Raw genomic sequence first — 61,503 nt, 5'->3', positions numbered from 1 at the left:
GGGCATGTTTGGGCCTCACTGTGACGCTGACCCAAGTCCTTTCACTGTGCCACATTGAACCCTCCCTGCTCTGACCCTCCTGGGTGGAAGCTTGCTTGCCCAGCCATGCTGTCAGTTCCTGCAGGTCAGAATTGGGGCACCTAGGCAGCCTTCCTGAAGACTCATTGTCCTCTCAGCAAGGTGGTAGAGCATCTGGGGTGGGGCCCGGTTCGGCTGAACCAGCGATGCTGGAGTGGTACCTTCTGGAACCTTCCAGGAGAGAGAGAGAGGAGAGGGAGGCAACAGTAGTAGGTTCCTGTTGGGCCCACTACAAGGTTTAATGTCCCTAAGCCCAGGAGGGCCCATCTTCACTGTCATCTACAGCCCTGGGACATTGGCGCCCTCTGTTGGCCTTGCCAGGAGGTGAGGTGCAGCAGGAGCCAGAGCCCTGCAAGGACCACTGGGTGCTGGGTCTCAGACTATGCAGAGAAGGAAGCAGAGGAATACTGCCCAGAGAAGCCAACGGTTTCACCTGAATTTCACAAGCAAGGGCAGGACACAAACGATGCTTGGTGGGGTTTGAAACCAAGGAGCAAGGAAGAAGGTGTGCCCAGGCAAGTGTGCACCTGCATGCATGTGTGCACCTGTGTACACATCATACTTGTGAGGCTATATACATGTATTGCCATACCTATGCATACCCACATGCACGTATGTGTGCAGCTATACACACATCATACTTGTGTACCTGTATGCACATGTGTACCCCTGAACAGGTCATACCTATGTGCACCTGTACGCAAGTGTGCATGCCCATGAGTGCTTGTGCCAGTGTGCACACAGTGTGAGTCTATGCACACCTTATGTGTGCCTGTGTGTGGTCCTAAGTTTGTGGTGCTGATATCCACTGACACACAAGCACCCACACCACCACACTCTTCAGCCTGCTTTGTCATGGCAGGTAACACATGGAGGTGGAGGCAGAGCAACAACCCAAGCACATGTACGTACTAGCAAGTGAGGCAGGCCCTGGGCACTGACTACTGCATTGTCCCCACAGCTGCCCATGGCTTGCTGGTCACTATGGCAACGTGACTAATCATGGGAATCCAAGATCTGACCCAAACCTTTCACTATGCAAGCGTAGGGCTCAACGAATTCAAGTGCTGCCCTCCCCCAGTGATCCATCCTGGGGACTCGGGTGCTGGTGTCTTCTGGATCACAGGGCAGGGGCAATACCTTCGTCTGGTGATAAGAGCCTGAATCCTAACCAGCCTGGTCTTGGGGCAGCTGATGGACAATTCCCAATTTGTGTCTCCAGTGAGTCAAGGAGAAGTAAGGAGCAGGTGGAAATCGGGGGACATGCTTCTCTCACCTCCATACAGTGCTCTAGTGGGAAAAATCCTGGGTTCTCAGCACCCTGGCCCTCCTGACCCAGGTCATCACTGTGGGCTCACTGGAACCCATAGTGGAACTGGATGCCGCACCCCGTTAGAGAGTGTGTGGATGGACGGATGCACTGGGTAGTTCTATGTCAGCCCTTCCTTGCTTCTACCCTAGGCTGTGCCTGTGTAAAGCTTTGGCAGATAATCAGGTGACCCCCAGCTGCTTCTGCATGGCTAGAACAGTGCCCAGGAGCCCCCTTAGTCTCCCAGCTCCTCTGTGAGCTGGGAGCTCATCTTGTTTGTGTTTCACACTTCTGATTCTGCACATCAGAGAGAACATGCTGCTGAAATTTGAGGTTACAAGGCTGCCTGCAGGACACTTCAAAATGCGGCCTTTACAGAAGCCATTCCTATTCCAGGGCAGCCACCAAGCACCGAGAAGCCAGTTGGGGCACCAGAACAGCAGATGTGTACAGTTTTAGTATACAAAATCCAAGTAATTTCAAAATGCTAAATTGTATATTTCCAATGGTTTCTTTCTTTCGTTCTGAGTCTGTACATCTTACCAATGGTGATTGATATGTCTCACAAACTAGTCTCCATCTTCAAATGCACCAGTGCACAGACAGCACAACAGTTTCTCCCTCTGAGTAACTTTGCATGGACCATGCACATGACTGTGCTCTGAGATGCCTCTCTGGAGGCCGTGGGGCAGTGGTCTGTGTATCTAAGCAGGGAGTTCTGTGCTGCAGGGCAGTGTGGCTGGCCGTGAGCTCTGGACCTCTGTAGGGCCCTTTGCCAATGTCTTTCTTCCTAAACATTCCCATAAAACTTGGGGCCCAAGAGGCTCAGAGATGTGACTGGCAAGGCTGCTGTTTGCAGCTGGTTGCCACGATGCTGGGAGCAGCAGCAGCAGCTGCATGGTTTGAGAATTCCATGACGCCTTTGCAGAAGGTCCACAGTCCAACTTTCCAGTGGAACTTGGAGCTGAGATCTGGCTTGGCCTGTGTCTGCCTGAGGGCCACGCAGAACCAAGCTCACACTGTGTGTAGATGCCCCAAGGGGCCCACCCCTGCTTCAGGCTCAATGCAGTCTAGACCAGGCTTGTCACTGAGCTCTGAAGGCTTTCTTTGAACTACTTCATCGCAGTATTGCTCTGCTTCTCCATTACTAGACTTCCCACAGTCCTTATCTTTAATCCCCTGAACTAGAGAGAAGGACTAGGCATTGTCATTTCTGTCATTCTCTTAGTTTCTTACATCAGCCTTAGGCACCTGGCAAAGGCTTACATGCCTGTGAGTGTGTGTGTGACTGTGCTGGTGTCTGAATGTTTGCGTGTGTGTACATGTTTATCTGTGTATATGCACGTGTTTCTGTGAATGTGTACGTGCATTTATCTATGTGCATACATCTGCCGTGTGAACATGTTCATGCATGCCTACATTTCTATATGTGATTGTGGGACTCTGCCTTCCTTTTTACACCCTGCTCGCCCCTCCCGCCTCCCCGTCTTCCTTTGCTGCCAAGTTCCGAGTTTTTCCAGATTTCTTTCAAGGGGACCCAGACACATCTTGCAAGTGAGGATACACTTCTGACACCCTAGTGCAGGGTGGAGAGCGCCTTAGACTGGTCAGTTCTTGGATGCCTCTGACTGGTTTCCCTGACATTCTAAACCAAATTCCAGCACCCGATGAACCCACAAGATGCACTTTAGTTCATGCCACCATCTCCAGCTTCCTGTACCCAGAGCTGAAGGGAGTCTGCACAGAAACTTGTGAAGGCCCCGGATATGCGCCAGCTTCTGACTGAAATACTGGTCAGCTAGTGAGACTTGAGGAGCTCACTCCCTCAGCAGCCAGGGTGCCGTGATCATGGAGATCCTAGCAAATCCCACCCAGAATTGGACTCTGCCCTTGGCAGGAGAGACCCAAAAGAAAGGAAGGGTCTCTTCCAGAGAACAGCACCAAAGTTGAGCGGTGCCTGACAGTCCCGCAACCCATGAGGCCCTCTCACCTCACACTGAGGCACAGATTTGGGGAGGGGTGGAAGGGATGGTCAGAGGAGGCACAAGGATCCTGGAGCATACATGCCATGGCTCAGTGCTAGGCATGGAAAAGCAAGAAGGAGGCTGGTGGAGGAGCCTCCATTCACGCAAGGAGGAGGGCCCCATCCACGCACCAGTGTTGCTGGACCCAGAGTAGGCTCAGTTGGTGGGATGACTGGGCTGGCCCTATGTTCTCCCTCCAGGAAAGCCCCGCTGGGCAGTCAAGGGCACAGAGGGGCACGGTGCCCACCTCAGAGGGGGCAAGCAACAGCTGAAGCAGGGCAGGACCGGGCCATACACCGTGTTCAGACCAGCTGAGGTATATCCCAACGCCTGGGCCCAACACAGCCTGTTTCAGGCTTCCCGTTTGGCTAGCCTTCAGAAATGTCTGGGAAGCCATCAGCTTCTCCCCACTTAGTGCCTAGGAGGGGTTCCATTAAAAGTCTGCCCGGCTTTTGGTGAGACCTCTCTTTGTTGGAACTGCCAGGCTAGCGGGTCCCCACAAAGTCTCTGAGGGATCTTGTCTTCACAGTGAGCCGCCAGGACACTTGCCTCTCATGGCTCTTAGCATCCCCCACATCCAGACACCCTCTGCTCAGAGAACCTGAATGTGGAGTGAAACAGGAAGAGCCGAGTGTTCACTATGGAGGATATTAGGCTGGCAGTCTTCTCTGGGACAGCACACTTGGAGAGGAACATTCTAGACCTGTGCACATACCCCTCAGTGGGGTCCAGGAGAGGAGAATGCCTTTCAGCCAGAGTCTGCCTATCCCACTGCCTGGCCCATCTTTGCTGAACCCCTTCCTTGGCTTTTCTTTTTTTTTTTTTTTTTTTTTTTTTTGGTTTTTGGGCCACACCCGGCAGTGCTCAGGGGTTACTCCTGGCTGTCTGCTCAGAAATAGCTCCTGGCAGGCACGGGGGACCATATGGGACACCGGGATTCGAACCAACCACCTTTGGTCCTGGATCGGCTGCTTGCAAGGCAAACACCGCTGTGCTATCTCTCCGGGCCCCCTTCCTTGGCTTTTCACTTGCTCTTATTTCCTGAAGAGTTTTGCTGTTTCCTTCATCTCTGCAGTTTGGGATTCTTAGTTAGCAGGAGCCCATTATCTGAAAGAACCCAGAAGGTTCTTAGTTAGTCTTTAATTGTTAGTCTCTAATTTGAGAATCATGGGTTTTCATGCCGAAAGGACCTTGACAAGACCTTGGCTCCAAGCACTGTATTTGTCCTATCCCAAGAGTAAGCACACTTGTTTTACATTTTGAGCAGGGGCCAATGCCACAGTACAGTGGGTAGGGAATTTGTCTTGTCCACAACAACATGGTTTGATCCTCAGCAATTTTTTTTTTTTTTTTTTTTTTTGGTTTTTGGGTCACTCCCGGCAGCACTCAGGGGTTACTCCTGGCAGGCTCAGGGAATCATAAGGGATGCCAGGATTTAAACCACTGCCCTTCTGCATGCAAGGCAAACACCTTCCCTCCATGCTATCTTCTCAGCCCCTGATTCTCTGCAATTTCTGTGGTTTCCCAATCCCACTAGTATGATCCCTGAGTTCAGTGCCAGAAGTAAGCCGTAAGCACCATGGTATGGGCCCTCCTCTAAAACGTTTACGCAGAAGGACCCAACTATGCAAGTACCTGAGCCCAACTGAGGCCCATCATCCTGACTGACACCAAATGCCCTTGTCGTGGAATTGGCTGTTTGGAGGCAGGGTGCTGGTGGGCTCTGGAAACCTGAGTGTCTTCTTGTCACAGACAGACTCCAAGGAGTTGCTGAGGATTTCAGAAAGAATTAGACCTGCATTGCCAATAGCTGAAGGCCTGTGGAAATCTTCCCGCACAGCCCCTGCTGAGAAACATCTGTTAGAAGGTTCCCTGCTCTGGCTGGAGTCATGCATGAGGCCCAGCTGCTGGGGCTCTGGAATGTCCCAAGGAAGCCAGGCATACTGAGGTACAGAGGCAGGACTTGAGGGACACCCAGAGGACCCACACCACTACCTGTGAACAGACCAGAAGGCGGGGGAGCATCAGGAATCAGGGTTAGGGGTTCAGTGCTCACCTGCTGCAGGCCTAGGCTCTGCCTGCATCCTCTCTCTAGATTCTGACTTTGAGTCCGGGTGAACAGATGTTAAACAGCTGTATGTTTCCATCCCAGAGACTGGGAATTCCTTACATTCCCACGATGCCTGCCAAGTGGCAAGGGTCCCCCTATCTTAACATCCTGGGTAGACTGAGGCAGTGAGTTAAGGTGCCCAGGAAATGCAGGGGCGGGAGTAAAGTTTAGAGCTTAGAATAAGCACCTGCTTTCTTTCTTTAACCAGCTCCAAGTGTTGGCTCTCTGTGGGCTGCCTAGAAACCTGCTGGTCCCAGAGATCCTCTTCAGAACTCAGAACTCCAGGTTTTGGGCTGTGGTGACAGTGACTGGTGGCTCTCATCTGGGGTCTCTGGGCCTTGTGTCCTGTTTGTGGGATGTCACAGCCACTGGGGAGGGCATGTGGAAATGCCACTCATTGACCACTGGCAAGCCCTAAAGATAGTAGCAGGTTTAGAAACCCATTCTGTTAGCTACCAGTGTTAGTTTCACTTGGGCTAGAAAAAGCCTCGGTCAGGTGACAGATCTTCCACCCTAAACCTCGCTCCGCCCCACCACTCCTCTACCTCTTTACCTGCCTCCTCCATTCCACTCTCCATCTTATCAGTGCTGGTTTATATTGTGTTACTTGAAACACACTGTATTGTTGTTGTGGAATCACTAGATGCTGTATTTGGCGTGTTCAGTGTGCATTATAAAGTCACCGTTTACACTCTTTATTCTGTGTTCTATGAAGAGAGGTATTTCCTGTGACCGTTACAGCTAAAATCTGCTCACTGGAGGCTGCCTCCTAGATTCAAGACTAAGAGCACTGGACACACACAAAGAGACCGTCTGCGCCCTGGGAAGTCCAGGTCTGTCTCAGTGCTCTGACTACAAGAACAGGCTGGATACACGTGCTGCTGCTGAGTTCTCCAGAGCCAACGTTTCCAAAGCAACATCTGCTGAGAAATGACCAGCCAGAGGAGAAACAGGCGCATTGTTATTGAAGTGGATTTTCTGCCTCTGCAGCTGTTCTTTATTCATGGGCTGGCCAAAGGCTTTGTCTCTGGAACAGAGGATGCTCCTGTCAGGCTCTGTTCTCGGGGATGATTTGATCCTGTTCTTAGGCGACCAGTTAGTACTAATCATGTCAAGGCCAGCTCTGCATCCATACTCCAACCTGGGAGTTGAGATCTACCCAGACGAAGCATAAAAAGCCCTTGGTTTGTAGTGATGATTCTGTCTTAGTGCATCATGGCCTGGAGCTGGGAGAAACGTGGGTGGCCAGGAATAACAATGAAAGGGGTCTCAGCCCCTCCAGTCTCTTGAGAGAAGTAAAGTCTCATCCATGGGAACTGTAGCTGCTGAGCCCCCCAGTCCCTGGCTGACTTCCTGCTTCCCTGAAATGCTCCCCCACATTTCTTGCAAGCTCCAGCCCGGCCTCAGGAGAGACCCAAGACCGTGGTCATTGCAGAAGGCGGGTCTGAGACCCTTCATGGTGAATAATCCTTTAAAAGCACAGCAATAGAGAGAGTTTTAGTTACAGTTAATGAAATTCCAGCCGGGAATCTGGAATGCAGAGATGGGGATCTGCGGCTGATGACTGTTTGTCCTGAAGAAAGCCTCATTATTCCCTCTCTTCTAACCAGGAAGTCCCCCAACTGTTTCGAGGCTTGGTTGCACAATGGGGGGCCCGAGGTAATTCCTTTCCCTGCACCTAGTATCACACTGGGGCATGTTTTTACTCTTCCATTTCCAATTTCCTACCCACCCAGCATCTTTGTTCAGACAGATGCAGCTGCTACCCCCTTGTCCCTTCCTGAGAGCAGTGAGAACCCAACACTCCTTAGAGAAGGAATCACTTTTCACATGTGTCCTCACTCACGTGCAGAGAGGCCTTGCCCTGCACTTGAGGGTGTGTGGGGTTCAGCATGCTGGAGGACTCAGGAGACCATGTGACCTGGAGGCTCCCCTTGCTTTGTCTCCTGGATACTAGGTTTTGGGATAAGTGTTTGCTCAGCTCCTGGCTAGAGCCCACAGTGTCAAGGCCTGAGGTGGGCGACAAGCACTGCTGGCTGGCTGTACGGCAGGGGGTCTGTGGTGGTGGTGGGAGGGGTGTTAGGGGGCCCTGCTGGGTGGATGGTTGCACCTTACTCCACATTACAGGTGTGCCTTCCAAATTCCTGGCTTGAAGCTGATAGCACTTTGCCCTCCAAACTTTTGCTATTGCTAATAGTGCCTTTCTAGAACCTTCTAGCAGCTGAAAGGGATGGATCTGTAAGGAATCGTTCCTTCCTCTTTTTCAGAGCCTTTAATATAAATTTTTAATTTAACTTAAATTTAAATTTAATTTTGAAAATGAGTTGAGGAGCTGATGTAATAGCACAGTTGTCCACTGCTGACCTGGGTTTGATCTCTGGCATCCCATATGGTCCCTTGAGCCTACCAGGAATGATTTCTGAGCAGAGCCAGGAATAATCTCTGAGCACTGCCGGATATGGCCCAAAAACCTAAAAAACAAACAAACAAAATGATTAGAAGGGGCTAGAATGAAAATACAGTAGATACAGTGATACAGAACTTGCTTTGCATGTAACTGACCCAGGTTCAATCCCCTGCACCCCATATATTCCCCAAGCCCACCAGGAATGGTCCCTAAGCACGGAAGTAGGAGTAAGCCCTGAGCACTGCTGAGTGTGGCCCCCAGAAAACAAACAAAAATAAAAAACAAGCCAAAAAAATTATTTCAAGCCCAGATTTGAGTTTTGTAGATGTTGTGTTGAAGTAAGGGCAAGGTCAGGTGTGGGGGGAGGGCAGGGGGGAGAGGGGGGGAGAGAGAGGGGGAGAGAGCTCAACCTTTTGACCAGGCCTCGGGAGCAGCAGTCTCTGACACAGCACCCCCAGTGTGTGTGTGTGTGTGTGTGTGTGTGTGTGTGTGTGTGTGTGTGTGTGTGTGTGTGTGTGTGTGTGTTCCTCTGCTCTCTGAAGAACTTGCTGACTCCTCAAGGCTGTCCATTCATAGGAGTGATTCAGTGGATCAAGAAAGGCTAAGAGCTAAGGAGGTGATGGAGCCTTGAGCCCTAACATTGGCCATTATAGTTGCTTCTGTTCCCATGGGGGCCACCTCTTCTCTGCCTTAAAGAAATGACGATTAAATAGTTGGACTCGGGCCCGGAGAGATAGCACAGCGGCGTTTGCCTTGCAAGCAGCCGATCCAGGACCAAAGGTGGTTGGTTTGAATCCTGGTGTCCCATATGGTCCCCCATGCCTGCCAGGAGCTATTTCTGAGCAGACAGCCAGGAGTAACCCCTGAGCAATGCCGGGTGTGGCCCAAAAACCAAAAAAAAAAAAAAAAGTTGGACTCAAAGTTAATTAGCTGTGCATGACCCTCTGGTTGTGCCCTTATTCATCTTCATCAGAGTCATCCTAATTAAGTCCAAAAGGGTTTTCTGAGAAAGGAAATCTGGCCATGGCATGCTGCAGCTGCTGGGCTTCACGTTTAGAAATTCTGGTAGATTCCCCAGGAGTGTACCTGGCCATCCAGATTACCAACACAGGACCATGGAAAGCAGCCTTGGCAATCAGTCGGAAAGACACTGTACTGCTGAAGGGAGTTCCTGGGACAGGAAAATGTTGGGGAAGCCTTGGGGATGGGAGCCACTTCCTAGGGTGACATGGTGCCTCTGTCCTTCTCTGTAATCATGCACTACCCAGATGGATTCCAGATGGACATGGTGACTCTGGCTCATTACTCAAGCTCTTTGGATTTCTAACAGCTGGAAAGTTCATCTCATTTTTACTGTGCTGGTTTTAGACTTCATCTTATTGAATCATTTTATTGGATCATTTGTATTGGATCATGTGACTGTGACAGAGAAAAGCTAGCAAAGATGATGTAAGTGGAGATTTTGGAGGTAAAGCATCACACCCATGCAGACCTGACACCTCAGTGGCTGTGCCTTCCCAGTTGTTCAAGTGGTCTGGCTTCTCCTGTGACAGGTGATGCTATATCTGCAACACACACCTGTACAGGGCAAGAACATGTCTCCTGGAAGGTTCTCTAGCGAGGTCTTCTGTCACTGACGTACATCTGTCATAGTGTGGAAATGTGGACTCTTCCTCTCCTCTTGACTTTCCCTGCTGCTCCAGTCCTTTCCAATTACAAAGTTAATGAAAGTAATAATCGTCTCAGCCCATCAAGAAAGCAAATTACCTGGAAAACTTAAATAGAAGTGAACTGAACCAAGAGGTGCCTGATTCACTCACCAGGGAATTTTCTTTTAGGTGAATTTGGAAAACAAAGTGACTGAATGGCCTGAGGTATTTGTTCCTTGTTTTTCACTTGAATTATACGGAGCCACTTTCTTCTCTTGCATTATAAAGACCAAAAAGAATTCTATGTTATTTATTTACTGCCACCTTAATTTAAGAAAAGTTAAAATCAGAAGACCCGCTGGGCTCCCCCAGTTCGGATGGTTGAGAAAAGACCTTAAGAGAGGTCGCTTCCTTGAAAAGTGAAGGTGGTATTTCTCAAGCTTAGTAATAGTTTCAAACAATAGTTGCAAACAAATATTTGGCCTAATAAGACTCTACCTGCTGTTGTGTTAAGTATGTATATAGTTGAACATTTACTTCCAGATGACAAAAATTAGTACATACAAATATGGCCTTGATTAAATATCACTTTACCTGGGAAAATCAGCATCAAGAGAAACATAAAAATAACTTTATAATACTCAAAGTAAGTTAGTCTTTTAAAAGATAATTCTGTCAGATGAAAGGAGCCCTTTGTAGGAACACCTGGCAAACTTGCTAATCTTTTAATTTATATCGGAATTGAAGAGTGACTTTGGTGAGATGGGTAGAGCGCCTCTCTTGTACTCGGCTGATCCAGAATTGACACCCAAGATCCAGCCCAGGAGAAAAAAACTTTGAAATGTTAGTTTGCCCTTAGATACCAGAGAAGGCTCTGGCTCATCTCCCCTCTGTCTTTTAATTGGAACTTATTCAGACGAGTTGTAACCCACACTAAAGGCCTGTGAATTATTTGTTTGTTAGGTATATGGAGGTCTTTATAATATTTCTCTTTATTATCATTTTCCCTGCCTGCTTTCCCACCTATGACCTTCCAGGTGGAGGGCGCTATTGAGATCCTAATAAATAGGTTTCGAACTAGAAGGTCAGGGTCTTTTGGGCAGTGAGCTGGCAGGCTCTGTTTTTTTGGAGCTGCTAGCAGGCTGACAAAGGATTCTGCGTCCAATCTTCTCACCTTTTTACCCTCCTGTCTGTGTGGATTATTTGCCGCGGATAAATATTACCAGGATCGCTTCCCTGTCCTAGGGGATAGGGGAATGGGAATTTCTTTCCTGCTCTGGGAGATCTTTGAGGATCCATGATCAACCAGTCTAGGAGAAAATATAACCCTACATCTGTTCACAGATAAATAATAAATACTGTGAAGAAACTTATAGATCAAACAGTATGTACTGATAAGCTTGTTGCAAACAAGTAAAGTACAATTTTTTTAACCTTGCAGGAAAGCAGAAGTAGGCAGTCTCTCACAGGTAAAATTCATGTTTAAATATACTCCTGTAGCATTCAATAAAGAGACACATGGGCCCGGAGAGATAGCACAGCGTTGTTTGCCTTGCAAGCAGCCGATCCAGGACCAAAGGTGGTTGGTTCAAATCCTGGTGTTCCATATGGTCCCCCGTGCCTGCCAGGAGCTATATCTGAGCAGACAGCCAGGAGTAACCCCTGAGCAACGCTGGATGTGGCCCCCCAAAAGACCCCAAAAATAAATAAACAAATAAATAAATAAACAGACACACAATTATGATCCACCACAACCACTGACTGTCTCCTTCCTTAGCCAAACCCTGCACCCACTTTCCTGGGGACCCCAAGAACTCCCTGAAGTGTTTGGACAAAGAGGCTGTGGCATTTATTGGTCTCCAAAACAGCCCTGCCTTTGTAAATTGTGAGGAAACTTGGTTATGGTCAGGTTAGAAATACAACAAATTTAAAAAAACAAAACAGGAGCTGGAACAGTAAGTCGTTTGTTTTGTATGCGGCTGACCTAGAACGGACTGTGGTTTGATCCCTCAGCATCCCATATGGTCCCCAAAGCCAGGAGCAATTTCTGAGCACATAGCCAGGAGTAACCTCTGAGTGTCACCAGGTGTGGCAAAAAACAAACAAACAAACAAAAACCAAAAAACAACAACAACCCAAATTAAACTTGTGAAATAGCAAACCACACTTAAACTGCATCCTCAGACTTAGGTTTATTGACCACATGACCTGTGTTTGGTTCTCCCTGACAGGTATAGAGGTGCATTCCTGTGTTGAAGCAAAGAGTTGTGCCATGATGCAACAGCTGCTTCCCCCATACTAGCTATCATTCCACACAAGAGTGCCAGCCACGAGGGGCAACCTCTACAGACACAGATCAATACTCACTCTTGTTTTGTGCTGAATGGATGTGCTGGATGCTTTCCGGGCCTAAAAGAAGAATGTCTGAGTGCAAAAGATCTCATAATACAGCAGGAATTACAGAGCTCTCTGCAAGGACATTTCCACACTGCCCCTGTACAACAAACAAGGCATGACTCTGAGAGGTCATTACTTATGATGTTGCTCATTCAAACCCCCCAGCACTTGGCGCACTGGTTCTGCATGCTGACTCAGAGAAGTCTGGGGAGAACTGAGTCACTGGACAAGAACAATTATAGCCGAGTGAGCAGGTACCTGATTAAACCTGCTTCCCAAAGGCTGCTGTTTCAACTCAAGAGCCCCTTCATCTAAAGGGCCTGGAAGAGCACAGCCGCCAGGTCTGTGCACGTCCCAGAGAGTCAGCCTGAATCTTGGTCATGGTCCAAACAGTGGCATCTGGATCCAGTCTCAGCTGACCACAGTGTTGCCATGGGTCTTTGGGATGGTCATCATGTCTGCAGCAGATATAAAGAGGGCGCGTGAAGTCAGGTCTGGCTACATCTAGAAGGTAATGCCAGTGGATTTTACTGTGCTGAGGCCTGAGAAAGGAAAAGGGTCATGGCAGAGGCAGTGGACATGAGGCCGGGACAGAGTTGTGCCCTGGGAGTCATTGGCCATGAACAAAGAGGTAACATAAAGCCCAGGCTGCCCTGGTGACATATGTGGGCTCGAGGTCCAGGAACCAGAGAGCCAATGTCAGTTGGGCTGGTGCACAAGAATAGGGTCCACATAGCCAGCGCAGATCAGGAGCCTTCCAGAGACAATGCAATAGCATCAGGAAAGCTTCTGATTGGTGGGGCCAGTGTGCTGGGAGCAGAAGGCTTCTAAGGTCTGCTGAACAGTAAATGACAACAGCTCCTGTTTATGAGTCCTCAGACTTGACAGGTTCTCATTTCATTCTGAATAAGACCCTATGGAGTAGAGGGAATGATTTCTCCAATTTTATATACAAGAAACTCAAGGTTAGGAAAATTAAGGGACAGCCCCAAGATTATGTGTGCAATAAGTAAATATCAAAGTCAAGCTTTGGCCAGGTCCCCCTGGATGCCGGGTCCAGATGGAGGCTCTGTTATTGCTCCCTCACTGCTGTATGCAAGGAGGGGACAGTCTGAGACCCTGCTCTAACAGCCAAGTGAGAACAAAAGTATTCATTCTCTGTGTATTTAATGGTTCTGGAGAGAAACCTCTTTTCTCCTCTTCATCCTTGATTCTTCCACATCTGCTGAACACTACTTTCCAAGGCAGAATTTATAGATCTATATAAAGGGTTATGATCTCACACTTAAGATCATGGAGCACAGAGAGATGTATAAAGGTTGTTTGTTTGTTTGTTTGTTTATTTAGTACTGTTTTCATGCAATCCCTTGAGCCTTTTTCTCTAGGGCACAATACAAACGAAATCCTATAATCATGATAGTGAGTGCTAGATTTTCATCCTAAAATTGTAGACAAATTTGTTGTAATCATAAAGAATTACTGTGATTTTTTCTTACCAAGCTCTGTGCTACAATTTGTCTGGGCTGGTGTAAGCCCCAAGCTTCCTGCTTCATGTTGGTGGGGCAATGGGGGTTGGTGATACAAAGGCATCCTTAGCTAATCTAGTTCTAGGCAGTGGATATCAAAGGGATTATAGCAAGACTCCAATTCTGATGTAGAAGCAGGTCTTGTCCTCTGCTTACACTTTTATTACCTGGCAGCTTCCTTCTAATTACAGTTGCCGGTTGTATTTAGAGAGATTGGAAAGCAATGTGGTTTTTATGCTCTTATTTCAACTCTTCCACATCACTGAATGGCAAAATTGCAACCCAAAGCACTCACAAAGAAATGGGTATATTTATAGTGAAGTTTTTCTCTGTCTAGATTTTTAATTATGGGGTTATAACTGCTGTGGGAATAACCTCAAATGGTTACTAAGAATAAGTCTGCAAAACTTACTGGTGGTTCAAATATTACAAACCCTTTCATCTGAGAGAATAAAATAATTCCATAGCTTATCCATGGGGAATGAGCTAGAATAGCGTCAGAAAAGCTGTCTCTCCATTATTGTTATAATTCCCAGAGATGAGGGCCGGAAGGATCAGCTCACGATATGAAGCTTACCACAGAGTGGTGAGTGCAGTTAGAAAAATAACTACCATGTCAGTGTTAATGCATAGGAGAAGTAGAATTCCTGTCTTGAATGCATGCAGGGGGTGGGGAGGAGGGAGATAGGGACCACTGGGGGTGGGAATGTTGCACTGGTGAAGGGGGGTGTTCTTTGTATGACTGAAACCAAGCTAAAATCATGTTTGTAATCATGGTTTTAAAAAATAAATAAATAAATAAATAAATAAATAAATAAATAAATACAAAGAAAAGCTGTCTCTCCCCCAACTGAATCACAGGAAGGAACGGACAATGGGATCCATGACAAGCAAAAGGCCAGCTCTTGGGTTCCCAAGAGCTACTAGTAAGTATCACATGTGACTTTCAAGGTAATCTCTGCCCAGGACTGCAACTCCAGTGACCCAGCTCACTGCATGAGCAATGCATGTATACTCGGTGACCTCATCCTTTACTGTTTCTGTTGTCTAACTGGTTATGGCCTATGCAAATGAGGTCTTGAACCTTCCATCAATTTAATTGGTTACAAAATGACTAATCAGATAGTCTCTATATTGCCCAATCCAATTGGCTCTAGGCCCCACAAGCCCAGGACAGGTAGCCAGGAGTTAGCACTACATATTTCTGCTTCTCACTGGAGGACCCCCTGCTGCCACCGAGACCCAGCTATGCTACAGATTTGATTTCCTGGGACAGGGCCCCTGTGGTGGTAACAGCTGTGTGCTGTTTCCAGTTTGCCAAGGACCCCTCTCCTTGCTTCCTCTTCCTTTTTGATTCTTGGGCCACATCTGGCTCTGTGCTCAGGGACCATTCCTAGTGGGGCTCAGGGGGCCACATGTGATGCCAGGGATTAACCTGCGTTGGGCACATGGCAAACATCCTACCTGCTGTGTTATCAATTGCCTGGCATATTTGCTTCCTCTTTGCAATACTCCACTTCCATGGGCTGCCCATGAACTACGGCAGGGTTAACTCAATCCAGCAGGGCAGAAGAGCCCAGGAGAACCCAAGACAACCATCCTCTGACTGTGAGGAATGCTTCCTGCCCACAAAGCCATGCTTCTGAATGTGAGGAATGCTTTCTGTCCACGGAAATGCCCCTTAAGAGCTTCCTGTCCACAAAGCCATGTCCCTGGGAGAATTTCCTGTCCATAGAGCCATGCCCCTGATTTGATCGGATGGAGAGACTCAGCCCAAGACTGCCTGAGACTCTAAGCATCATCTTACAGAATGGTATGCTGTTTGTCTTCAGCTTGCAAGGCTACTTCTACACAACACTTGGATGTGCGCGCGCACGCGCACACACACACACACACACATGCGCGCATGCACACATATACCTACCTATATGTTTAAGTCAGAGCATAAAATCAGACACAGTCCTGGGGTAGGTGAAACTTTATTTGCAACCTATTGACTCTCATTGTAAAAACAAGTTTTATGAAAATGTAATGAATTATTTATGATTTATTTTAACACTTTTTAAAATGCACCCTTTTTAATTTTCCAAACATTAAATTATGGAAGGAAAAATCAATTGCATAAATAGTGGCATTATATTATTCTGAGCTAAGGCAATAATTAGCAAGTAAGCTGCAAGGGCATGGATATAATTTAAAAAGACATTGTACAACAAAAAGGAGCACTTTCCCTTACCTGCCAGCCTTCACCCCCATAACAGATGGCATACGTGTGTGCAGTGTCAAGCATGATGAGTACAACAGTTCAGGATACAAGCATTGGCAAATGGAGTGGATATTGTTGGCCTGGAAGGCTGAATGAGCAGAGGTGGATCTGCTTGTATCTGTCTTTAAAAAGTCTTCATAGTACAACACTTTCCTAAGCAAGAAAACTTAGGCCCATGGGCCTTCACTGGTGCCTTTTGCCAACACCAAAGGATGGAAACATCATTTCTGTCATAATCTGAACATACTTCCAGAAAACTGCTCAGAATATTTTATGAGTTACTCTATCAAAACCAAAGATAGTACAAAAGACAGAAAACTTTAGCTCAATATACCTCATGAATAGATTTGCATGTAAGTGCAAATCAAATCTAGCAACTGTAAAGAGTCACAGCCAAATCAAATATCAGAACTGAGCCATCATCATCTCCAGAGATATACAAAACCTTTACAGAACTCAGTATTTACTCACAATTAACATTCCTCACAAATTAGGAGCAGAAAGGAATCTCCTCTATGTGACTAAGAGTATTTATAAAGCTTTATTGCCAGTGTCTGGTTAAATAACAGGTGAATGCTTTTCCTGAGTTTCATTCCTAAAATGCAGTCAGTACTGCACTTCATGCCTTAGAATGAGGTGAGAAATGGTAAAAAGAAAAGGTGCAACAATTGGGGAGAAAATACACAAAGGTTCGATCTCAGTTTATAAACTCTAAGACACATTAAAAATGTAGCACCACAGGGGCCGGGAAGGTGGCGCTAGAGATAAGGTGTCTGCCTTGTAAGCGCTACCAAGGAACGGACCGCGGTTCGATCCCCCGGCGTCCCATATGGTCCCCCCAAGCCAGGGGCGATTTCTGAGCACATAGCCAGGAGTAACCCCTGAGCATCAAACGGGTGTGGCCCAAAAAAACCAAAAAAAAAAAAAAAAAAAAAAAAATGTAGCACCATTTCTTCACAACTTACCATTCTATCAACTTTCTCACGTACAGACTAAGAAGTACTGAGCAGTGTTAAGGACACCAAGGTCTTCTGAACCTCAAGGATTCTTTGGAGACTATGGTTGCCATCGAGCTGGTTTGCCCGTGTGTTAATGAGAATGTAGATGTAAAAATAGAGGTCTAATTATGTAGTAAACTTCACACTATCCATTATAAAGCTGGATCCTTTAATTTAAATTTTATGGCAATAGTAAGGCATGAAAGCAGAGGCTGTATCTGGAAAATCAGAAGAGGGCATCTATTTGCCTGATGTATGACTTCTCGGAAACTCTGCAGATACTCACACTGCTCTGAATCTGTCTCATCACTGGTACAGAGGTGTGAAACCCAGGGCCAACATCAAGTCTTCATAATCCATTTCCTTGGGAAACTAGAAAACTCTACCTAAGCTGAGTCCACACAATCTGTCAGTTGTTAAGTTCTTTCTTCTAGGTATACAACCCCTTTGTGTTAAAGCTTTGCTATTAAAATAGTCTCACTAGGGGCCGGGCGGTGGCGCTGGAGGTAAGGTGCCTGCCTTACCTGCGCTAGCCTAGGAGACGGACCGCGGTTCGATTCCCCGGCGTCCCATATGGTCCCCCAAGCCAGGAGCGACTTCTAAGCGCATAGCCAGGAGTAACCCCTGAGCGTCACCGGGTGTGGCCCAAAAACCAAAAAAAAAAAAAAAAAAATAGTCTCACTAATCTGAAAAATTTATACAAAATATCAATCAGGTAACTGCTGTAGAATACTGTAATTGTCAAAAGTTTTTTGAAAGAAAATTGTTTATTAGCTTTCTTTCAAATTTCCCTTTCAGCACACAGAGAAACACACACACACACACACACACACACACACACACACAAAGTGACTCAAGTCACTGAGTGAAGGAGACGTAGAAATTTATTTAGAAAACCAATGACTATGTTTGCAATAAAATCCTAAAATTTCGGAAGTACAATGGTAAAGGTTTTTTTGAATAAACTCAAGAGTTACTTGATTCTCAGACATGGTGGGGCCCAGTATGAACCCATCAGGAAAAAAAGTGACTAGAATGGGTCCCTCAAGGGCACTCAGAAAGACAGAAAGGCAAAATCCTTGCTTCCCTATTACCCTTTCAAGTTTTTCTGTCATTTCTCATTGTCTAATCTCTAATGTTTTGAAACACATTTGCTAACATTTACTAAAAGTAAGTTACTAATAGAAAATAAGCTTGTCACATATGTTCTGTTGGTTCCAGAATAAAATTAAAACACAATATCCTCTGTAAAGCAAATATATTTATTATGCACTTTCATATACATAGGGATTTTTGCTGAATATAGTACAAGGAATAAAATAAAACTTTTACAATGTGAAGTTCAATGTACATTTTAGATTATTTACATACCCCAAACCAAGGGAAAAATAAAAAGAAAGCAATCATCTGCGACCACATTGGCTGATAAGTATAAATGGAGGCATGAAGCAAAACGAACATTTGCATAGTCAAACAATACTGAGAAGAGGGTTTGCTCCTAGGCTTGAAGATAGGAACAACTGGGAGCTGAATAAGGGTGGAGGGGACAAAGATAAGAGGGATGGGTTGGCTGTGCTCAGCGTACATGGGGAGGGGATAAGAACAGGAATGAGGGGCTGCTGTGCTCAATGCATAAGGGGAGGGAACAAGGACAGGAAGGAGGGGATGCTGTGCTCAGTGTACATGGGGAAGAGGGGTGGGTTGACAAGGACAAGAAGAGGGGACACTGACACTGGCCTTGCTCACAGTGCACACAGACTTACTGTCACTGTCACCTTTCCTTTCTGCAAGTACCTGGATTTTTCAGTTTTAGTTCCTGCATTCTCATCACTTCCATCTTTCTCAACAATGGGCACAGTGGAATGTTAGAAAGATGTTTTAAGCACATGAATCCGGTAGCGGCATTGGGTGATTTACAAAATCTAAATATCTTATGTAAAAAATAGCTCTTTAGGAATCACACTGGGAGGGAGGCAGTGTTTGCTTGTAGTGGTTATGGCCATGGTGGTGTGGAACCAGCAGGTGGAAGGGGCGTGCCCAGCACCCTCACCATCTTGACCTTGTCCTATTCCAAAGCAGAAACACTAACTTCTGAAAAAGTCAGTGGGACTCTCCCCTCAATAGGTTTTCTTTCAACCACAGTTTCAAGTGTGTGTGGTGTGGACACAAAACCTTTAGTTCCTTAAAGAACGTCATCCCTCACATAAGGAGTCATAGCTCTGCCCTTTGACCAAAAGGTGCATTTTTTGTAAAAACAATAAAGTTAAATAAATACAATTCCAATAGTTCAAGGTTAATAGGAAAACGGGTGGCTTTCAGGGTTCATTCTAAAGAAAAATACACCTAGTAAGAAGCGAGAGCTTCACCTTCTACTGTGAGGTAAGCAGACGGTATTTGAGATATGAGTCAAGTTGGTTCAAAATAGCTAGAGTTTATTAACAGAATTATCAACAATTTTAAGGCTGATTTGCAAAGAGTCCTATTAAGTGTATTTATCAAAAGTCCCATAGGGACAAAACTCTATCCCTGAAACATTCACATTCGAGTTTTCAATAACACCATGGCACCACAGTGTGTGACCGCACAGCCCTGATCTTACTCCTGATGCAGCTTGGAGCAGACAGAAAGGCCAGGGTTGCTGGCATGGTGAGACAAAAGCAACAGCAAAGCCTTCCACACAGGCTCCGTGAAGCACAGAGGAAGCCCCATCTCCCTCACCACCTGCACCCCAGGAGACACACTCTAGGGGGTGGACAGCAGAGGGAGATTCTGTGCGCTGTCTCAAATGCTCTTTCCTTATTCCCGCTCCTCGGAAGTACAAGCCAAGAACAGCACCACAAAGCTGGGTGAGCACCTCTGAGCTCCTCCAGTGGCCAAAGCTAGCACCAGAGCCTCTACAAAACAAAGTCCAGTCCCTCTGAGCACAGAAGCAGCAAGACCCTGCAGGGTGTTGGCAGGGGGCTGGAGCACCCGGGAAAGGTCAGCTCTGCTTCCCTGGGACAGTTAACTCTCTCAGCCCTGGTATCCCACCATCCCGTAAGTAATGGGCCAAAGAAGGCAGGGAAGAGGTGGACAACCAGTGCAAACCTCTCACTCTTTAATTAGTGAAGAGCAACCAAGAGCTTGCTGCGGGTGTGAGAACCCAGTGCAGCACCAGGGATACACTCCACTCTCTAAAAATGGGCCTGAAGGGCTGACGGGAAGCTGTGGTCATGAAGGGATTTACAACCTAGGGAAAGCTAGACATGAAGCCAGTGTGGATGCTCATGAAGAGCTGGAGCTCATTAAGCAGAGGGAAAAAAGGCAGCCCAGAGCTTGGTCAGGGGACTCCCAGCACCAACTGCCCATAGTACTGTGCCAGGCTGGACGCTGGAAGCTACACACACAAGAAGAGCCCCTCCTGGGGGCAGTTATGGCCTGCCCAACACATGAATTTGGGAAACCTATGTGTTTTGGAAAGTCCGAATTCAAGTTGTAGACTAGCGCTGCTCCTGGAAGTCCCGAGAAGTCTTACACTTTCATTATCTGTCTAGAAAACATATATATTTAAACCCGTAGGTAGCACTGAACAAAACGCACTTTCAGTCAAGGCTGATGGTGCAGTGAACATCAAAGACATGTGTGGTTTCCTTTATTGAGAGACACTTGCAAAGATACACAAGAAACAGACCAAATGGACAGGGTGGATGCCAACAGAATATGCACATTTAAGTGCCACAGAAGGAAAACAAATAAATACAAGAAACACTTTTCATATGTGTTTGATCATGGCACATGCACACTTATCAAATCTTAACTTAAAATACTCAAATCTTTTTCAGCGTTTCTCAGGTACTGAAGTTCATACCTACAGATGAAAGTGCTGAGTCTTAGTGGTGGGTCCAAGCACAGATAGGCCCGACTGAGCTTAGTGGGGACAGAGAAGCAGCCAGATGCAGGCAGGAGGCACATCACAGCCACAGAAAACTGTGCAGACCTGCTTCTTCCTCTCACCAAACCCGAACCGTGCTTCTGCTCAGTCGCTGCAGAACCACTCCAGCCATGATGGAAGACAACTAGTATGAAAGTTAAAAACAAAATTAACATCTGTATCTTTGATCACATATACATGGAATCTGAGGCCCTTTTGGAGAACTTATTTGCACAAACACACTTTTTCTGGGAAGCACTAAGGAGTCATGCTGATTAGATAGATATTCAGGACTCACAGTGCACATAGTCTTACTTTACAGCAGGTATGAGGCCTGGCAAACAGCACTTTCAGGGTGTGTGTTTGCTCTTCAATAGTGGGAGTGGAGCATGGACTGCATGCTCATGTGCTGTCTTTCCATTTGTCAACAGGCCTCCCAAGGAAGTCTGAGGTGATTTATAATCCCTTTCCATTTAAACATCTCTCCAACATCAAAGGAAGCCAGACATGTCAGCTGGCTGAAGGACAGTGCCAATGGCCGAGGGTAGGGGGAAGGGCAGCTGAGGTGAGCAGGTCTGTACTGAAGTCAGCAAGACCCACCACTGGGAAGTGCACGGCCTGTGTCACCTATCCCTGCACAGGCAGGGAACATCACTGAGTGGAGATAGCCCTTCCCTCGCTCCTCACAGCAGGGATCCCTATGCATCTAGCAGTCAACATACCACTGAAGTTTGGGCATGATTTTCCTATCGAAAAGTTCTTGGCTAAGGCCTGGTCCGTGAATTCCACGTGTCACATCTGTTCTCACAGCAGGCACACTTCCAGGGAAGATTCTGGAAATGCTTGCTGTAGTCAGCTCTGCCCTTTATGATTCTGACTGCTGTCAGTAGGATACTATGTTCACAATGAATGGGGACTGCCCAAGACATTGTCCCACCCTGCCATGCCATCAAAGTTGTGTGAAGAGAGAGAACTGTCCAGGACAGACACGGTCACCATGCTCAGGCTTCTGACTAGCTTACATGTGTCCCATAAACCAGGAACACATGCTGCATGTGCCATTGGAAAGCCAGTTGTGCATGTGCTGACAGGCAATACACAGAGCAACTATGAACACCTGACATGAGCAGCACTTTGGAGAGGAGGAGAAATAGGGGTGAGCAGGGCAGGGCACACCAACAGGATAAGGAATGACTACAGTGGAAGGGACGCAGGCAGGTGAGTGGACAGGAGTATAAATGGCTGAGTGGAAGGGGTCCAGGGACTGCATGTGTGGTGAGAAGAGTGCCTTCCAAGTCTCTGCTCCATGGGGTGAGCGAAAAATTACCTCACAAAGGTGTCTCCTTCTTGTAGCTGAAACTGGGGTCAGAGCTGTCAAGCTGCAGCTTCAGCGCCTGCTTCAGGCTGAGCTCGGTGTCAGAGGGAGGGAAACCTTCAGGTACCTCCTGCCGTCCCCGGTCTGGCACTGTGCGGGGGACAGACACACGTCCCAGGAACACTTGAGTGCTCTGCAGGTGGTAGTTGGGGTTGGTCATAATGCCATTTCTCTTCTTCTGTTCCCCACTCTGCTGCTGGATGAGCAGCTGCTGCTGAGAGCGCCCCACATCCTGTGGGCTAGGTGGGATGACCACCTGGCAAGGAGGCTCAGAGGGAGCCATTCTTGGGGGGCCCCCACTCCCAGTTTGGGCAGGGAGGCCCCTGGCATCGAGGGGAGTCATTTCATACTCCAGCACCTTTGGCTGTGCTGTGTGGCTGGCTTTGGTCTTTTTGCCTGCCGAGCCTGTCTTGCCCGTGCCATCTGCTCTCCCACCTTTGCTTTTGGTGGATTTCAGGCTGGGCTTGACTTGGCTCCACTCAAATTCACTGCTGGGGGAGCGGTGACCGGGGCCCAGGGATTGTGTGGTGGAGGAGGGGGACACGATGGACTGGCGGCTGCGTGAGCGTGGTAGGGAGTGCTGCTGGATCTGCTCGGTAAAGGACAGGCCGGGCATGCTGTCCATAGGCACTGTCTGTGCTGTGGCTGTGGAGGATGTGGTCCGCAGGGAAGAGTTCTGTGAGCTCTTAAGCGAGTTGTTGGACAGTGAAGACTTGTGGCGCTCTACAGTGGAGTCAGGTGACTCTGATGGGGAACTGAAGGCATGGGCCGGGCCACTGGGCAGGCCACGTAGGGAGGGTGGGGCATCACCTCCACCAGTGCTCCCTGAGCTGCTAGACTTGCTGGTCAGTGCTTGGCCCCTGGCTGAGGCTGCCGGGAGCGGCTTTTGCTCCATGGTGTGCACAGGTGAGGGGGAGCAGCCATTGAGACTTGAAGCACCATACTTCTCTAGGAGCTTCATGATCTGCGAATGGCCATTTTTGGCTGCCACACGCATGGCCGTGCGGCCAAACTGGTCAGCATGGTTGGGGTCAGCACCCCGCTCCAGAAGCACCTGCACAACATCCAGATGGCCCTCCTGGGCAGCGATGCAGAGCGCAGTGGCACCCTGGTTGCAGGTGTGATCCACACCAGCACCACGCTCCAGCAGCAGCCGTACCACCTTTCCGTGACCCTGCCAGGCTGCTGACTGCAGGGCTGACCGCTTCTCGCTGTCAGCAGCATTTACATCAGCCTGGTGGCCCAGGAGCACCCGCACCATATCCAGGTGGCCCTGCCAACAGGAGACGTGCAGTGCGGTTCTTCCTTCTGCATCGCTGGCCTCGGCATCGGCACCGTTCTCCAGGAAGTACTCAGCCATTGCCAACTGGTTCTCCAGTGCCAGTATGTAGAGTGTAGGCCGGCCATCAGCGTCTTTATAGTCAACATCAGAGCCATGACTCAGGAGAAGCTCCACTATGTCGCGGTGCCCCTCAAGGGCTGCCACCCGAAGGGCGTTCCGGCCATCGTAGCCCCGATGGTCGATGGCAGACTTGCTCTCCAGCAGGACTTGCACACAATCATAGTGACCCTCTTGGGCGGCTAGGATAAAGGGGATGCGGCCGTCATTGTCCATCTCATTGGGGCGAGCGCCCTGCTCCAGGAGTGCCTCGCAGATAAGCCTGTGGCCCTCGAACGCTGCCATATGCAGTGGAGTCCAGCCTGCGTCATCACGGTGGTTCTCGTCTAGCCCCCGGTCCAGCAGTGTGCGCACCACCTCCACGTTGCCCTGTGCCGAGGCAATGCTGAGTACCGTGCGGCCCTCGCTGTCGATACTGTCCACAGCGGCGCCCCAGAACAGCAGGGTGTTCACCACTGAGGCATGGCCCATGGAGGCTGCTGCCAGCAGGGGTGTGCGCCCATTGTGATCGGTGTGATCCACGTCGGCACCTCCCTCAAGTAGCAGGTCCACCACATCCACGTGGCCCTCATAGGCGGCTACCAGCAGTGGAGTCATGCCATCTTTGTCACAGTGGTCCACCTCGGCCCCTCGGTCGATCAGAAGACTTACGACGGAGGCATGGCCCTTGCTGGCAGGCACACACAGAGCAGCCACAGAGAGGGCTGTCCTGCCGTCCACATCCTCATGGTTGGCCTCGGCACCATGCTCCAGCAGGTGCTCCACGATCTCGCGGTGGCCCATGTAGGCGGCTGCAATCAGTGCCGTCCTGCCCTCATTGTCAGCTTTGTTAACCTCCGCACCGTGCTGCAGCAGGTTCAGCACGATGTCCTCATGGCCTCCCCAGGCCGCCGCTCTCAGAGCGGTGCGGCTGTCAGCATCTGCGCAGTCCACTTTGACACCAGCGTAGAGCAAGGCGGAGACAACCTCAGTGTGGCCACCCCAGGCAGCGGACCGCAGTGCCGTCCAGCCATCCTGGTCAGTGTGGTTAATGTTGGCGCCGCACCCGATCAAACAGTTCACTACCTTGGTGTGTCCCTGCCTCGCAGCCAGTGTCAGTGGTGTGTGCCCATGAGTATCTTCTACCTCCAGGTCAGCGCCCCGCGAGATCAGGAGGTTGACGACATCCAAGCTGCCGCTATAGGCAGCATTGGCTAGTAGTGCCCTCCCGTTGGAGTCGCGCTGGTTGACAGATGCGCCATTGTCCAACAAGGTCCGGATAGAGTCCTCCCTCTCCAGGGCCTGCCGTACAATGCCGGCTGCACGCTCGTCCCCGCTGCTGACGTGCGCACCAGCCTTCACTAGCAGCTGCAGGACCTCCTGCTCTTTGGGGATTAGGGTACAGAGGGCATCATGGACCGGTGTGCCATTCCAGATCATCCAGAGCGCCAGCTCAGCAGGCTCCAGCTGCAGGTTGGAGTTGACCAAGTGCAGGGCAAACTCCTGAGCTTGTGCAGCTGAGAGGTGCCGGGCTTGGCAGGTGTAGCTCATGGCCAGCATGCGGTGCCCCTCTGCAGCATTGCACAGGTACTTCTGGGTGCAGTGTTTCACGTCCAGCAGCCACTCAGCAAAGCTATAGTGAAACAGGATCTTCGTGCTGCCAAGGCCATCAACCAGAAGCTTGGAGAGGACATCTAGCTTGCGTTGGAAGTCTTCCAAAGTGAGGGACATATTTTTGGTCCATACTGCATGGTACAATTCCATCACAGTCAAAGGTCGACAAGCTGCCAGAATCACATTCAAAATGGGCTGGACCTTTGCAAACTGTTTTCTCACGAAGAGTCTTTGGCACAGCCAGAGATAAAGTCCATTGAGCGTGCCTGGGATGTCTCGGATTTCTCTGAGCATGATGAAGCTCTCCACGACCCCATCCAGAACCTGCTCCAGGTAGAGGAAGCAGCCACTGCTCTTAATGTGCAGCTGGTTAAGCATCTCTGCAGTCTCCTTGGTGAGGTGCTGGCGCAGAGCCTCCTCTTGGTCCAGGCGGTGCAGAATGTACTGCTGCACGTCCTTCACAATGTAAGCTTTCCGGAGGTCATCAAGGCTGATTTTCCGGAAACCTGGCAGGAAGCAAGGGAAAGGTTATCGGCTGAAAGTGACCATGGAGCTGCCACTTAGTATAGAGAATTCCTTTCCAGTATCATCCTCCCAGGCATCCATAACTGGCTACTCCTGATAAAACAAGGACTCTCTGCTGGTGACAGACACAAGCTCACTCTTCTCTCCAAAGAACAATGATCCTTCTAACAACTCTGTGCCCTCTGCCCATCCAAGTAAGACCAGAAACAAAGACTCACAAGCAGCACTGGCGAGGTTTTTTGGATCTCCCTGGCGATGGGGAAAGAGACGTATACAGGCTTATTCCTGGGCATAATCATTTCTATGAAAAACTTACCTGTTTCTATCGCATCAGCTCTTATTAAGAAATGTGCATTTTACCTGCCATGAGAATGTCACCCCCTTTCAAGTACATCATGGGACTTATTTCCAAATTTAAGTCATCACATCCTGACAGGCAACTCACCCAAAGCATGCTAACAAAATACCAGCACTGCAAAAACAAAGCAACTTCCTGCCCAAAGCTAATGAAAGGCAGATAAGTAGAGTCACTTGCAAGTCCCTCCTCTGCAGGAAGCTCCTCTGGTGAATAGATACAAATGGAGGGCAAATGGGTATCCCTGCCGAGAGAGCAGCAGGGAGACCAAGAACAGAGAGGGGAAGCAGCTCAATAGAGATTGAGTAGAATACCTTCCTGCGTGGAGTATCACAAACCTCACCAATACTCCATGCTGTACATGGAGAGGAGACAAAATGAGACCTGCATGATGGAGCAGCCAGGGATCCCTGACCAGCAAGACCAGATCTGATTGTGTGCAACACTGTCACTACAGAATCAAGTGTGAAGAAAGGGGGTCCAGATAGAAATTAGCATGACCTGAGTACTTGTAGCAGAGAAGACAGAGGAAAAGGTGGATCTGCAAATGATAAGTCGAGCTCAGGAGTGGAGAAGAGAGCAGGGTCAGGAGCTGTGCCAAATTTCAGGGTCTTCGGAATAGGAACAAAGGTCCCTGAAGGACCTGAAACAGATCTGCAGAGCTGATAAACTGTGCTTTGTGTTATTAAGATTGAAGCACTTAGATTTAGTGCAAATTTTAATTTTTTGGTTTTTGGGGGCCACACCCAATGTGCTCAGGGGCTACTCCTGGCTCTGAACTCAGAAATTAATTCTGGCAGGCTTAAGAGAACATATAGGATGCTGGGGATTGAACCTAGGTCAGCCACATACAATGCAAAGGCCCTACCCACTGTGCTATCACTCCAGCCCCTCAGTGTGAAAATTTAAGGACATAAAACTGACCAGGAACATTGAAGAAGAAAACAATAGATCTGTATAGTTCCAAAACTATAAACAAATGGAAATCCAATTATATACATGTATCCCAAATAAAAACTGCTATTACTATATGACTATATGAATATCTATAAACAAATCTGCACTTAATGAAATCTATACATACATGCATAAATATGCATACTTCAAAAGGAATGTATAATTCAATATACACTTAAATAAAATCTGTATATATAAATAAATGTACACACATACATCTACTTAAAATGAAACCTGAATTACAAATATATATGTACACCTAAAGTGGAATTGCAGGGCCAGGACTATGGGTAAGTGGCAAATCCTATAACCAGCATGTGCAGGACCCTGGGCTCTATCCCTGACAGCACAATATCACCAATGCACCAGAACTACTGGGAGTCGTGCTGCGTCTCTAAGCACTGGAGAATGAATGACCTCTCTTTTAAAAACATGATAAAAGAGGCTCAAAAGATGAGCCTGACCTGGCTTCAATCTCCAGTGTCCTATATGGCTACTCTGAGTGCCACCAAGAGTAATTCCTGAATGCAGAGCCAAGTAACCCCGAGCATCACTGGGTATGATACAAAAAAAAAAAAAAAATCTTTAGAAAGAAATCTGGAGGAAGGGGCAAGGGAGATGGCATAAAGTCTGAACATGGATTTGCATATGGAAGATTCAGGTTCAAATCATATACCCATGTCTCTGTGAGCAATGCTGTGATCAACCCCAAGCATCAAGCCAGAAGCAGTTTTGGGTACCACCAAGTGTGGCCCCAAAATGCAAATGTGTATCCATATACTCACATATACAATGATAAAGTATATACATATATATAACTATTAAGATATGAGTATATTAGTGTATATAAATATATACTAATATATTAGTATATATAAATATATACCTAAGTGAAATATAATTATACTTATATATGCCTAAAATAGAAACTATAATTTTATATGCACATATATACATAGTCAAATGGGATATACAATTATACATATATGTACTAAAAATAGAATCAGTAATTATAATATGTATACACCTAAATGGAATCTGTAATTATATATATACACCTAAAATGGAACTTGTAATTACACATATACACATATACCTAAAGTAGTCTATAATTATATAGATAGAACAATTGATTATACATCTAAGTGATTATTTTTAACAGAAATAATTCTGAAAGATACATTATAAAAGAATATATTCTGGATCTAAGAAGAATTTAAAATGAAAACAAGTCTAGAGAGGGAGAGATGCTGAAAGGTGTTAAAGTATTATGTGCAAAAACCTATCAGGAATAGTACTGTAAACCACAGTGCAAAAACTAAAAATAAGTGGGGCTAAGAGTTGGTATAGCAGGTACAGTGCTTGTTTGTATGCATTCAACCTGGGTTTGATCCTTAGCATTCCATATGATCTCCTGAGCACCACCAGGAGTTTGAGTACAGAGCCAGGAGTAACCCCCTGTGCATTGTCAGGTGTGGCCCTCAAACTAAACCCAAACAAACCCAAACAAACAAAACTAGAAAAGAAAAATGTGCCTCTCGTAGAAGTAGACTGGTCGGTAGAGGCAAATGGACCATGCGGGAAATGGACACTAGTGAAAGGATCAGTGCTGAAACACTACATGCCTGAAACACAATCATGACTAACTTAGTAATATGTGACTAAATGAAATATTAAAATATGCCTAGAAATGAATAATAATCCAGTTTTACCACTATTAAGATAACTATGCCTTAAATCTCTTTTGTGTTTTCATTCATGCCAAGCATTATACATTAATTAAAGCAACATAAAGGAGAAAACATGGTACTTCGCTAATACAAAACTTACAAAGTAGGGAGGGAAGGAAAAAGAAAAACACAAAACTTACAAAGTAATAACTACCATACATTAAATGATGACTGGAAGTCTCCAGAGTTATCTTCTCTTTATTGAATAATTCATAAAAGAATGAGTTACTGGGCCAGGAAATTGACTCAGTGGTAGAGCACTTGCCTTGCATGCGTGAGGCCCTGGGTTCCAATCCTGGTGCCATTAACAGCAAGAACAACAAAAGAGGATATTGTCTACTTCAAAGTATATTTTGAAGTAAGTAAGATAGCATGTCTATTCCTTGTCAGTAACATAGCATGACGAAAACTGGGGAGGAAATAATACAACATGGAAACAAGCTCAATGGATTCAGTTGCTAAGAAGAAAAGACTGTGGCCACGTACTATTAGTCAAGTCTCTGCAAGCAGCATTTCACAGGGAAAGACTCAGGACAAGGCTGAGGAACAGAGTTCCCACTTGAATAATAAAGAGTTTAAAAACTAAGAAGATGGTGTTAACTGGTTAGTGTTATAATAAAAAAAAAATGTTGATTTCAACCAGAAAGATTAATACAAAAATTAGCAATTTTACATTTTATTTTATCTGAGTTATGTGATATTTTAGGAATTTGTCATTTAAATGATTTTATATATAGTACATGCATTTTTATAATCAGATAAAGTAGTAAAAGTATTTAACAATCATAAAAATATTAGAGGATAATATTTTTGTACATAAATTGTTTTCAAACAGACTATTACTATCATTCATAACAAGTAAAAATAGTTGTAAGATTATAAATCCTAAGTGCTAAAGTACTTTTCATTAATTAATCTAACTGAAGCTTTTCAAAATGCTACTCATTAGTACAATAGATTTATCAGGAAAGAGAGAATATTCCTAACATGTTATCATGTAAAATGAGTAGAAGAAACTGAATACGACATGATTGAAATATCCCTTAATGTCATTGTTCTAAGTTGACATACCTGTCAATTTTCATTTTGAATTCATTTTTAAAGTGTCAAACTTCTTCTAAATTAACAGTTTTAAGCAAATTGTATGACATGCCACTAAAATCTAGAAGATAAGGTAAGAACATACAATTTAGAAATTTGTTACTGATGGCTAAAAGGCTTGGTATAGAACCAAAAGTAAGACATCAGCTCAAGGAAGAAAGAGTCCAGTGGTGAATAAGACTGCAAATAAATGTGAGCTAGCACTTTTTACAACCAAATAAGCAAACATGATAAAAAAGACACATTTATTGTGTATAGAGTTATGGTAGGGATAGCACATGTGTGCATCTTTCTAGATGGGATCCTGACAATCTGTGTTAATACCTGTGTTCAATATTCTAAAAATCTAATGCCAAATTCCAAATCTATCCTTAACAGAGATGCAGTCAGAACTCAGAGATGATTAATCAGTAGTGAAATAGAAGTTCAAGAAGACCCAGTTCCTTCAGAGCCTTTTCTAACTCACTGCTATTTCCAACAACAACAACAACAACAACAACAAAATTAAAGTTCAAATTCCCCGGCTTCCCAAATTCCCTGGGACAGTGTGGCCTATCCTAGGGATGTGACAGATATGGGAGTAGCAGAGCAAGGAGAAGCCCAGGAAAGGACCACATAGGGATAAAATGCTTACACAGGAGTAGACAGTAGACAGTCCGACAGGGAAAGAGGACAGATTTGGTGACAAGAGCATGGAGGTTGAAACAGAAAGAATAGAACACAGCAGGAGAAAAGGCATGTGAGGGGAGGAGCTGGGACTTAAAGGGCCCAACCATAAGCCCCACACCTACTTTGAGAGACACAAACAATGGCTTAGAAGACTAGAAAAGGCCAGTTCACAGGATAGTAGAGGTGATAACCCTGAAAACTCAGTACACTAAGCAAGCATAACCCTGCCCTCACATAGACTCTGCAGAGTCTGAGAATAGATGGGCTGCTGTGCTGGAGAGCATGCAGCAGACTGGGTGAGAGGGGAGCATGGGGCCTGCCATAAGCTCCCAGAGAAAATTATGTAGCTGCTGTAGAGGTGGTAGAAAGCATGGATTATGGCGGGGAAGTTGGGGGGGGGGGAGGATGGGCAAAAAAGACCTGGGATACTTTCCCTTCCTGTGCCTGGAGCTACATGTTTTTGAAGAATTAGACAATAACACTGTCAAACTCCCACTTTACTCACATTCCCTAAACCCAAAGCTCTCCTGGAAACCCAAGTGCAGTTAGCTGTGCAAGGGGTCTGGGTCAGCTGCATCCTGCAAGGCACCATGTGTCCAGTGCTGGCAAGGGGCTCTGAGCTGTTGCTCTTGCATTTCTCCACCTACTAGTGAGGAGTAGCCAAGGGGAAGAGGGCCCTGTAGAGACAAGTCTAGCCCAGTGAGTGTCAGGCTGAGGGTAGGTTCACTGCTTACCAGGGAACAGCTTGGTCACAGCCTTGCTCTGCTTGCGGGCTGAGCAGAGTAGCAGCAGCCATGGGGGGAAGAAGTCATGGTGGGAGGCGAGCAGCTCAGCAATGGTTCCAGAGAAGCTGGTTGCCACGTGATCACCCTCGGCCACACCGCAGCCCTCATCCACTGAGTCCACCAGCACAAATAGGCTCTGTGGTGGGGGTTTTATGCCCAGGAGCGGCAGCAGAACGCACCTGCAAAGATCAACAGAGTTGGCATGTTAGACACCACTGAGCAATGGCTACCTGGAAAGACATCAGAACCCAGACACGAGTCAGTCCATTCCTGATGCCTCAGACATAGTCCCCACAAAGCTCCCATTTCCAGTGCCTCTATTGCCCCCAGCAATGTGGGACAGGGGCCTCTGTATGAGAATGTATGGTGTCTGTGATGTGAGAGCAAGCTATTGTGTGTCCAGGTGTGCGTTTAACACAAAACAGGAGTAGCAGCAACTGGAGGCTACTTGTCTATATTCTTGTTCTGCTTTTTTCTGACAACAACAAACTAGAAGTATCGATAATGAAGCTAAAATGAGCTAGATAAGTAAAACAACAACAACAACAATAACAACAACAAGGGGCATGATTTTTTTTTGTTTTTGGGCCACACCCGTTTGACACTCAGGTGTTACTCCTGGCTATGCGCTCAGAAATCGCCCCTGGCTTGGGAGGACCATATGGGACACCGGAGGATTGAACCAAGGTCCGTCCTACGCTAGCGCTTGTAAGGCAGACACCTTACCTTTAGCGCCACCTTCCCGGCCCCAAGGGGCATAATTTTGCCAGGAGAAAAGAAGCATCAGGATTTATAAGTGGTTCATCATCTCTTTACAAAATGACTAGACTTTATATTCACATGTGATCTGAGAAAACTGTATGAAAACCCTATTGCCTACCCCCATGCATTTGTGAATTCAACCCCATCCTCACCACCTGCAATGCACCCGAGAATTCCCATGTCAGAGGGAGCTAATTATTGGGATCATTCTTTTTTTATTTTTTGTTTTTCTTTTGAGTCACACCCGGCTGCTCAGGGTTACTCCTGGCTCTATGCTCAGAAATCACCCCTGGCAAGCACAGGGGACCATATGGGATGCCGGGATTCAAATTGCTGTCCTTCTGCATGAAAGGCAAATGCCTTACCTCCATGCTATCTCTCCGGCCCCTACTGGGATCATTCTTACTGAGTTTACATCAGAGCCAACTGACTGGTTCATGACTAAAGCCAGGACAATCTGTGGACTAATGACCAGCTGTGGTGTGCTAAGCAATGAGAAGGATGTCTCCAAGACGTGACAGAAATGAGTGATGGGTGAATAATCCTGTCTACAAGTTAGACCCTGAGGATCACCACTACCCATAAGATTTCTTCATGAAGTGTCTCAAACCCACCTCAGCCTGCTGTATCATCACCTCACTCAAACTGCCATCTTGTTTCTCACCAAGACCCCCAATAACAGCTATGCCTATTTTCCTGCAGAGTCCCCTCCAGCCAGCCTTTCCTCTGCGTCCCTGAAGTAATAGACTCACTTGTGCAGTGAGTCTGTGTGCCTCAGGCTTCCTATTCTATTCCTGGGACCTCAGCTGCCAACTGGAAGCTTTCGCATCCTTTCTCAAGGCCATGGCCTCCCCCACTTCGTGCTTGATTACATCCAGGATGTCCTTCATAGAGTTGCCAAACTGCAGTGCCTGGTACACTTCACAAGTGGAGATTTGTACTTGTCCCTTTTGCTGTGAGGTCACAGAAATAGGAGCTGGGTGTTCAGTGTTCCCCAGACCCTGACAGTGTGCATGTTTTATATGGGCTCCTGGAAATGCCCAAAGCCAGCTGAGACTCTGTGATATACACCCATGTTTCTTATCTGAGGTCAAGTGGATTTTAAACTAGATGTATATTACCAGAACATGTTTGATTTCTCTACCTCATTAGAAACCTACAACACCGGAGTGGTGGCGTTAGAGGTAAGGTGTTTGCCTCGAAGCGCTAGCCTAGGATGGACCATGGTTCGATCCCCCACGTCCCATATGATTACCCCAAGCCAGGAGTGATTTCTGAGTGCATAGCCAGGAGTAACCCTGAGCGTCAAACGAGTGTGGCCCCACAAAAAACCAACCAAACAACCAAACAAACAAAAACAACAAAAGAAGAAACAGTGCTAGACTCCAAGCAAACATTCTGAGGTATGAGAAGAGGAGTTGTGGTCAGGAGCCTAAAAGCTCATCTGCAGGGCTGGAGAGAGAGCATGTAGGTAAGGCGTTTGCCTTGCATGCAGAAGGATGGTGGTTCGAATCCTGGTATCTCATATGATCCCCTGAGCCTGCCAGGAGCAATTTCTGAGCATAGAGCCAAGAGTAATCCTAGAGCACTGCCAGGTGTGACCCAAAAACTAAAACAAAAGACAAAAAACAAATAATAAAAGCTCATGTGCTAAAGTGTGTGGCATTCCTGGGGGCCTTATCTCCCCTCTGGGAATAGAATCAGTCCTAGGAGAGGCAGAAGGCAGGGCTAACACATGACAGAAAAGGGTCAGAAGAATCAAGCCCCAGCAGTGCCGGGAACAGCACCTGTGCACTTAGGCATCTGAAAGGCACAACACATGTGCCAGCAGGGTCCATACAAAGAACTACCTGTATCAGTATCTGAAAAGACCAAAACCTCAATCCACCAATTTAAGAAACTCACTAAATCAAAGCAGGGTAAATACCCAAAAAATCATACTCTGGCCCAAATGCCTCCTTTAATAAAAAACCCAAAGCCTTAAAAAAAACTAGAGGAAGGGGCCGGATTGGTGGCATAGTGGTAGGGTGTTTGCCTTGCACGTGGCTAACCTAGGACAGACCGAAGTTAGATCCCCCGGTGTCCCATATGGTCCCCCAAGCTAGGAGCGATTTCTGAGCACATAGCCAGAAGTAACCCGAGTGTCACTGGGTGTGGCCCACAAACAAAAAAACCCAAAAAACTTGAGGTAAAGGAATTCATTTCAAAGGAACAACTAAAAAGAGTTACAGAAAACTTTGTATTGCACAAATACAGAAAACAATTCAAAGACACCTTTAATATGCTGAAGGAAACACACTCACAAGATATTCCAAACCTCTAACTACAGTAAACAGAAATAGCTTTCAAAAGTATTTTGGTATCATCATCAATATGTCATGGGTTTATAAAATCTGCATATTAATTGCTTGCATTTTATATGTGAACAAAATCATGGGCAATAATAATCCCCAAGTATTAAGTTCTTGAGAATCAAAGGTGTGCTGAAATGAAATACTATTGAGGAAAATTTAGAAAAAGAATCTAAATAGAAGTGAAGAGCACATTTGTGGTTTAGAGAAGGAAAGACTGTCAATAGGCCAATTCCCATCAATCTAAACTCATGTCTCGCTCAGAAGGTTCCTGTGCTCACTGTCCCAGTGAACTCAGAGAGTGTCACCAGTCTTTCAGGAGACTGAAGCAAAATGTAGTATTAGTATTATTTCAACAACCCAGTTCCAGATTTCAGAAATCTGCAACCAGGATGCTTCTCTTGGAGGCCTACTAACAATCTCTCACTCTAATCCATTTGTCTAGATGACTATCTTTTTTCCAACTGCCAGTGTCCCCTCACCTCTCATCTTCAAATCCAATTTCTGACTTTGTTTCCTGAATAACAGGGAATATAGGAATGACTCAGACTCATGAGTCACATACACGCACACAGTCCTTTGCATGTATGGATAGGAGAGCAAGTCCATATGCTCTGTGGCATGCAGACTCTGGCCCTCACCTGTCCTGCCTTCTCTAAAGTGGGTGAGTAGCCATGCTCCAAGCCCATCCTGCTCCTTACCTTCCAAATTGTCCCCAAATCATAACTTTAGCACCCAATTCTGGCAAAATGGCTACACAATTCTGCCTATATTCATTGCTAATACCTCCCATTCCCTGTGATCCATTATGACCCAGCTCTAATTCCACTCACCCATAGCCCTGCTGCAAACCAGAACTTACATCCACAACTTGACAGAAGCGTCACAGAGCTGAACACTCCCTGCCCTCATTTTTAATAGGAGACCCACCTCGCCTGTGCATCCTAAGATGACATTTTCTCCTACTGCCTGCTCTGTCCACACTCATTCTTTCTCCAGAGCTTCTCAGCCATGAATGTCTAAGCACCTCAGGCTCTTGGAAACAAGGTTTCTTTATTTATTTACAGTCATGTCTACATATGCTCAGGAAAACCCTCAGTGTCATCTTTTTTTGGGGGGGGTTTGGGTTTTTGGGTCACACCCGGCAGCACTCAGGTGTTACTCTTGGCTCTACACTCAGAAATCACTCCTGGCTGGTGTGGGGGACCATATGGGATGCCGGGATTCAAACCACCATCCTTCTGCATGGAAAGCAAACGCCTTACCTCCATGCTATCTCTCTGGCTCCAAAACTTCAATGTCATCTTGACTCCTTCACAACCACATTGATTCTTCCCTGAGTTTAGACCGTAAAACTGAAAAGTTCCTTCAACTTTTCACCTAGTCCTCAAAACAAAATTTCTGATCTCTCATCTCCATTTTAATCTTCCTTTAGTCTCCTTCCCAGTAAAGGCAACTTTACCCTCAGGGCATCTCAAAGCCCCCAATCTACTATGTCTGCCACCTCTAAGTGCACCAAGCATTTCTGCTATGCACCCAGCAGTATCTCCCTCAGTACGACCCCAGTCAGAGCCTCTGCTGCTGGCAGCTAGCGTGACCCACAAGCCTCTCAGTGAGATAAGCCTGTCTGCTTGGTATGTCCCAGGGCCCCACATGCTCACACCACACAGGCTCGTTGCTTTTCCTAAAGTATGAGCAGAGACTTCCTTCGAAAGGAGCAAAGCTGCTGAGAGCAAGCAGTGCCCGGCCACTCCTGTGCCATACACAAAGCCAGTGAGATATGCTGCATGAATCCTGGCTTCTCACACTGTGAAAAGCCCTCTCCAACACTCAGAATGCAGGACAATGACAGTTCCTTACACTCACAAAGCCATAACCAGAAAGGCAGTAGAGTCATTGCTAGTGTCCAACAGACATCTCATTAATCAGCAAATACCCCGGGGTGGGTTGAACAATTCAGAAATGCGTGCACGTGTGTTGTGAGTGTTGTGAGTCTCTCATAGGGGTTTCAATGAGAGACCATCTGACAAATACTGCTAGAATGAGGTAAAAAAAAAAATGACAGATTAAAATCTTAAAAAATAAACTATAGGGCCTGGAGAGATAGCACAGCAGTGTTTGCCTTGCAAGCAGCCGATCCAGGACCAAAGGTGGTTGGTTCGAATCCCGGTGTCCCATATGGTCCCCCATGCCTGCCAGGAGCTATTTCTGAGCAGACAGCCAGGAGTAACCCCTGAGCAATGCCGGGTGTGGCCCAAAAACCAAAAAAAAAAAAAAAAAAAAAAAAACCTACAAAAATTTATATGATTGTTTACATTTCAAAGACTTTTACATATAAACTGTCAAATCATAGGATCAATGATAGCTAAAACAAGAGTCAACTTCCAATCATTTTCCAATAAGCAAGTGTCAGAGACTAGCCTGGTCTTGGAACTGGAATAGTCTTCTCTGGCTGTGCACTCCTGCAAACTGGAAGGTGGTTGGCGGGCTATCTAAATGACTGGTGTGCCCAAGAGTGCCCAATTTTATTTCTGCACTTGTAACTAAGATCGACCCATCTCCCTTTGAACTTTATCTTTAATGAACTTAACACGACAGGAACAAAAGAATTATGTGTAAGAACATGATTATATACTGAGGTGTTGGTAAAGCAAAGGGCAATAGAAATACATGAAAAATGTTTCATAGAGAATACTATAGAACTGGCCAGCAAAGCATCATCATTCTAAAGAAAAGCAGTTCTATGTTCTGAAGTCCCCAGGCAGAAGAGAGGCATGACCTCCTTCTGTACTATCCTGGGAGCTCCTGAGCCTATGCAGTGCCTGCCTGTCTCACAATCAATGTCTCACATACCTTGACATCCAGCAGCAGAAAGTCACAACCGTTTTTCTGCTCTGCTAATCCACCCTTGTCCAGGAGCTGAGCTTCATTTCCTACCTCTTCCTGGGGCCACTAAGCCAGACAGGGCATATTGTTCCTGTGCTGAGGCAGCCCTGTGCCCCTCAGAGGCCTCTGAGTGCTGACATACCACAGCACAGCAAATGACAGTCCAGACTAGAATCAGAAGGCAGAGCCAAGCCCCTTGAGCCAGAGTCTGCAGTAAAGACCACAGTTTCTGTTCATGCCAGCCATGAGTCACACACAGGAAGGTCACTGGTTTCTAGAAAGCTCTAAACTGTTGTTCAAGATAACCACAAGTAAGATATAATTAGTTCCCTTAATGAACACTTACTTTTATTAAGCAATTATGTGCACATTTTCAAAGTTGGTTTTATTACAAAGGACTGTTATCACTGAGTGTGCAAGCTCAGAACGGTGCTGACAAGAGGGCAGTCTCAGAGAACAGTGATGTGAGCCTGGCAGGTACCAGCCTTTACAAGCAGCCATGACAGCTGAAAGCACCCTTCCCTCTGGAGCTGCCAGTGGTCAGGGTGTACACTGACGCCTTCAACGTGACAGGGTGGGATTGATACTCAGGAAAGCAAACCACTTAACTGCTCAGAAATTATCTGACTTCATCAGAGCAAAAAAGCAAGCAAAACTGCTTAAAGTAAAGTGAAGGGCAAAGAAACCAAATGCAAAGTGAAGGGCAAAAAAGCCACTGTGACACCTCCCTGTCCTGGCCCCCTCCTCCAGGTCAGAGCTTGGTCATGAGGGACCAGTTGATAGTCCCAGAAGGCACTCTGTGCAGCCCTCTCTGATAGCCACACAGTACTCAATGCCCAGCCAAATATCCATGGAGAGTAGGCCACATAGCCCACGAAAGCCACAGCATCCACGTAGCTTCAACAGACTAAAGCAACATAATTCTTACACTGAGCTCCCAACAGTGTGCACACTGGCCCATGTACTTGAATACATTCCCAAAAGAATAAAGGAGCTTCCTATGCTCTGGTGGGCTATGGAAACAGAGGCACACTCAAATGTAGGGAGAGCTAAGTTAGCAAGGTGAGACTAAAGTTTACATTGTGTGTGTGTGTGTGTGTGTGTGTGTATGTGTGTGTGTGTGTGTTTTCTTGGGCCAAATCTCGGGGAGCTCACGGGTCACTCCTGGTAGAGCTCAAGAAACTCAATAGGGTGCTAGCAACTGAACCCAGGTCAATTGTGAGCAACACAAACCCATTTCTTACCTACTTATCTCTGGCCCTGAGAAGTTTGGATTTACTGCAAGTTGTTGAAGGCTCAAAGAGCTGCTTCACACTGGTAACTGACCAATGGCAGGTGAAATGAATCAGAATATAAAGAGGCTAAATGAAGGCCAAGTAGAATACACATTAGGATATAAAAATTTGGAAAATACTGCAGGAAAAACTAGATACCTTCAATTAAAGGAATAGGAACTAGAACAAGAAACTTTCTATCCGGGCCGGAGAGATAGCATGGAGGTAGGGTGTTTTCCTTGCATGCAGAAGGATGGTGGTTAGAATTCGGGCATTCCATATGGTCCCCCGAGCCTGCCAGGAGTGCTTTCTGAGCGTAGAGCCAGGAGTAAACCCTGAGCACTGCTGGGTGTAACCCCAAAACCAATACAAATAAGAAACTTCCTATCCTAGGTGGGGGTCTAAATGGGACAGTGCATAGATTTTGCTTGGAGAGGGGGTCAGTCATGGGTACCTGCAGATGGGCTGGATCTGAGACCCTAAAACTCTCAGATGTCATTAGTGATGCTGAAAAGGCTGACCACAGACACACTCAGACAGCTGTAAAGAATCTCGGGAAGGAGTTGCACTGCAGCAACAGAGGTGCAACCAAGTCTCCTACTCATATGCTCTTCCCATTCCCCTCGTACCTTTCAGCACTGGTCAAAGCTCAATCTTCACTACATGTTTGTATTTGTTTAACATGTATGCCCCTCTACGCAGTGTTCTGTGAGCTTCCCTGAGCCCTCTTAAAACCTATCTCACACTGGGGCCAGAGAGGTGGCTCAAGCGGAAAGGCGTTTGCCTTGTATGTAGCTAAATAGGATGGACTGTGGTTCAATTCCCCAGTGCCCCATATGGTCCCCCAAGCCAGGATTTCTGAGCGCATAATTAGGAGTAACCCCTGAGTGTCACCAAGTGTGGCCCAAAAACAAACAAAAATCCTATCTCATACAGAACAGGCTCTAAGTGACTCACTACCTGTGTAATGTCCCGAGTTTGATCCTTAACATCTCCCCCACATACCACATGTGATACTGTTGACATACCTTTTGAAATCCCTGGTCCACAACATGTACAAGCTCTGATACCACACAACTGCATGCAATCATTGCAACCAAGGTGCAACTCCCAGCACAATGAGACAAGGAAAGGGGAGGGGGGGAGAGGAGTAAAAGAGTCAAAGACCAGAAATGCAAGGAGAGGGGATGGCATGGCCAGAGGAAATAGGAAAATGTTGGGCTCCTACATATCTGCTTTTGTGTTCAACAGATGCACTAGTAGGTGGCCTGCAAGTCCATCAAATGACTGAGGAATGCAGAGAGAAGATATAAGTAGCTTTGTAGGACAAGTAAGCAGAGAACAGAGGAAGGGTCACCAAGACAGAGGATTCCGAAAGGAACACCCAGTCCTGACATGACAAAGGTTCAAGTGGCTGTGTGGGTAGCATCTGCTGGGCCAGGGATCATGTAAGAGAGATACATACAGCTATATACTTGTGGGAGATAAAACTACACTTTTTCATTCACAGAGTAAAAGGAGACAAGTCCAGGCTTGAAAAGATCTCTCAGAGCAAGTGTCATACAAGGAAGTGAGTAGTTTGAACCAGGTTACAGAGTAGTGGAACCTGAATGAAAAGAATAGACTCCCCACCAGACAGCAGAGCACTCAGAACTCCACAGAATTACTTCAAAGGAGTGACAAGAGTACATGCTTTCTGACAAAAATGCCCAGAAACTAGGCTGTGTATGCAATTTCCTGAGATGGACAAAAGATACTCAGCCAGCTAGGCACCACTTGGCTCTATCTAGGTTGAATTATGAATCACTAATTAAAGGTTGGTAAAACAGAAGGGAGTGAGTAGCTGATGGTGCACAGTGGGTGACTGCAGTAGGAGCAGCAGCAAAAGATGCTAAGGTCAGGACAGATTCAGTAGGAGAGCTGAGTTGTGGCAGGGAGGAAGACTGAGAGGAGGAAGACTGAGAGGAGGAGAGGGTGAGTGGAATCTGTGATGTCTGGAAAGATGCCTTTTCAAACATGCTCAAGAACAGACAGCAGATACAGAAGTAATCATCACTTTGCCTCTCTGCTCTGTACTGGAAATGGACAAAAAAGACCTAACATTCAACTGCCTTTTGTGTGCCAGACAATTGGGTTGTCCTTGGTAGTGCTTCTTCAACCTCCTTGGCAGAGCAAAAACATCTTCCTTCACTTCAACAATACCTGCAGAGTGCAGGTCAAAACAGGTCAGTAAGCAGGAGCAATTTATCAGGCATGACCGAAGCCACAAAGAAGACAACACAAGACAGAAGCAAATGGTCTGAAAGATAGAGGGAAGGTACATAGGTTAGAAGAGAAGAAATGAAGCCAGGAGATTCCTAATGATTGAAAAATACACATGAGGGGCCGGCGAGGTGGCGCTAGAGGTAAGGTGTCTGCCTTGCAAGTGCTAGCCAAGAAAGGACTGCGGTTCGACCCCCTGGTGTCCCATATGGTCCCCCCGAGCCAGGGGCAATTTCTGAGCGCTTAGCCAGGAATAACCCCTGAGCATCAAACGGGTGTGGCTTGAAAAACCAAAAAAAAAAAAACAAAACGAAAAATACACATGAGATCTGGGCCTTCAACTTCCAACCCTTTTCCAACATCAATACATAAACACAGTTAAACAAAACATGCTGCTACACTCTTGAAGCTGTCATTCATCCTTACTTCTTCACTGCAGTGTTAGTCACATTTAACTTGTGTTGCCTAAAGATGCTGAATTGATTCCTATCAATACTTTCCAAAACAAAATCCAAACTGGGGGCGGGGGTGGGACAGAGCACAGTAGGGAGGGTATTTGCTATGCATGCAGTCGACCCAGGTTAGATTTCCAGGATCCCATATGGTCCTCCAAAAACCTGTCATGAGTGATTTCTGAGCGCATAGTCGGGAGTGCTGTCAGGTATGGTCCTAAAACACACACACACACAGAGTTTGCTGCCAGGAGGTGAGGACCCAACACACACACACAGTTTGCTGCCAAGAGGTGTGGACCCAACACACACACACACACACACACACACACACACACACACACACACACACACACGGTTTGCTCAGCTCAGGAGAGCAGGAGAACTCAAATGGACCCCCAAAGACCATTCCCTAAAGTCAGTGAGTGACAACCACCAGAACAAAAGGTCCTATGTCTCAGTGTGGACCCAACACACACACACATACACACACACACACACACACACACACCGTACACACACACACACCGTACACACACCATGTACACACACACACACACACCGTACACACACCGTGTACACACACACACACACACACACACACACACGGTTTGCTCGGCTCGGCTCAGGAGAGCAAGAGAACTCAAATGGACCCCCAAAGACCATTGCCCAAAGTCAGTGAGTGATAACCACTAGAACAAAGGTCCTATGTCCCAGTCACCACACACCCATGTTTCTGCACGCAGAGCATCCATATGCAGAATGGAAATCCCAAATACCTCACCATCGAGATGAGCAGGGGTTTGGGCTGAAAACAGCCTCTGCAATTGCTCCTGAAGAATTCCCTTCTTCACAAAGGCCCTAGACTTGCTGTCAAAGACAACCCAGTTGTGTTCTAGCTGCCAGAAAAATATGACTCTACCTTAAAAGAGACTATTCAGGGGCCAGAGCGATGGCACAAGCAGTAGGGTGTTTGTCTTGCATGTGCTGACCTAGGACGAACCACGGTTCGATCTCCTGGCGTCCCATATGGTCCCCCAAGCCAGGAGCGATCTCTTTATTTTGTTTGTTTTTTTGTTTTGTTTTTGGGCAACAACCATTGACGCTCAGGGGTTATTCCTGGCTATGTGCTCAGAATAGAAGCAGAAGGAAGACCAATTTCTGAGAGCATAGCCAGGAGTAATCCCTGAGTGTCACCAGGTATGGCCCAAAAACCAAAAAAAAAAATAAAAAAAAATGAGAGAGAGACAATTCAATCCAAACATACAAGTTAAGCATGAAAATTTGAAGGAAGATGCAAAAAGAAAACCATCAGCCTTAGGTCTTAGAACAAGGAAAAATGTCATTGGTGACAAAAACAGTGGAAGATGTTTTGAGCATGAACCAACAGCCTTGCGCTCTCATCAACTAGGATAGAAGAGTGGGTGGCTGAGTGCATCCTCACGGCTTATCAAGCAATTGTGGTAGAAAGTGCAGTCCCCAAAATCAATGGTATATTTTTATGCTAGGTTTTCTTCCTCTTGGCACTATAGTGTGTGACTGGAGTATGACAATTCCAACTCCATGGAATGGGCTGCTGGGCAGTCAGCCTCCACCTGACCACTGAAGACCCAGCTGCACCTCCTGTGGAAAGGCATCTCATCACCAGAGCAGCACAAGGAACTGGGACAAAGAATGAAGGGTAGAAGAAATGTTATGATGATGAAACCTGGGCACTGCTATCTAACAGCAGTTGGATTTGGATGCGCTCCTTGGCTACCCCCACTATAATGATAGTTGGATCTGGACATGTCACCGTGTCACGCCAGGTATAAAAAAAAGACTTGGTCGGTTGGAGAGGGGGACCAGGGTAGTGACCAGAATAGCACTAGCCAGTCTGCAGGGGGCTGGAGATAAAGCATCAGTGAGATGCTGCCTGCTGTGTATCTCTCCCCCCACCCCCATTCTCTATCACTTTCACGCCTGGATCTACAGGCCTCCTCTAGCCCCCTTTGGCAGGTAAATTTCTATCTTCTCTCTCTCTCTGGCAGGTGAATTTCTATCTTCTTTTTATTCTCTCCTCTTTCTTCTCTCTCTCTCTCTCTCTCTCTCTCTCTCTCTCTCTCTCTCTCTCTCTCTCTCTCTCCCCCTCTCCTCTCTCTCGCCCCCCCCCTCTCTCGGCAGACTTCAGACTCCATGAATGAGGGAATAAAAAGGATACTTGGCCTCTCTCCCTCTTGCTTTTCTTTTTTCTCAGACTCTCTCTCCCCTCCCTTCCCTCTCTTCTCATGCCTGTGCAGCTCTACAGATTATTTGTACTGTCTGTAGTAATCTACAGATAACAAAAATTATTCCACAGGGCTTGCTGTCCTAAGGTAGAAGGAAAAGGAAGTCACTATAGTGAATAAAATTTCTTTCACTCCCTTTAAAAACCATGAACAGGGGCCAGGTGGTGGCGCTAGAGGTAAGGTGCCTGCCTTGCCTGCGCTAGCCTTGGACGGACCGCGGTTCAATCCCCCGGCGTCCCATATGGTCCCCCAAGCCAGGAGCAACTTCTGAGCGCATAGCCAGGAGTAACCCCTGAGCATTACCGGGTGTAGCCCAAACCAAAAAAATAAAAAAATAAATAAATAAATAAAATAAAAACCATGAACAGAAAGTGATTTCAATGCTCTTATAATCAATATGTGACTACTCTTGATATTCTGTCTAGTATCATTAAAGATTTAAATTTGAGGAAACTAGGGCTGGAGCAATAGAGCAATGGGCAAGATTCTTGCTTTGCAAGTAGCCAATCGAGGTTTGATCCCCAGCATCCCATATGGTCCCTTGAGCTCATCAGGACTAATTCCTGAGCATAAAGTCAGGACTTATTTCTAAGTACCACCGAGTGTGCCCCCAAACCAAACAAACAGAAAAACAACAAAGACAACAAATAAAACGGGAGAAAATTATGAAGCAAAACCAAAGAAAAGGGTTAAGGACAATCCTTACTGAGTTCCTTTCTTGCAATTTCCCCAATTTCATGGATCTCTGACCAACATTTATCTTTATCAATTTTGTATCACCACTAAATTGTTCTACACCTGAAGATATGTAACCATCAATATCATCTGGTAAAAGCTATCAAAACAACACTCAAAAATGTTCAAAATTATTTTTATACCACAAATAGGTGAAACATGTTGGGGGGTGCTGGCTTGGGGAAACAGCGCAAAGGCAAACACATGCTTTGCATGGAAGAATCCCAGATTCAATTCCCAGCACTGCATAGTCCCCTGAGCAGCATTAAGTATGGTCTTTTTGTTGTTGTTTTTGTTTTTGGGCCACACTGGGCAACCTTTGAAGTTAGTCCTGGCTCTGTGCTCAAAAATTGCTCCTGGTGGGCTTGGGGGACCATACGGATGCCAGGGATCGAATCTCAGTCAACCGTGTGCAAGGCAATCACCCTACCCACTATCGCTCTGGCCCTGGCCCTTTTTCAAAGACAAATTTAAGAATTGTATGACATTTTTTCTAATTTCATCTCTTTTTATACATTTATTTCCATCTCAGTTTCTTTAAAAGATTCTAACTCCATGGAACAATGATTTGCCCTACTATCTACCAGCTGAAGTCCCTGTCCTGCTGAAATCAAATCCTTCACCATAAAAATTATTTGAAGGACTACTTAAAAAGTCAGCCCACCTTTAATAATATATAGTACATACAAATAAAAATGAACTATCTGTCCAAAACCCATAGACGTAGACCTTCTAAAGTACAATCTATGTGTCTCATTTGCCAGTGCCTGTAGCCACACATTCTTAGAGGAAATGAATCTCTTGAATCATAGAAAGTTATTTCTAGAGTAGTGATGAATTACCTAAATCAATCAAAGAATCAAGTGACTCAATCTCTGAGTGGTCTCTAAATGGCACACACAGACCAAGTTAGAGCTCTACAGTTGAGACCAGGGTAGGATGGGCTGCAGCCTCTGCCTAGTGGGAAACCATGCTGGAGGGACTTCGCTCACCCCACCCCAGGAGTCACCAACTAAAATTCACACAGAATAAAAGAATGGAAGATCTTTTTCAGGCAGGACCTGAGTCTCCTACTCCGTGACTCTTTACTCAAGTTGCCATTGTTGTGCCCTGATGGACTAGCCTGCCATACTGCCTTCCTGTGCAGGCTCTGGGCATTAGAGGTCTCTCTCTTTTTTTTTTTTTTTTTTTTTGGTTTTTCGGGCCACACCCGTTTGATGCTCAGGGGTTACTTCTGGCTAAATGCTCAGAAATCACCCCTGACTTGGGGGACCATATGGGACGCCGGGGATCGAACCGTGGTCCTTTCCTTGGCTACCGCTTGCAAGGCAGACACCTTACCTCTAGCGCCACCTCGCTGGCCCCTAGAGGTCTCATTTTTATCTCCTTGGCTTGTGCCTTTGTATTCGGACACATTGCCTGTGGGGCTGGAAGACTAGGGTACACAATGATTCCTCAGATCCCCAATGCGGAGGGAACACCAAGACTTCACCTTTAAGCCACTGTGTCTTTTGTTTGGACCTGAGATTTGGAAGGGCTATATCGGGCCTTTCATGACACTGTACTCAAGTACAGAGTACCCTGGTGAACCACATTACGATTGCATGCCCAAGAGCTCCTCCAAGCCCAGCTCTGTTCTGCTCTTTGGGTTACTCCACAAGGACAACGTGCAGATTCCAATATCTCTGGCTCGCAATCAGACCATTGTCTGAAAGTCACATCCTCTTAATGGCCTGGACAAATGCTGATCATGTACAGTCCGGTGTCACTATCCAGACAGATCACCGTGGATCAGCACTGTCCCTTGCCTGAGTTCCTGAGAACCACAATGGAGATGTACCCTAGCCCCCAGCTATAGAAAAACCTTTTCTTGCCCTGAGTCCTCCAAAGGGGTGTGCTGGTGACAAACTTCCATGCACCCTTATGCATTCAAGTCCTGGTTTGGATACTTGCTAGTCTGAAACCAGGGACATGCTGCTAATAATCACTGGATCCTACTATCATCTGTAAAAAGAGAAATCATAGCTACATCAAAGGACTGACATGAAGACAGGATGATCTCACTCCTAGAGCGGCTCTTACCGGCTTTACTATAATGTTATTCCCACTAGCTCTGGTCACGGAGAATCACTAAGTCCTGCTCCTCCTGCCCTTCTGTTAGTTTCAACAGAGATAAGAAGGCGGCTCTGTAGGGCTGGTGCAGGCCCTTCTTTCTGCAAAGCCAAGCTGCACTGTGGAGGGAAGCTGATCTGGGGAAAAACACCTTCTGCGAATAAGGGAAACCCCATGAAAATCACCTGCCACCTGCTGCTCCCTGCACCCCAGTAGGTGATGTGTGAAGAACCAGTGCAGGGAGTCTGCTTTTTTCTTACACTCTGTGAGGAAAACAACTCTCACTTCTTAGACTAACCCATCTAACAGAGAAAATGCTTCATTACAGTCAGAGAAAAAACTTTCTGCATCACTCACTACAAATAATAAAATAAAGCCACATTTTCATTATTTTACATATGCCACATATTTCAGAATGACTAAACTTTTCATTTACTTGGTGTGTGATTAAACTTCGAAAAACATTAGGAGATTAATTGCCTTCAGTCTTTCGGGCAATCAGAGAATTTTTCTGATAAAAGAAAAAATACTACATACTACATATCAATATAGTAGACTCTCTTCTGAATTTTAAATCCTGTACCACATTTTCTGTCCTAAATGGAGCCTTGTCTCCAGGCTGCTAACTGGTCTTCTTTGGCCTAGGAATGAATTTGTTGTGTGATATCAGAACAGGGAAATGTAACTATCATTAATCTGGAAAATACTAAGTTTCTGTAGTGTTTCAATACAGTTTGAGAAACTACAATGTGCTAATGATCCACGCCTGGTGCAATAGGAAATTCAAATTTTGACTCTACATTCAAACTAAACAGGTATTCTCAGACTAACAATTGCCCCCCAAAGCACAGTGGCATTCCACAAAGTTAAAAAAAAGCAGCCTGGTGGGATGGAGAGATAGCATGGAGGTAGGGCATTTGCCTTGCATGCAGAAGGACGTTGGTTCGAATCCCGGCATCCCATATGGTCCCCTGTGCCTGCCAGGAGTGATTTCTGAGCATAGAGCCAGGAGTAACTCCTGAGTGCTGCCAGGTGTGACCCAAAAACAAACAAACAAACAAAAAAAAGCAGCCCATAACTCAAAATTGTGAGAAGTGAGACTGGAACAATATTACAGTGAACTGGACACTTGCCTTGAACACAATCGACCTGAATCAATCCCCAGCATCCCATATGGTCCTGAGTCCAGCAGGAAATATTCCTGAGCAGAGCCAGGAGTCACCATTGAGTGTATGGGCTCCAAACCAAGACCAAACAAACAAAAATCTATGAAAAGCACTTTGCTCTTTGCACAGCAGATAGCATGCATGAGGCTGTTACCTTTTAAAGGCTTCGGCGGGGTTTCTCTCACACTCTCCAGGCTGCAGCAGACTCTGCACTGCTGGGTCCCTTAGTTTGTCCTCATACCCTGGCAGCAGGCCACTGCGGCAGATTTGAGCCACCAGGCCACGAATGAAGCCTCCCACACACAAAGTCTCTGTGTCCTGGGCCTTGCAGAAGTGGAAAGCCAGAGCCTGGCGGTGCAGGCCTCGCTGTGTGCTACTAGGCGAGCTGGGCCACAGTAGCTCCGTGCACAGGGCTGTCTTGCCACTGCCGGGCCCTCCGACCAGAAGCACACCCCAGGTGCCTCCCTTGGCAGGGGCAGCCCCAGCATTATTCCCGGAATTCCCGGGTGAGGCTGGGGTGTTGCCAGCACCATGGCAGCAGCTGGTCTTCTCTTGGAGGCAGTGCTGCAGCCGGTGGAAAACCCACTCACGACAATAGAAGGGCTTCCCCTGCAGCAAGCTCGTCTGAGCCATCCTGCACGCTTTCTCTTCCCCAGGGTCAGTCATCGCAGCCTTCCTGGTGTCCCCACAGGCTAGATGATGGGCACGCTCACTTTGGTCCACACAGCCATCAGACTCTGGGCTGCACAGTGCGCTGCCCTTCGATGGCAGAGAGACCAGGCCGCGTCACAATCCACAGCAGAGTCCACTGATAAGAAGGATGTGCATGGCTTGACTCGGTGCTTTGTCCTGGCTTTAGCGGAGGAGACATCAGTTCAGTTCTGCGATGGCAGGAAAGTTGTATGGGGCCACAGCCCACAGCTCTGCACCTATCTGCATCGACTACATAGCTGTACAATTCTGCACCTCAGGTGAATCATGGGAGTTTCAAGTATGTAGACAAGATAATACATCTGGAAAACCCAAAACAGCCCAGTCTTCTGGGTCGGGTAAACTGCTTTTCCAGCTTCCAAGTGTGAGTTCGTCTCTGAAAGAGGCCCAGAAGAGGTTTCCAATGGAGTGAGTGGAAGAGAAGACTCATATAACTGGCAGGCTGCTCTGCTCTTGGTGCAGGGCTCTGGCTCACATGGAAACCGTGCCAATGTCAGGCATCTGGGCTGATGCCAGGCAGGGACTGCTGGGGAGAAATATTTCTTAGGTGGCAGGAATCACAGGACACTGTTAGCACCGTCTTACTTCATAGCATTCTTGTAAAAGGCATTTTCTAAGTAACAGATTCTCTTCATCAGCCTGTACACAGATCTGTCTTCTAAGGCATACATCAGGAAACCAGGAAATTCCACAAGCAACTGGAATAAAACAAAAGAAGACATTAGTGCAAAATGCCATACGAAAAGCATACTTGTCCAAGGATGCAAGGACCCGCAATTTGAAAAAGAAAAAAAGAAAGAAAAATTCAGGTTTGGCCTGTTCAATCAGAGGCTACCTCAGCATTTTACATAAATGCATTTTTCTTGCTTGCCTGCGTGTCCCCCCCCCCCCGCCCAAGACCTCTAATTAAATTCTTCACCTTAAGTCTGCACCGAAAGGACCCCGAAAGGCTCCTTGGCAGAAGGAAGCAAGCCTTCCTTGGTTGGCCAACCGCGCCCCACCGGGTCAGGAACCTGGCCCAGTGCAGGGCGCACCGGCGGGGGAAGGGTTAAGGACGCCAGGATGACAAATGCAAACAGGGCACCGGGGCCTTGCAGCCTCCGCTCCCAGGGGAGGTTTCGGTCGGGTGGGGTGCAGCCGGCGGGCCCCGGAGACGCCCCCGGTTCCGCCCCAGCCTTCAGCTGACAGACAAAAGGCGTCCAGGCCGCCGAACCGCGCCGCCCCACCGACCCCGCGGCCGGGCCGCCCGCCCGCCCCCGAGCCGGCTCCTCCCAGCGGGGACAGGACGCGAGGGCTCGGTCGGGCGCGAGGAGGCTCCGCGGTGCAGCAGGGCAGCGCCGCGCACGCAGGGCCCTCGGCCGGAGCGCCCCGACGGACCCTCGGAGGCGGCCTTCCAGAGCAGGCCGGGGCGCCGCCCCCGCTCTCCGCCCCGGCCGGGGTGTGTCCCGAGGGGGAGGGGCGCCGGGCCGGGCCGCTCCGCTCCCCGCTAGGCCGCCTGGCCCCGGGCGTGCAGCCCCTCGAGGGCCCGGGGCCCAGGACGCCGAGCCCGGCGCCGCTTCCGCCGCCCGAGCCGCCCGCTCGCGCGCCCACCTGAGGGTCGGAGGGAGGCCCCGCCGCGGCCCGGCGACCTCGGCCCCGCCGCCCGCTCCGCCGCGGCCCCGCTGCGGCTGCGGCCTCCGCCGCCCACCGCCTCTCAGGCCCGGCCGCCGGCTCCAGCCGCCCAGCCGCGGCCGCGCCTCCCAGCCCCCACGGCCGCCGCCGCCGCCGCCGCCAGGCCACCGACTGTCTGAAGCGCCGGACGCCCGCCCGCCCCGCCGCAGGCCCCGCCCACGACCGCCCCCATCCGCCGCAGGCCCCGCCCAGGAACGCCTTATCCGCCGCAAGCTCCGCCCCGGAGCCGGCTTTATCCGCTCCAGGCCCCGCCCACGCTCCAGGCCCCGCCCACGCGGCTCCGAACAAGGCGCCTTCCTACCCCGAGGCTCCGCCTTTTTCCGCCTCGCCGCAGCTTGCAGGCCCCGCCCCGCCTCCCACTCCGCGGGGCATTTTTTAATACTTCCTCACACCGCCTCACACTCTCTCTCTCTCTCTCTCTCTCTCTCTCTCTCTCTCAGAGGCCCCGACCCCTGTCCCTCCAGGCCCCGCCTTTATTGAGAGCGGTCCAGGCCCCACCCCTTTCGGCTTTCCTTAGAGCGCCGGATCCAGGAACACGGAAGCCCCGCCCTGGGCCCGCCCCCATCTTGGCCGCGGCGGGTTCCGCCCCCTCCAGCTGCAAGGCCTTTCTTCGCCGCCGATTCCGCCCTGCCTTCTCCTTCGAGGCCACGCCCTTTGATACCACGCCCCCTTCCCGCGAGGCCACGCCCAGGTTCATCGAGACCACGCCCCGCTCCCAGCATCCGCGGACCGGCTGATGCCCAGCGAGTGAGGTCGCGCGGGACGGACTGCGGGGACCATCCTGGGGAGTGCACCCGCCTTGTCTGCACGGGCAGGCTGGCTCGCGCTGCACCCCGCCCGCCGCCTTTGTCCTCTGTTCTGTGTGGGACTCCCCACTCCGCCCTCTCTTGAGTCTCAAGTTCCCGTGTGGTACCCACGTCGTCCGGGAAGGAACCCCTCGTTGGGGGATGCGAGAATGTGGGGGTGCTGGGATGCAGCGGGGATGCGGGGTGGAGGGTACAAGGCGCGCGGCGCAGACTCGGCAGGATCCCGCACCGGGTGCTGGAGAACCCCGGAGCCACCGCTGTGAGCCACCGCGGGCACAGGTGCCCGCTCCCATTGCCCGTGATTCGGTGTTGATGCCCCGCCCCTGCCTAGTTCTGGTGTTCCAGGCCCGGCGCCGCTGGAGCAGAGTGAGCTGTCTCCAGCTCGCTGACCGGCTGCTCCTGGGCGTGGACACCGGGCGGTCACGCAGGCTCTCCAGAAACACGGGAATAAAAGGGGCTTTTGAAAAACGACAACTTGGATTTACCTTTCCTTGCCCAATGTTAGTTAGCACCACTCAGCTGGGTGGGCTGTAGCTTCTGAGTTTGGTGGCTGTAGAGTATTAGAAACAAGACCTAGGAAGCAATTATGCTCACACTCCCTTCACAATCTGCCAACATGATCAATGAGATGGTGTCTGTCCAGCAGTGAAGTCAGAAACATTTGCCTGGGTGGGCCTGTTTTTCTCACACAAGGCAGTGCCCTTTTATATAGCCCAAGAGCCCTGAGCTGCAAGCAATTACTCTTCAGACTCTTGCAGATTTTTATTTTTTTTATTTCTGACTTGAATTTTTATTTTCCATCGTATGGTTACTGCTTCTGGTCTCTCCCTCCAGAAGGGCTGGGCAGTGGGAGTCAGCCTCACCCATGCTCTGTCTGCCCTTGCATGTTGGGTGATTTGGGGGCCCACACTAGGAAGAATCAGAATTCCCTGGAGTTGACTACAAAGAAACAAATGCACAAATGGCTTTTGTGTTACCAGCTTTTTATCATCCAAGCCAAACATCTTTTGTGTGTGTGTTTTGTTTATTTGTTTTTGGGCCAGTGATGCTCAGGTGTTACTCCTGGCTATGCGCTCAGAAATTGCACCTGGCTTGAGGGGCCATAAGGGACGCTGAGGATGGAACCGTGGTCATTCCTGGGTCAGCAGTGTGCAAGGCAAACGCCCTACTGCTGTGCTATCACTCTGGCCCCTAAACCAAACATTTTTTGGAAACCAAATAAAAATAAAGCTGTGCAATTCATAACGTTACCCCATCTCCCATCTTCTACATAACTTTGCCTTAGGCAGGGGTCCTCAAACCTTTTAAACAGGGGGCAAGTTCACTGTCCCTCAGATCATTGGAGGGTCTGACTATAGTAAAAACAAAACTTATGAACGAATTCTTATGCACACTGCATCATATATCTTATTTTGCAATGAAGAAACAAAACAGATACAAATACAATATGTGGCCCATGGGCCATAGTTTGAGGACCACTGCTAGGGTAAGACCTGCCCATTTCTGGGAGGGGTCTTTGGGAGGTATGAAGATCACCTGAGGGGCAGAGAGGAGAGATTTGGAGGATTGAGGGGGAGATTGATAGGGAGAAATTGAAGGAAATTCAGCAAAGTAGGAGGAGCAGGAAAGGAGATGGCTGAAACGGGTAGAATGCAGGGCTGAATAAAGATCCAGCGTAAAAGGTTATGATAGGCCACACATGTTGGCCAGGGCCTGGAATAAAGCTTCATGTCTCCTGAAACCTGCCTGTGAGTTTTCTCCTGCCACTATCCTGAATCTGCAGACCCGCTGGCTGGAGGGGGTTGCAGACACATGGCCTGGGCTGACAGAGAAAGGCCTTCATCCATCCCATCACCATCCAGCCCCATCCAAGGGCTGTTATTCTACACATACATGTATTTATTTATTGATTGATTGATTTGGTTATATTCTGTTCAGTGGAGATGTTGGACAGCTCTACTCTAACATTCCCTAAAAAAGTAACTATACTGGGCTTTCTAGAGAGATTGTACAGAAGTTAAGATACTGACCCTGCACTCAACAATTAGATCCTGCTTATGTGCCTCTGATCACCACCAGAAGTGATCTCTGAGCACAAAGTCAGCCCTGAGCACTGCCGGGTGTGGCCCTCTAACCAAAGTAAATAAACAAATAAACAATGACAGCATATGGGCTTACAAATGAATAGACATTCACATGCTAAATTTTACAAAACTTATTTCTGATTATTTGAAGTTTCTGTAATTTCTGTATATTGAAGAATATATTTTTTCCAGCTTAAGTCTCTCTAAATGTTCCTGTATTTTAATCTCATCCAGATTAAAGCCTTTAACAAGTATTTTCACCGGATAGCATCATCTTATCAATGTTCCTTATTGATGCTTCTGAGAAAATTTAGGTACTTCTCAGTTATGATTCATTTGACTATAGTTGATTTTACCCAGTTAACTAAGGATACTCCGTTGAGTGCATATTCCTACATTACTAAAGTATGGAAAGATGAAAGTGGGGTCTTTCAGAACATTTGGACTCTTGTTCTAGAACAAGGCAGGGGTGCTCATGGCCAGCTGAGCAGGAATGCATTTCGGTGGTTCCTTCCAGGATGCTGTTCTCAGTATAGTGTCACATGTTACCTGGTGCAGCAGGCCTTGATGGAGAGCATATGGGTCCCTATGGATTCCCAGAATACGCTGGGCAAAGGCAACAAGACAGAAGAAAACAAAAGGGACCACAATGAGAAAAAGGCTGAAAATCCCAATCCAGGCAGCAAGATGAGCCATCTCATCTTGGACACTTCTTTCCTTATGTTGGCCAGTCTTCAGGCTGGTCAAGAACTGAAAGATCTCAGGCCACATCCTTGGTTCTGTGCTCTCTTGGGTCTCCCAAGTTCCAGTTAACTTATTCAGAGAGAAGAGCTGACCTTGACCTTTCTACATGGCCTTGGCTCTCCACAGTCTCAGGAAGGAAGGGTGCCCCAATGTGTAGGCTGGGGCACTGGCACACAGGCAACTCCTACAACCCATAGTCAGCTGCACACAGGCTCTGATGCCAAGCTCAGTCAGGAGTATCCTATCCCCACAGGCTCCTGGGAAGTGAGAGTTTGGTGACTTGGCATCTGGAAAGAGGCTTTGCTGGCAGACATTTTGATCTCCCACAAATTTCAGAGCTCTGTTCACTAAGGCATCTCAACAGTTTATCAGACAGATGCTGGAAATAAACATGAAATCCACCAACTCATTCTCGGTTATTTTAAATCAACTATTAATAGTTGACACAGACATGCAAGTTATGGTAGTTAATTGTGGCAGTGCCTTGAGCCCCTAACTCTCTCTGGCATGGACATCCTGAAGATGGGGATCCCAGCTGTGGCTGCTGAACCCCCTTTCTAAAGAAAGCTGACATAAGCCTTGCCATTCTAAAGCTCTGCTGTTGTCAGCTGTGCTTGCTCTTGAAAACAAGCCTAAAAATAGTCCTTGCACATAAAATGTATAAGATATAGGCCTCTCCTTGAAAGACTGCTGCAGCCTCCAAATTCAGATTTGTTAGGCAGAATGACTGGGCAGAACAGAGACTTGCCAACTCTGGGTGTTGAGTATTGGGTCACTGGGCTCATCATGCCTCAGAGGCTTCTGTGATAGAGAACTAACTGAGTGATCCCTGTGCTCCAGAAAACTCAGCTCCTCCATCACGTCCTCACAAACCATTCCCCCCTCAAATATGTCCTTCTCTCCTATGAGACAGGAGCTCAGCCAGACACCAGCCTGACCCCCATGAATAGTTTCTCCTATCTAGTCTGCCATGCTGAAGAGATATAGTGTCTCAGCCATGTTGAAAATAATGAGACAGGTTGCAGTCAATGGAGTTGTGAGTGCCACTCCTAAGGCCTAGCCATTTAGAGAAACAGCTAGAATCCTGTAGAAAGAAGGGACGATGAGAGGAATGCGGGTCCTTGTTTCAAGTGACCTCAAGGACACAGGCCCTTTGCACCTGGCAGCCTCATGGTGTGACCACCCCTGATGTTTCTCTCCCCAACAGGAGAACAGATGTTCAGGAAGGCTAGGTGCTATGATTCCAAGGGACCACTAGCGCAATGGAAGAAAGGAAGAGTCCAGGGGAAGAACATTCTAGAAAAATCTGTCCTGCACCTGAAAGCTCCTGATGCTACCTCTGGTATCAGCCAGGCATAGTCCAAAGGGATAGGGAGTCTAGGGGGGATTTAGAGGGGTGTCTAGGAAGAGTTCCTTTGTTTCCTGCCTCCCAGACTCTAGGCAGTTCACTCGGACCATCTGCTGGTGCAGGTGCTTGGGCCCCTTCAGCTGTAACCACAGAGCAGGTGTGTGACAGCTGCTTTACTTGGTCCTTTAGTCGTCACTGCCTCCCCCTCCAAGGGCTCTGGGTGACTGTCAGAGCTGGTAGGGAATGGCAGGAATCACCTTTATTGCTTACCACACTCCATGAAGCCAGGGTGAGGGGATGAGGCAAAGCCCAGAATCAGGACACATAAGACAGAAACATGTTTTCTCTCCTCATTTCCTCCCCAGCTGGGCCACAGGCACTGGTGCAGCCCCATCTATTGGTCCCGGGAGACTCGTGGTCTTGCCCGGTGCTTGGTAGCCAGGAGCTGCCCCCAAACAGTCACACCCCCCCCTGGGGGGGTGGTGATGTGGAGAAAGGGTTCTAAGTAGAAGCAGCTTATCTAGAGAATGTGGATTCAAACTGTGGATGTCTAGAGTCTGTGACTGGTTCCAGATTAGAAAGGGAAAAGGTCCTTTGGTTTGCTTAGCTTTAGTCTTAAGTCAACATTTTGGGGTTGGGAGATACTACAAGGATAAGGTTCTTGCCTTGCAACGAATCATACTTGATCCTGATATCACCTGTGGTCTCCTGAACCCCACCAGGAGTGATCCCTGAGCACTGCCAAGCCTGGCCCCAAATAAAGCTTTTGTTTTGTTTCTACTGCCTTTTTTAATTTTATTTATTTATTTATTTATTTATTTATTTATTTATTTTGGTTTTTGGGCCACACCCGGCGGTGCTCAGGGGTTACTCCTGGCTGTCTGCTCAGAAATAGCTCCTGGCAGGCATGGGGGACCATATGGGACACCGGGATTCGAACCAACCACCTTTGGTCCTGGATCGGCTGCTTGCAAGGCAAACACCGCTGTACTATCTCTCCGGGCCCAAGAACTCTACTGCCGTTTTTGATAATTAAGTTTAATCATAAGATTTCAACTCCAATCCCACCATCACCACAGTGCTCCCATCCTTGAGGCATCCTCCCTGACCCCTCACCCTCATCCCTGCATACCTCCTTGACAGGCACATTAGAAAGTTTGGTGGTTGCAGCTTAGCTCTCATGTTTTCAGTGTTGTCAAGTCTGTGCTTTGAATATTTTCTGCCAGTTTGCTTTTTCCTAAATAACAGATTCTCTATTTGCTCAGCCATGTCCGCCTGCCCATCAAGAACACAGAAATTTTGCTTATGCAAGTAAACCAGGTAATTGATGACTAACTTGGGCTTTCACTCTGAGAGCCAGAGAAGGGAGCACTGAAGTAAAACAATGCCCTAGCGGTCATGTGTGAGTATGAGAAGCTCATCAGAATCACCTTCACAATCACAGAGCCAATTAGGTCTGCCCAGAGGAGCAAGGAAGGGGCCACTTCAGAGCTGCAGTGATGCAGTGATATCCAGAGAGATGTAGTGAGATGCAATGAGACATTCTGAGATGTAGTTAGATGCAGTGAGATACAGTGAGATGAAGTGAGACAGTGAGAGGCTGTAACACAGTGAGAGGCAGTGAGTGAGATTCAGTGAGGCAGAGATGCTGTGAGACACAGTGACAGGCAGTTAAGACACAGCGAGATACAGTGAGAGGTAGTGATACACCGTGAGATGTAGGGAGACACAGTGAGAGACAGTGAGAGGCAGTGAGATGTAGTAAGATGAAGAAATGAGCTGTGGCTCAGAGTAGCTGTGGGAATGGGCATGGTTGGGCATTTGAGGGTCATCTAAGAGGGAGGTCATTGACTTCCAGAGCATGAACCCTGTGAGGTGAGAGGGTGATTCTGTGCTTTCTCCAAAATGCTACATTCTGGAATGGGAAGGAGGTGAGGTCTGTGCAAAGAATTTGGAACCTTAGCAAAGAAACTCGATTCAAACCTACCTCAAAATCCTAGTCCTTCTTCTTTTTTTTTTTTTTTTTTTTGACTTTTGGATCACACCCGGTGGTGTTCAGGGTTACTCCTGGCTTTGCACTCAGAAATCGCTTCTGGCATGCTTGGAGTACCATATGGGATTCAAACTGGGGTCCGTCTTGTGTTAGCTGCGTGTAAGGCAAACACCTTACTGCTGTGCTATTATTCCGGCCCCCAAATCCTAGTCTTTCTCCTGAAGAAAAATCGACAGAAACATGCACAATGAAAAGCAGCTAACAACAACAACAACAAATCCCCCAAAAAACAAAAGACCTCCAATACAAAAACAAAACGAAAACCAAAACAGATTGTGAGGCAATGCATGAAACAGTTCTTAAAGTTTATTTAGATGAAGATGAACATGAAGGGGTTGGGCCATAGTACAGTGGGGAGGACATTTGCCTTGTATGTGGCTGACCAGGGGTCAATCATTAGCATCTCATATAGTCCTCTGAATACCACCATGAGTGATTCCTGGATGCATAACCAGGAGTAACCCCTGAGCATTGCCAGGTTTGGCCCCCAAACAAACAAAAAGCAAAGTGATATGAAGAGCTAAGATAGACCTCTGAAAGTGCCTTAACCAGGGACTGAGTCCCCCGTGGTGGGAAAACTGTGCCACTCCCCTAACTCATCATAAGGACAGGCCTGGCTCCCTCAGAGCCAGACCTGGCAGAGCAAAACTCTTTAATGGACTGTAAACTGGCTGCTCTGAGCATGATTCCATCCTTCTAACCTGGGATGGTTGGGTTGAGCCTACTTTGAACCTCCATAATCAGTGACAATTGACTATTTTTAAGATTCAGGGGGGCATACCTGATATTGCTCAGGGCTTACTCCTTAATCCTGGCTCTGTGCTCAGGAATCAAGCTACTCAAGGGATCATACATGCTGCCAGAATGGAATGGGTGTCAGCCATGTGCAAGGCAAGTGCTCTAACTCCTGTGCTATGTCTCTGGCCCTGGTGTTGACTTAAACAAGGAAGTAGAGTCGACTTCATCTTCGTTCTAGTTAATTATTGAAAGATTAATCATTAATCTGAGTGTTGGCTCATCCATCAACTGAACATTGTGAATGAGGTTACTTTGACCATTGACATCTGTAATGATGTCTAGGATGACTCTAGTAACATTTGCAACTATGGGAGGTCTCAAAGACTGTACTTTCTATGATGTGAACAGGCTTTGTTGCTCACCAGTTTAATTTGGCCTAAGGTCACTTAACTCCACCACCTGTTTGTTTCTGGAAGTTCTTATTTGCTTGGGAAAAATTCAGAAGTGTCACAAGGTAAGTGCCCCTAATCTGGACTGATAAGACCAAAGCCAGACCTGCTGATCTGTGCACTGACTTCTGACATTCCAGAGGTACCAGCCACTCCCTAGATAAAGAGGCTGGTGGAGGGGAAGCCCTGGAGGTGTGTGCTCAGAGAGGCTGCCTCGCTGTGGGAGGGGGACAGAGCCACACCCACATGTGCTATATAGGGTGGTGAGCCCAGCTTCACCTCCTGGGGGGGGTCACCCTCCTCCCCCCAGCAGGCTCTAGGGGGCTGGAAGCCCACCAAGATGTGCCCCCTGCACCCTCTGCCACACCGCTGTCTCTGCTTCATGAACATGGGATGCCCTTGCTGCACCACTTCTGTCTCACCCCTGCCCAATGACCCATCTGCTTAGTGCGGAGAACCCCAAACCCTAGTTTGACCATGGGGTCTGAAACTCTCCATCTGGCTCCTGCAGGGCTCCATCAAAACCAGGGTCCCATAGGCCTGGGGACATTGCTCCTGACAGACATGAGCTTGTGGAACCCTGCAGAGTCACTGGGGAACAGCAGGGTGTTTTTATTGGCTAGACCCCTAAGCAAACATGGAGCCACCAAAGTAGCCACAGACTCTCTGGGGCTCCACGGGTCCTGGAGGGTCTTTTATGGTGCTGGGCGGGGAAAAAACACACAGGAGTAACTGCAGCTGACCCCAAGAGCCCATCAGATTGTGAAGTAAAAAAATAAAGAAGCGAGAACAGTCAAGGTTCCATGGATAAAAGCTGTGTATGGGGGCCGGGCGGTGGCGCTGGAGGTAAGGTGCCTGCCTTGCCTGCCCTAGCTTAGGACGGACCGCGGTTCGATCCCCCGGCGTCCCATATGGTCCCCCAAGAAGCCAGGAGCAACTTCTGAGCGCATAGCCAGGAGTAACCCCTGAGCGTCACAGGGTGTGGCCCAAAAACCAAAAAAAAAAAAAAAAAAAAAAAGCTGTGTATGAGCAATACATGTCTTTATGGAAGAAGAATCCATATCTGTCAGTCTTCCCTCCCTTCCTTTCCTTCCTTCACTCTCTCGTCCCTTCCTTCTTCCTTCTTCCACGACCATCACTGTGATGGGAGTGGCTCACACTTGGTGCTCCTGCTCACCATGGTCACTGCAGGACCTTGCTGGGACCATGCTCCTGGTTGCAGTTTGAGCACCTGACTTATTTATCTTAATCTTGGGGCCGCACCTGTTGATACTCAAGGCTCACTCCTGCACCTCAGAGCTCAGGGACTGTATGGTATGCTGGGGAAGGAATCTGGGCTGGCCGTGAGCAAGGCAAGTGCTTACCCACGGCACTCTCACTCTTTCCCCCACCCCTGTGAGCACCTTATTTTAGTGGGCACTTGCCAGGGCTCTGTGTTTCAGCTCTGGGCACCCCAGAGAGCAGAACCTGCTGGCACATGCAGCATTGTGCCCTATCAAGCTAAGCACATCCGAAAGCACTGGGGACTGGGTCTCAGCTGTCGTGTAGAGACTACACTACAGGTGTGTAAGCCATTGAACCTTCACCTGGCCCGAACTGTGCTATTGGTTTAAACCTGCACCATGACCAAAACATAATAGTGAGATATTTCTCGGTTAGTTCTGCATCTTCTAGTATTTCTTAATAAACTGACCATCGGATATAATCTGAGCTAAATCTCCCAGCAATAAACCTCGTAACACAGGTATATCTTATGTCTCGCATATGCTTTCAGACTTTGGGTGGGCAGTCTTCCTCCTCACAGGCGCTGCCCCTGCCTTCAACCCCAAGCACCACCTCTGTGTTGCTAAACTCAGAGCGAATATGGCCGAGCAGATGTGCTGTGAATGATTAAGATGGTCTTAGCCACGCTAAGAGACAAAACAGTATATCACACCCTCAGCTCAATTTTTCTTTCCTTTGGGTAAGGGCAAATGTATTATTAAGTGCTCTGGGCTTACTCTTTCCTCTTTCTTTCCTTTCCTTTTTTCTGTGGGGGGCCACATAATGTGATGCTCAGGGTTTACTCCTGGCTATGCTCTCAGAAATTTCTCCTGGCTGGGGACCATATGAGATGCCAGGGGATCGAACCGCAGTCTATCCTAGGTTAGCGCTTGCAAGGCAAATGCCTACCACTAGCGCCACCACTCCAGCCCCTTAGTTCTGTTCTTTTGTTTTGTTTTTTGTTTGTTTGTTTTTGGGTCACACCCGGCAGTGCTCAGGGGTTACTCCTGGCTCTATGCTCAGAAATCGCTTCTGGCAGGCTCGAGGGACCATATGGGATGCTGGGATTCGAATCACCATCCTTCTACATGCAAGGCAAATGACTTACCTCCATGCTATCTCTCCAGCCCTTTAGCTCCGTTCTTGATGATTGCTCCAGGTAGGGCTCTGGGACCCTGTGTGCTGGGGATGGAGCCTTGGTCAGTCGCAAGAAGCTCTCTGGCCCACCCAGCAGAAAGAGCCTCCATGAATCTTTGTTTCATCAAGTTATAAGCATTACTTCCCTACTACATTGAATTTATGTGCATTTTCTATGCTCCTTGGGAAGTCAGAATTTTGTGTGTATGTGTGTGTGCGTGTGAGAGAGAGAGAAAGAGAGAGAATGAGAGAAAGAATGAGAGAGAGAAAGAGAGAGAATGAGAGAGAGAGAGAGAGAGAGGGAGAGAGAGAGAGAGAGAGAGAGAGAGAGAGAGAGAGAGAGAGAGAGAGAGAGAGAGAGAGAGAGAGAGAGAGAGAGAGAGAGAGAGAGAGACCGAGACCTGAGGGCTAAGAGTTGATTTTTGGCTCTGCACTCAGAAATTATTCTTGGCAGGCTCTGAGGACCATATGGGAGGCCAGGGGATTGAACCCGGGACTGCCATGTGCAAGGCAAACACCTCCCACTGTGCTATCACTCCTGCTCCATAAGTCAGAAATTTTTTTGTTTTTGTTTTTTGGGTCACACCTGGTGTCGCTCAGGGGTTACTCCTGGCTCTGCACTCAGAAATCACTCTTGGCAGGCATGGGGGACCATATGGGATGCCGGGATTCAAACCACAGTCCATCCTGGTTCAGCTGCATGCAAGGTAAGCACACTACTGCTGTGCTATCTCTCCGACCCATAAGTCAGAATTTTAAAAGTAATTAACACAAGGGCCTGACTGTGTGATAATCACCTAGAATGAAGGCAGTTAAGGAGCACCTCTGGGCTGACTTGCCATGTTGAAATGGGAGACAGGGTGACCCCCCCCCCCACGCCAGTTCCCTCTTCAACAAGTCTGACTCAGATTGTTTGTGCTGACTCTGGCACTGGGGGCCTAGTCACTCCCCACCACGGTCCAGCCAGCTCTGCCCATAGGGAGCTGACACCCAGAGTCTTGCAGGCCCATACAGCTGCTAATAACACAGGGACAAGAACTGACTTTAAAGGACACAGAGCAAAGACTCA

General features: G+C 47.7%; 1 protein-coding gene across 1 annotated transcript; it reads right to left on the bottom strand.

Annotated features, from left to right (window-relative positions):
• Positions 1–21,870: 21,870 nt before the first annotated feature.
• Positions 21,871–49,179, bottom strand: ANKRD50 (ankyrin repeat domain containing 50). The gene is made up of 5 exons (XM_049769978.1): positions 49,061–49,179; positions 48,138–48,839; positions 47,585–48,106; positions 31,113–31,342; positions 21,871–25,547 (listed from the first exon to the last, which is right to left on the bottom strand). The coding sequence occupies exons 3-5, from the start codon at positions 48,094–48,096 to the stop codon at positions 22,003–22,005; spliced, it is 4,287 nt and encodes a 1,428-aa protein (XP_049625935.1). The 5' UTR covers positions 48,097–48,106; positions 48,138–48,839; positions 49,061–49,179; the 3' UTR covers positions 21,871–22,002.
• Positions 49,180–61,503: the final 12,324 nt, after the last annotated feature.

The sequence above is a fragment of the Suncus etruscus genome, chromosome 3 (assembly GCF_024139225.1).
Source record: "Suncus etruscus isolate mSunEtr1 chromosome 3, mSunEtr1.pri.cur, whole genome shotgun sequence".
NCBI classification, from domain to species: Eukaryota; Metazoa; Chordata; class Mammalia; order Eulipotyphla; family Soricidae; genus Suncus; species Suncus etruscus.
The sequence above is the reverse complement of the archived record's forward strand: the minus strand, read 5'-3'. Positions and strand labels throughout refer to the sequence as shown.

What these genes read in the sequence shown, in the direction of transcription:
- ANKRD50 (XM_049769978.1), bottom strand. Translation starts at nt 48,096, where the DNA reads ATGACTGACCCTGGGGAAGAGAAAGCGTGCAGGATGGCTCAGACGAGC. An exon ending in CCCGCCGAAGCCTTTAAAAG is followed by an intron (nt 31,343 to 47,584) that starts GTAACAGCCTCA and finishes TGATCTTTGCAG; the next exon opens with GTGCGTTCTGCTGCCGCTCC. An exon ending in TGTGACCAAGCTGTTCCCTG is followed by an intron (nt 25,548 to 31,112) that starts GTAAGCAGTGAA and finishes GCTTCCTGCCAG; the next exon opens with GTTTCCGGAAAATCAGCCTT.